General features: G+C 43.6%; 1 protein-coding gene across 3 annotated transcripts; it reads left to right on the top strand.

Moving 5' to 3' along the window:
* Positions 1-52395: 52395 nt before the first annotated feature.
* On the top strand, positions 52396-67375 carry LOC117455815 (uncharacterized). 3 transcript variants are annotated; one of them, XM_034095392.1, is made up of 3 exons: positions 52396-52456; positions 61620-61778; positions 64605-67375. In XM_034095392.1, the coding sequence occupies exons 1-3, from the start codon at positions 52419-52421 to the stop codon at positions 67291-67293; spliced, it is 2886 nt and encodes a 961-aa protein (XP_033951283.1). In that variant the 5' UTR covers positions 52396-52418; the 3' UTR covers positions 67294-67375. The 3 variants fall into 3 exon arrangements, with proteins under 3 accessions (XP_033951283.1, XP_033951284.1, XP_071061022.1); XM_034095393.1 differs by lacking the exon at positions 52396-52456 and adding an exon at positions 53829-53848; XM_071204921.1 differs by lacking the exon at positions 52396-52456 and adding an exon at positions 54551-54570.
* Positions 67376-72089: the final 4714 nt, after the last annotated feature.

Raw genomic sequence — 72089 nt, 5'->3', positions numbered from 1 at the left:
CTGACCTCGCCCCTACCTATCTCACTGACCTCCACCAGGAGTCGGCCCCCCCTCCTGCTCACCCTCAGCTGTCTGCTAACATCCCCACTTCACAGCTCGTCACCATGGGTGCCAGGTCTTTCAACTACACAGCGTACACACACACGCACACACACATGCATGCACGCACACACACACACGCACACACACACACACACCTCTGACACCATCACTACATTCAAATCCACCTAAAAACTCACCTGTTCAGGGGCCTCATTTATAAAGGGATATACGCTTAAAAAATGGCGTACGCCAGTTCCTACGCAATGTTTCCAATTTATAAAATACTAACTTGACGGGAAAACGTGCGGTCCTCCACGCAGGGCCGGCCCTGACCAATTTGCCGCCCTAGGCAAGATTTTAGCTGGCGCCCCCCCCCCCCCCCAAATGCAGACACTCACTATGATTTGCGCGTGCACGGTGTGGCATGACCACCAACACAGAAAGATATTGACACAAGATGTGTGCAACTGTATTTAGTTTCCTATCCATTTGAACATGATTTAAGTGGGGGGGGGGACCTCACCTCCTCTAGGGGGGTCCGGGAGCAAGCACCCCTGGGAAGACTTTTTTTTTTTAATATTGAAGTTACAAGCAACAATCTGGTGCACTTTGAGAGCACCCCTATGGGTTGATGCGCCCTTAGCATTCGCCTATACTGCCTATGCCGAGGGCCGGCCCTGCCTCCACGCAAACTCTAACCCATGCGTACGCACTAAGCACAACAACGGGAGAGACGAGAAACTGCGACACCGTTGGCAGAAGGAAGAATGGAGAGAAATATGTGGAAATAATACCATAAACAAAATGTTACCTCTCATTTATCATATATGAAGAATTCATTTTCACAAATTGATTAAAGCCAATCTTAAAATGATTTAACAAACGCCTGTTTGAGACTCCTCAGTGCACACAAACATAACTTGGAGAAATAAATAAATACGGATATGTTATTTAAAACCACCTCGAATATGTTGTGTTAATGTTATGGAATGTTTTCTCATAAATGATGCGGTCAGCAGGAGGACAGAATTACGTCTAAACTGACGCTGTTTTGCATTTCTATAGGTTGTAGATACGAGCATTCTTTCACACACAGTGACGTCACGAGCTACCCACAATGCAACGCTCGCCATATATATATATAAATACGCCATTTTCCTGGAGGTGCTAATATAAACAGCTAGCTAAAGTAGCCAGGCAGAGCGCACTAGGTTTTTTTTCTGAATTAACGAACGAAGAAATCGCTGCATGTCTTCGGATTACATCTCTGGACTTGAGGGGTGTGCTCTAGGTCGTTACCAGCGTAAACTAGAGCTGTGTGGGTTGTCGGATTGCCCTTACAGACTGCCTGCAGATGTATGGAAAAACGACTCTCGAAAGTGGCCTTCGTCGATTTTGGCAGCATCTATGTCTATCTTCTGGAAACACCAGGGGCCTCATTTATAAAGGGATATACGCAAAAAAAATGGCGTACGCCGTTTCTACGCAATGTTTGCGATTTCTAAAATACTAACTTGACGGGAAAACGTGCGGTCCTCCACGCAAACTCTAACCCATGCGTACGCACTAAGCACAACAACGGGAGAGACGAGAAACTGCGACACCGTTGGCAGAAGGAAGAATGGAGAGAAATATGTGGAAATAATACCATAAATAAAATGTTACCTCTCATTTATCATATATGTAGAATTCATTTTCAAACATTGATTAAAGCCAATCTTAAAATGTTTAAACAAACGCCTGTTTGAGACTCCTCAGTGCACACAAACATAACTTGGAGAAATAAATAAATACGGATATGTTATTTAAAACCACCTCGAATATGTTGTGTTAATGTTATGAAATGTTTTCTCATAAATGATGCGGTAAGCAGGAGGACAGAATTATGTCTAAACTGACGCCGTTTTGCATTTCTATAGGTTGGAGATACGAGCATTAATCGTGTTTTATGCCGTTTGCCAAGACTTGATAAGTCGCTCGTAAAACACAAGAGGTATGGAAACTAAGAACACCATATACAGTATTTGGATAATTGTACAGCTGATTTAACACAACACATTTGTTTTATTTCATTTATGTGGTAGGTAGAGTTGTTGCGGTGGCGTTGAGACACACATGGTGCAGTGGAGCCGCTGCGCACAGCTGATCGACAGCTGGAACACAAACCACCGAATACAAAAACATAATTCAGATCCAGTCGTCATGACTCCACACCGGGGGGATTCCCCATTCACTTCTTACAGTTTCTCATCAAGGGGGGTCTCCTGTTCCCGGTACAAACACACTGCCTGAGGAAGGATGTGTATTGTTTTTGTCATTAACCTTTTTCGGGCCATTTATTTATTTATGTTGGTGACGATCCGACCTCCATGCTGCTACTCTGTTCAAACTGCATCCACCAAACAATATGATTTATCTCGACCTCCCCAAAATAACCAAAATCTGACACGATGTGAGACGTCTTTTTTAGCTGTTCTGTCGTCATTTCCTGCGATCTTCTTCATAAAGTCAGTCAGAATGAATGAATGAATGGGCGTTTCTTTTACTATTTATAGGCAAATATGGGCGTTACGTGAAAGTAAGGGAAACCGGCGTAGGAAGTGCTGTACGCACTTTCCTCGCCGGTGCGCAATGTTTGGTGAATCGGGAAGTGGCGGAAAATTTCGGATTTCTACTACGTAAGCAACCTTCCCACGTGAATCCTACGCACGGCGTTATACATGAGGCCCCAGGTGAATACCCCACTTGTCACAATAATATTATCATGCCATTGCATATATGTGGTATTTTAGAGTTGACTATATTGATTAAGGCATTGACTATGATATTCTGCTTGCACCTCGCGTGAAATGGCGGATACTGTTATGCTGTGTTCGTTATTCTCGCGTCCAGGTAAGAAGCTTAAAATAGGAGACTAAATGGAGTCTCTGAGAAGGTTCAAAATTGGTACTTTAATTAATAAAAAGCGCGGTAATGTTACAAGCAGGATATTGTTCAGTCAGGAGAGAAAGTCTGCAGCTTCCTCTCCCAGGTGCTGGCCGTGCAGAAGAGAGCCTCCAAGCATTCGTCTTTCCCGCTTGCTGGTTGTTCGCTCCTCCTCTCTGGGAGCTGGAGTGACGTAGGGGACTTCCCCCCTCGTTCGTGTCCGATATCGCGTTAAACAGAGGATTTCGACATTTTATATTCATTGCTTACTTCCACATGCCTTTTCTCATCCTTATCTCTTTCATAACTTTATATGTAATACATGTTAACGGCGTCAATAGCCACTTTAATGATACTAATGGGCGGTAGTCCCGGATGTCGTCATGACGGATTTTCAGAATAAAAGCTTGGTATTGAGAACTTCCGGGTTTTTCCAGAATAAAATAGCATTTAAACTGACGGTATGTTTAAGGTACATTATGCCATAAAACATTGATTTTAATTTCTAACAGTCCCTCCTTACACACCTAAAAGGTGTGTATAATACTGAAATCAATGAGTTCTTCATCTGAACTCTGCATAGCACATAACTCATATTAAAAACATTCAATCAAAATGGAATTGTTCAATAGCCTCAACTTTACAAAAATACAAAAAATACTTTGACTGTGCTTAAACATAAAAGTGTTCCCTTGTGCATAACTTCTAGTGTTAACATTCAATATCATTCTTCAAAATGGCAGCAATGGCTCGGCATCAGAACATTTCTTCCTCCCTCCTTTCACAGAAACCTTTCCCACACCACGCTCAGTGTTAAGGCACTTGTTTTTACAAAGTGAAAAGAAACAAACCATTTTAAAATAGCAATGATTTATAAAACATGAGATCTACCATATTAGAATAGTGAAAAAATAATAAAGAATAAATAAACTATCTTGGAATAAATGGATTCACTCCATTTTAGCATTTTATTTTGCTCACTTCTTCACATGATTTCATAATTTAAAGTATCACATCAGCTGGACATTCATTGAACAATCTCATCATTTTCATCAATATCTGTATATGGGTCGTCTTGTTCTGCTAGCATTTGTAACCGTCTCCTCATGAGAAATGTACCCTCCCTCCTTTCATACCATTTAAGGTATGAAAGTAATATGTTCTCTAGAAGAGGCCGTTGTGATCAATCGGTACGTTAGGACATGGAAATGCAACATCTAGGCCTCCCCTGGGCCCCCTATGCTGTCCTTGTGCACTGTGGAGCCTAAACTCCCCCTGGGACTGGTCTCTTAGCCCTACTGGCTTTGGGGGGTTTCGCCATGTTGATTAACTGCATAAAAAACATCACTGGCTGTGCTAGTGCACAGGTCCCAGTCCAATCCTGTGGCAAGACTGAGTACAAGGTTTTAGTTCCATGATACCACCAAACACCTACTCTGGGGTACGGCATTCTAGACAGTCATTTCTGGGAGAAGATTTTGGTCAGTTACAACAGTTGTAGAGTTTCATCACTTGAAAGTTCCCACTTCAGTAGCTTTGGGTGGTCTGTTCTAATGCAGTGATAAAATCCCTGAAATGGTGTGAAAACCAGTGGAATATCACCAACGCATTATACTAATTTATCTTCAATTATGGTCTCCTTGAAGAACCATGCAAACCCCTTTAACAGTGTGTGGAACCTTGGGTGCCCGAACATGTGATAATTACTCCCTCCTTTAATAAGGACTTTAAAAACAGAAGTGGTTTCTTTAATGGTTTGTAGTTCAATTCAGGAATGTTCACTCATGGCAGATATGTTTCTCCTTTTAAATAACATCTCTAAATGTCAGGTCATCACTGATTAATGATGTCAGGTCAACACTGATTAATGGATGAGCATTAGGAGGTGGTGGCACTTGTCTTTTAAAACTCATACTCTGGTGCCGTGCGCTCCCTCTGAAGGGGCAAGTAAGATTTAAAACATCTGCAGGGTGGGTTGAGCGACCCCTTCTCCCTGAACGATATTTGTTGTTGAAAATATGCACCATTAAAATGAGTGATCCAAGGCCCCGTATGTAGTACTCCCAATTATACTAGTTTTTCAAAATTAAAATTTGCAATCGCTCTTTGCCTAGTGTCTTTTTAAAACTCTACATCTGGTTCGACAAACAAATGTTGATTCCACCTTATCAGTTCTCCTGAGGTAACATCCATGCTACAATGGAGACATCAATACTCTAGATTGGAATACTTTCTTTGGCTTGGTTCTAGCTCGACCTTTAACATTTTCCATTCAAATAAAGATTTGTCTGCTTTCTATATTGTAACAAATTAAATCTTCCCCAAATTCTCACATGAATAAGAATCTCTGTAAGAATAATTTGTTTATATGATGAAAAGATTGAATAATATGTTCTACCCTCAGTGTGTTTTTAGGATTATTTTCTAATAAGTGTGTTTATGTGTAAACTCACTCACTCCCGTGTTCCTTCTCTCCCCCTCTGGTCGTCAAGCCACGACCCCCTCAGGTTCTGCTGGCCCGTGCCAACTCCTCTGGTTCTGTCCTCTCCTCTGTCCTGCCTTCTCCTTAGTCCATCCGCTCTTGAATCCTCCCGCTGTAACTCTTTTCAGTGGCCCAACTGCTTTGCATTTCATCTCCTCCTTTTCAGTCTCTACGCTGTTTCATGGAGGGCGTATTCCGCTCTCATGTCCCACACTGATGTCCCACACTCTGCTCTTGTGCCAAATATCGTGGCTCAGTTTGGTCCTGATTGAGGGACCGATGAGAGTTTGCCTCTTTGTCAGCATGCTGGTTTGGTTCTGGATGCCTCAGGTTGTTGTTGGTTCAGCTCGGGTTCTCTGTCTGTTCGATGGAGGAGGAGTCTCCTGCGGTGAGGTCATTTGTCTGAAGATGGGGTCGTAGCAGTCTGACAGGCAGAGAGAGAGAGAGAGATCTCGGGACGCATTACCGATAGCTAATTCCAACACACTGAGGAAAAATATATCCAATCCTTTCTACTCCATTTTCATAATCTTACTATCTGTCTTAGATGTTAAATGTCATCTAAACCCAATTAATGTCTACTAATGGTTGTGCCATATCCCTAAACATTGCTTTCACCCACTGTAACATGGCTACTCCAAATAACTCTTTCAGGAAACCATTTTCTTCTATAAATTAAAAATATCTACATGTTTCAAGCACCACATATTTCACACACTATAAAAGAACGTCCCCATATGTTCTCCATTACTCTAAATCTCACTGTTATTTAGAACATAAGTAAGTTTTGTGACAGGACATATCTGCAATGTCACCACAATCTGCAGCTGGGGAGTTTGTAAGTACAAAGCTGTACTTGTGGGCTAGTAGCCTGTTTCTACTGTAATCATTTTCAATAATTTTGCTCAGGTCACCGGTCGGTTATCCATGAACTTAACAGGGAGTGTTTCTGGTACAGACTAAAACATGGATCCAGTGTATTTGGAGATTCCCCTAATCTGTAAATCCCCATCACTTACATATCCCAATCACTTAAACCCATCTCATCATTTGATACAAGAACTGCATATATGGGGGTGAATCATCTTGATTGTAACCGCCTCACCTTTGGGACCGAGTATTTCTAACTCCTCCTCTTGTGGCTCAGCTGATCTTTTGGCTCTGGGGATAAGTGAAACTCTCTGAAACACAGCTGGAGTTCTGTTAGTGATGTGAGCATTATCTATGAGTGAACTAATGGATCCATGTCTTACTTGATATTGTACTCCCCATCCAACCAAAAAGGTGCCAAGTGTAATGAGCACAATCAACAATGCTATTCTAACTCTTATCCCTAGGGGACCCCACAATTGGTTTGGCTTTGTTCTTGACATCATCTCTATTTTATCCATGGTTGTGTCAGTTACAGAATTTAAATAATGAGTACTATTTTTATTTTATTTTATTTATCCTTTATTTATCCAGGAATGTCCCATTGAGATACAAGATCTCTTCTTCCAGGGAGTCCTGATAATAATAACGTAATAACGTATACGAAAATTGGACTCTTTTTCAGATGTAAAACAAAAAAAATAGGTTTTCACTTTAGTATACAATCTATAAAAATATATAGACAATTCGTCTTTTGAGTTGTTTTTATCTTTATCTTATTTTTATTTATAGTTTTGTTCCAGCTCTGCCAAATCAGTCCTAACTCCCAATAATGTTCTGGAAGTTGCCGGTGAAGGGTGACCATGTGTGAGGTGGTGTCAATTTGCTCCTTTTTCTTTACCTTTAAACCGGAGCTCGTGTGAAGTTCATTACAACTTCTCACTGTTCCGTCCACCGGGATCAGCTCACTTTGTGAACTTTCACCCTCACCCAATCACCTGGCCGAACAGGAGTCTCGTCTGGTATCTCTGTAGATTTCCCAGCCTGTCTAGACAGAACTTGGATAATATTACTCAGAGTTCTGACATATTCATCACTTCTATTCATCCATATCTAAAACTGGACCACTCCCTCCTTGGAGGAGGCCCAAGCTTCAGCATACCTTTTGTCGTTAAGTGACCTATTATTAAATACATGTTATTATTCATTAACTACAACGTCGCTGAAATCAACATATCTGTATAATCATGACACTCCCTCCTTTGAGCACAACATGCTCAATCAATATTGCAATGATTACCCTATTCTGCACAGGACATGTAAAACCCATAACGTTGCACAAAATAAATATAACTTCTCCGTGTAGCCATAAGGCATACAAAAAATATCATATGATGTATGGTTTTCTGATGGTATACAAACATATTCACTAAAATCTGCCATTAGCACAAAAATGTGTTTACTTGTTTCAGGAATGGCTTTTGTCCTGGTATTGTGCATCTGGTTGCTGCGAAAAACAATACCCCTGGTGTCGCTAATGCGTCTCAATAACTCTAGGATTAGAGGATTGTTTGATACTGCTGAACAAACATATGATAAAATAATATTTCTCCAAACTAGAGGGAAAATACGAACTATTCTCACAGAGGGTGACATGCATGGAGGGCTGGTGACATGCATGGAGGGCTGGTGCCCCTCACTCAAAATGAGATATTGCCTTACGCACTACATTATAAATCAGTAAAGTCACTCAAGAATAAATAAATAAAAACTGATTCTTGAAACTGTTGTAAAAACCCTACAACTTCTTCATCCAAGCTCTCAATCAGTGTTATGTTATTTAGTTTGCAGCTCATTGCCTTAAAACAGATATTTCTAACCGATTATAAAATTTTGTTTATGAGAATAATGTAATCTGACTCCAAAAATCACATAATTTTTTACTAAAAAACTACACTTCCACTAACACAGCCCCGGTCTTCTGACGGGGTCCATCTATGTACTGGCTGGAGAATGTTGGGCCAGTCTCTGTCGCTCCGTCACTGTTCTCCCGCCAACAGTCACTCTCTAGTTCTGCTGGGTTCTTGTTGACTTCTTCACTGGTTTGAGACAAGCGACCCTATCGGACACCTCCCTTTGTAGCCAGACTTCGCCACAGCAGAATCGGGTTTCTGTTTTTAGGTCTCAACAGTTCCACGTCTGGTGTATCGCCACCCCTTGAACTGCAGTCGGTGTAAACAGGAGGTAAGGATCCTCTGTCTTGGGCGAGTATTAGGTTTCCGTCTTCATATTTTGGGTGGAACCCCATCGTCTTGACCTCACTAGCTGTGTGGACACAATAGTTTTCTGTGTAGGGGAACAACATCACTCGTAATCTCTTTCCTTCTCATAGTTACAAAAATAGTCTGCTAAATGTTCTACTATGTTTTATGCTTTATGTGTAAATGCAATATGCTACTCACTGTCATGTTTTACATTAAACCTCTCCCTCCTGTGGTGACAGATATGGCTCAATGTAGCTGGATTTCAAAATACCCTTGTGCTGAAGATGCATCACCTGGTGGTCTGGTCCTTTGAGCTTCCTCATTGTTGTGGTTGATGCCAGGGTGTCAGTGGCATTTGGGTCATGGTTGGCACCCCTGTTCGCCTTTGACATCTCTGGGACCCCCTGCCTCCGTCGTCATCATGGAAACCTCCCCGGGGTATCTGCATGGAGGGCCGTTGTTTAGTGCAATGTTCTGCGGACACTCTCTGGACCAATGTGTCAGCTGACCACATTTGTAGCAGCCTTCATCTGTTCTTCGTCTTGATCGTGGCTCTCCTCCTCTGCCACTTTGTCTTCCTCGGAATTTTTATTCTGCACCTGAATCTCTGGAAGTTTCCCCTCCCTTCTCCTTGTCTTGTTCCTACAAGCTACGGTGTCTTTTGTTTTTTCCACTAGGGATAGCTGTTGCAAAACTGACATCTTTTTAACAAGAAGTAGCTTATTTCCTTAAAAATGGGAAGAAAATTAGAATATGGTTAAACAACACAGCCCACAACCTCCAAAACACATTTGCAAACAAGAATATTCAAATGAAAAACGCCAATACACACTTGTAAACAAGAATATCTCAAATAAACCGAAGCAGAAATACTTCCAAAACCAGACTCCTACAAATACCAAACTTCCCACGGTAAGATAACCTGTCTATTTTATAGTTCCAACTCTGCCAAGAGATATGATTTGTCCTTCTCTATATGGAGTGCCTAGCATCATGTGAGTGTGACTGAGCATGTGTAAAAACAAACAGAGTACTTTCAATTAGCATTTCACGAAATGGCGACTTCCGTGTGTCTTATTTTCAGCATGAGGGCAAAACAAGATGGCAACTGATTTTCCAACCTTTAACCTGAAGAACAAAGGGATTTGATAACACACCTCGTGTCTCTCACAGGGGCGGTTTAAATAATGGCGGGGCAATCTTGTCAAGAAAATTCAACACAAAACAACACTGCAGTTTAAAATAACATTTCTATCTAGTTTACTATGAACAAATGGGCTTTATCTTATTGATATCATCACTTAAAGTTAGGAACCCTTTACGCTTAAGCCATAAACTTATCTGCGTAATATTTGACTTTATAGTCCACTACAGTCAACTGCTGCCATTTAGACACGCTAGGTGGATGTATTATGGAAACCAATCAGCGACTATTAAATGACCGTCGTCAATTTAACGTAATGCTGTCGTAACCCCAAAATACTGTATTCCACCCGCAATATCTTGGTTGAAAATAGAACAGTTATGACTACTGATAAAGGCTTACACCTTAAATCAAGCCTTTTCCTAAAAAAAGGACTTTTTTAAAACAGTTGGTTCTCAACTGTTTTCGACTAGCACTGTCTTCAGTTACTCAACCCGAAGTTGACTCGCTATGCCTTGTTGGTTTTCAATTACTTGGCCCGTAACCAACTCGCTATGTCTCATAGATCTTAACAATAATCGTTAAATGGACATATATATCCTTACGTCATAGGCTAACTAACTACTAACGTAACAAGAGACACCTACATGAAAACGCAACAAGACACCTATCCAAAGTACAATGACCACACACATTTATAGTTAAAATACTAACACACACAAATTAGTAATATGCAGGGTTAAATGTAAGAAAAAGAAGAAATATGAACTCACCCTGCTTGTGACAAAGCAACGCCCCAAGGTATATAATTGTTATTGTTATAAATGTGGTTGTTTTAACATTAATTTAGGCAGTCTCTCAGGAGTCCAACTTACCAGACAGACACACACTCCTATTGTTCACTATGTAATCTATTGAAGATTTTGAATAAACAGGTACTTCTTTTACCTTTCTTTATTGGGCCCGAGTGTATATCTGCTAGCATTGTTCAAACTCCTTTGAAAACTGCAACTGCTCTCCCTGGCGAAACGAGATCACGTCGGGGTAAAACCAAATGTTATGCTGTGTTCGTTATTCTCGCGTCCAGGTAAGAAGCTTAAAAAAGGAGACTAAATGGAGTCTCTGAGAAGGTTCAAAATTGACTGCGGTCAAGCCAGCCTCCACTTGGGAAAACACAGTCAAGCCAGCCCGCACGTGATATTGGGGTGTGCGAATATTAGAAGCATTACGGTAAATCCCAGCGCTTACTCGGTCAATAACAAAAGCACCTATAAAAACAAACCAAACATATTAAATTAAGAAATATGTACTATATAATGTGATCAATAATTATTTAAAACAAACTACGTATAACTACTGCGGTCAAGCCAGCCTCCACTTGGGAAAACACAGTCAAGCCAGCCCGCACGTGATATTGGGGTGCGCGAATATTAGACGCATTACGGTAAAATCCCAGCGCTTACTCGGTCAATAACAAAAGCACCTATAAAAACAAACCAAACATATTAAATTAAGAAATATGTACTATATAATGTGATCAATAATTATTTAAAACAAACTACGTATAACTACCACGAGTAAATGTAAAATGTAAGGAGTTTCAAAATAAAAGTCCTTTGAAATCTCATATTGAAATCTCATATATGAGCTATCAGCCCTGTGTTTAGATAAGAATAAAACAAAATCTCTCCCTGATGCAAGACTCATCTCACTGCAGGGTGATAGAAGGACAGCCCATCTACTCACCCAGAAAAAATCAGGACATTCTGATGTGGAGTTTCAAAATAAAAGACCTTTGAAATCCCATATATGAGCTATCAGCCCTGTGTTTAGATAAGAATAAAACGAAATCTCTCCCTGATGCAAGACTCATCTCACTGTAGGGTGATAGAAGGACAGCCCATCTACTCACCCAGAAAAAATCAGGACATTCTGATGTGGAGTTTCAAAATAAAAGACCTTCGAAATCCCATATATGAGCTATCAGCCCTGTGTTTAGATAAGAATAAAACGAAATCTCTCCCTGATGCAAGACTCATCTCACTGCAGGGTGATAGAAGGACAGCCCATCTACTCACCCAGAAAAAATCAGGACATTCTGATGTGGAGTTTCAAAATAAAAGACCTTTGAAATCCCATATATGAGCTATCAGCCCTGTGTTTAGATAAGAATAAAACGAAATCTCTCCCTGATGCAAGACTCATCTCACTGCAGGGTGATAGAAGGACAGCCCATCTACTCACCCAGAGAAAATCAGGACATTCTGATGTGGAGTTTCAAAATAAAAGACCTTTGAAATCCCATATATGAGCTATCAGCCCTGTGTTTAGATAAGAATAAAACGAAATCTCTCCCTGATGCAAGACTCATCTCACTGCAGGGTGATAGAAGGACAGCCCATCTACTCACCCAGAACAAATCAGGACAGACATTTCTGTACCTATTTTTTGGATTTCTACTACTGTTTAGAGCAGGGGTCTCCAACCTTTCTCCACCTGAGAGCTACTTTGAAAAAATGAAAGTGGCAAAGAGCTACTTGCATCGCATCGCTTACATTTATTCACATAGCACTCATCAGTTGAATTAAGCTACTTTTGTGTGAAATCAATACCTAAAGCTTATCTAAAATCTTAACTTCACATCAAGGTCCAAGAAAACGACAATTTCTCACATATTAATATGGACAACATAGTAAGTACTTATTATGGCCCACATAGTAAATACATCGCCTTAATAACCACCTTGCAAGCATCTTATGGCACGTGTGTAAAATAAGTGCATTCACTCTTTTTTACAGTTAGTGAGATGACTGGCGCTGCATGGAGTCCACCATACAGGTGTGCTGGACCCACTTAGGTTCACTCTAATGGAGTCATTTACATGTTGATCAGTCGGTCTTGTTCTGTATTTAGATGTCATTCATGTCAGAAAAAGCTGCTTCACAAAGGCAATTAGAGCCACATAAAGCAGGCTTGTTCAGTGCTGCTTGGTGATGTTCTTATAGTTGTCTGAGTCTACAAGGCTCTAGAAATGTTGTGAGTTTTGCTGAGACTTAAGCTGAACATGATTTTGGAGATTTATAACCTCCATCTCCATCTCCACAGGATTGACACTGAACAGTGCAGCCATCTTTTCTTCTTCTTCATGTTGACATGAAATTATAAACCATAATGAATCAGTTGTATAGGTCTAGCCTCCCTATATCTGTGTGTGACATTTTTCCATCCTCAAAAACAAAAAACTAATACTTCTGCAGTCTAGCTGCAGCTTCTGGCAACGGTCTTCTGTTAAAAAGGACACTGAATGTCTTGAATGAGGCATCACACACATGAAGTCTGAACACAGACAACAGGAGTATTTACAACAGCATTATAAAAAAAAAATACTGCATGTGGGTGCACACTTACATTCTCTGTCTTACTGTTACATGAATCCCATGAATGTATGAGATTAAGTTAGCTTCATCATCTCAATCAGTGATTAAGTGAATAATAAAGTTTCTATCAGGTCACTGTCAGCCTGTTACTCTTATTAGTAGTTATTTTTCAGGAGGGGGCGGGGCTTGGAGGAACAGAGAGGAGACGGTGATCGCGGAAGCTTTCCTCCTGCCTTCACAAACTTTACACGCGTATGTATCAACTGAAAATAGCAAGAGGAGATTCATACTCTGCAATCCAAGACTTGATTAAATCCACCAAAAACCTGACATGACGATAACGAGTGTTTTTCAAAAAACACTAATCCCTCCCTGTGTGTCTCTGAGCCGCAGCGACGCGGCCTGATTCAGAGCGGGTCATTCTGCTGTTGGTTCTGACTGGTGCTGCTGGAGAAAGCAGACTGCTCCATGTGTGGTGTCGCTGTGCCGCTGTCACGTCTGTTCCTTGATCTCTGCGTCACCGACCAATTTGATATTCGTGTGACAGAAACAATTCTAAAATAAAAACACTTTATTGTGTGGCCGAAAAATCAAGAAGCAGCGTTAATACGCTATAATCGATAATCGAGCGGGGAGCTACTGAAAAGCTGCCCGCGAGCTACCGGTAGCTCGCGATCGACGTGTTGGAGACCCCTGGTTTAGAGTATGAGGTGAGGTCCTGATTAATTTATTCCGGTAAATTACTCTGACCTCACTAATTGACCCGACCGAAGTTACTGAGTCTATGTAAGTTTACTGCTTGGCTCAGATCCACCAAACGTCAGCAAGATCTCACCTCTATTAACTCCCCGAAGAACCAGGTTCAATTAACTGCTGTTTCTATTCAGACAACTCTTTTTAATCTGTTTAAGCGATCCCGAAGGACTTTGATATCAGTAAATGGGGTGTGTTCCTACCTAAACATGTGTGTGGCAGAGTGCAGTCTTACCTTTGAAGCAGGAGAGGAGAGCACAGATTTTCCCTTTTATTGTCCCAATCCAAAAGGTGAGATCAGTTTATTTGAAGAAAAAGTAGGTCCAAACCAATACAGAGTCTTTACCTTTTAACACATTATCATACAAAACATATCAAAATGGGGTTATATATTTTTTATCTAAAACCTTAATTCATATTCATTCAAAAGCCCAAATCATGTATTCTGGTTCGTTCTAATAACTTCCAGCAGAAAATCATGTATTCTGGATCGTTTTAATAACTTTCCAGCATAAAACCCAAATCATGTATTCTGGATCGTTCTAGCAACTTTCCAGCATAAAATCATGTATTCTGGATCGTTCTAATAACTTTCCAGCATAAAACCCAAATCATGTATTCTGGATCGTTCTAGCCACTTTCCAGCATAAAATCATGTATTCTGGATCGTTCTAATAACTTTCCAGCATAAAACCCAAATCATGTATTCTGGATCGTTCTAGCAACTTTCTAGCATAAAATCATGTATTCTGGATCGTTCTAATAACTTTCCAGCATAAAATCATGTATTCTGGATCGTTCTAATAACTTTCCAGCATAAAACCCAAATCATGTATTCTGGATCGTTCTAGCAACTTTCCAGCATAAAATCATGTATTCTGGATCGTTCTAATAACTTTCCAGCATAAAACCCAAATCATGTATTCTGCAAACAAAGAAATTCACTCAGCATTCAAAGAAATTCACTCAGCATTTCAACCAAGACATTCACTCAGCTTTCAATGAAGAAAATCAAGAGATATTTACCAAGTTTGAGAGAACCTTACCGAGAGCTATTAACCCAGCTCTGAAGGACAGAGCTTACCGGGAGAGAGTATACCAGGGGTTTCCCCCTCTCTCCCCCACGAAAACCAAAAAAGCCAGTCTTTTTATGCTCAAAAAACCGGATAGAAAACCCACAAACACCTCCTCTATACCCAACCAACATATTCTATTGGCTCTGGCATAAGACACACCTTCCCAAGTTTGTGTAAAACAAAACTAGACTAGACTAGACATATGACTAGACATATTCTATGACTATGACATAACCACCTTTTTGAGGCCTCAATGTGTTTCTGCTAAAGTCCGGAGCCCCCCTCCCTGCTGTGAGAGGAGAGGGAAGAAACTGCCTACTCCCTTATCAGTGACACCCATAAATCATTATAAGTCTTACACTCAATTTAACAAACCACTTTGTTTTGTTTATGCTGTAAATATAGAAAACCCCCCAAATATGAAGCATTTTCATTGTGGGTTATACAAGAATATAATTGATTATATTTAATTATAACTAACTTTCATTTTAAGTATTCAACATACTATGAAGCTGTCAACACCCTCTTTTTAAAACGCAAAGTTATCAAACAGCACCAACTCAAATTGTAAGCATACATACATATTCAAAAACCATCAAGAAGCATTCTCATTATGGGTTCATACAAGAATATGATTGATCATATATGATTTATAATGAACTGTCGTTTTAAGTATTTACTTCATACTATGAAGCTCTCAACACCCTCTTTTTAAAACGCAAAGTTATCAAACAGCAACAGATAAAAATGTAAAAACACATACATATTACATACGTAAAACTTCAAGCATCAATATCATGAAAAGTTCTTCAGCATGTGTAATCAGGACGACCTTTTGATGAACCTGGTGTGGAGAACGCCGAAAACATAGTACCTCACTGGAATGTTCTCGTCATCACAGGTCAGGCACCCGAGTAAAAAGAGTCATGCTGATCATAGATTTGTACGCACCCCCACTCGGCCTGACACTTGCAGGAGCGGGGGGCCTACAGTATCTGTTGTTCCAGTGTAGACTCCTAAATCCATGTTGCTATCTGATGTAAATCCTTGACCCTGACCATGGAGGGGTTGAGGTTCCTCCCTGGATGACACCTCCAAACGAAAGCCAGATAACTCGGTCGACTGTTGTTGTGTATTTTTTAGACCTCGTCAATAATCGCTCATGACTTTGTGACAAGGTCAATGAGGCCCCACACAATGATAGCACAAACGAGGAACCAGAAGAATATGAAACAGCTTAGCTGGCACTCGCTCATGGCATCCTGTGTGTGCAGTGTGAGTGTGGTGCTGGTGGTGACTTGGCACGTCACTTGTTGTCGTCTGTTTCTACCATCTCTCCCGGCCTGTGACTACGACCTTGCAGTGGCTGACGTGGACCCACGTAGCTCTCTCTGTGACCTTGACCGCTGTCTGGGTGACGAGAAGCACCTGGTAGGGACCTTGCCAACGGTTGGATTTCCAGCTCTTTCTCCAGAAGTCCTTGACCAGCACGAAGTCGTTGGAGATGGTGAAGTGGACCAGTGGCAGGGGTAGGTAGAGCTGCTGCTACCTGGCGTCTGATATCTGACCATGCAGTTATCAGGTAGTCGTCGTCCTTTTTTGGGAAATCCACTGCGATCGGAGTGGCTCAGCGGGTAGAGATGCAGCCTGTCCCTCAGAGCTGGAAGAAACATCATCCTCCACTGGCAGGGTACAGCCGCTGGCTCCATGCTGTACAGGTTTCCTGGGTCCAGGACTTGGCTTCACTTAAGGCACTGTGACTGAAGTTGTCCCGCTAGGGAGGTTCAAATCCTCTTGGTAGATTGCTGAGGTATTAATCTCAACAATATAGCTAAGATCAAGTTTAAATCATTTCTCTGATTCATAAAAAGTTGTTTTCAGTTTAAAAACTGGGCCATAACTTACTCTTATCAGTTTAACGACCTGACAGCCCTGCACCTCCATGCTGTGTGAAAACCAGCAAAAAAAGAAGGAGGAAGATGTGCTCAAAAAAAATCTAATTTAAATGAATACTGTTGTAGGGTGTAGGCATATAACAATTAAAATAACTGAAAAGAAAACTAATAGTGTAAAATTAAAAAACAATGAGAAAAATAATACAAAGGTTATTTCCCATTTCCTCTTTGATACTGAGGTATTCTCCATTCAAGCTCCAATGATCCATATGCTAATAGACAGAGTTTCCTCTTGCCATCTTTCTTTGCATAATACTAAAGATTCTAACAGTTCTACTGCTAAATCTTTGCATTTGAGCTATTACTTGTTACTCAGACTTAAATTCCCTCTTTTGCTCTATAAAGTATCCCTTGGCACCGAGTTTACCAAGACAAATTCTAAATTCTAGCGGGAAGATCCCACAAAAAGCCATCCTCTCCTGTGGAAGAAAGCACATTAACTGCCACGGGTGTGTGCAAAACATGTCATGTGATGTGAGACTGATAGCATCAACAGTGGATTGGGTAGGCCGCAGTCATATTCCTATCTGGATTCTAAACTCAGTTGGCTCAGGTGAGTCCTCTCTTCTGGAGTGAAACTACGTTCCCAGAGACTGACTTCACTGTATCCAAACCTTCTGATTTAGTTTTAAGCTAACCCTTCTCTGGACTTCGCCCCTTTCTGGTCACCCATACACGATTTCTGAACTTAAACGGAAAAGGTGTGATAGTTAGATATGACCTGACCTTTGCCCGAGGTAGCTTTTCCATACATATAGGAATATATTCAGCCTTGTCAAATTGAACGGAATGTCCCAATTTGTTTTACAGTTTGTATACTCCACTCTGTGGCTGCTCTAACGCCTGATACTTCTATGGTAAAGACCAGATAGGTGTGAATCCCTTTATCCTGCAAGGGTGACAAAACTTTCTTATTTTTAAAGTGAGTTGCATTATCCATTCTTATTCTCTCAGTTTTTACGAAAAACATACTTATATCTTCCGCCATTTCAGCAGACACTGTGTTCCAGTTGCTCGGGTCAGAGGATAGACATGTTTATGACTCCCTCCATTATCAAAGGTCACAAGGAAATACTTGTTCCTACTGGGAGTGCGGGTCAGAAAAGGACCTGCTATCTCAGCCCTAAAACTGATTAGTGGTTCTTCCTCTATTATTTTAAGATGCTCAGGATAAATTTTCTTGAACCCATCCACCTCTACACATTGAAGACATATTGACCGTGTGTGTTGTAAGTGCAATCGCAGTTTCGGTATGAGGATTTTATTGTGGAGACAATATTTTCTCATCCGAAATAGGCCCACATGGCCTAAACTGCTGTGTAGTTCACGCACAACCTGAGGAGCTTCTTCAGGGGGTACGCGAATGCTTCCATCCCTTTTTCATATACTAGGGAATATTGCAGTCAGGTGGTTAACTCTTCTCCGGCTTTAAGCAAGGTAAAACTTCTCTATTCCCCTGATAGTCTAATTTGATCTTATCTGTATGACTTCGGACATGATTCCACTCTAGGTACATGCCTGCCTTTAACTCTGTAATAAGACCCTCACTTGAAGGGCATGTGTCAGCGCTTCACCTTTCACATTGGTAAACTGTCTTTGTTCCCAGTTATTAAGCTCTTCTTTACCTGCTTTGTAACAATAATCAGTAACAATACGGATGTGTGTTATTTTACGTTGTTTAGCAAAAAGAAGACCCTCAACAAATGGCCTTCTCCTCAGCAGTGTGTGCTGTGCCTAGTATTGCACCCTTTTGCTTGCAAAGTACTTCACCTGAATTAGTTTTCATTATAAAGGCCCAAGTGGCTGCTTGGTCACCTTTTCGCAAACTCCCCTCTGTAAACAGGGTTACCTTTGGAGCAGCGGTTTTCTTTAAGGGTTTGAATGTTTCCCTGTGTGGCTTACTTCCTGTGGTCCTAAACTCCACATCTGGATCAGACATCATCCTCTGCCATTTTCCATTCTTATTCTCTCAGTTTTTTTTTTTTTTTTTTTTATATTGATATTTTTGTTCTGGTGTTAAGATAATTTTTTGAATCTCCCTCTTTTCTTAACAACTGGAGCTATGTCTATTTTAGATCTGACTTGGTTAAGAGGTGATTTGTTCTTTGGTGAGAGGAACACTATTCCCCTTGTGCTGGGTGGGGGTGGGGGTGTGCTTTGGGAGAGTTTCTTATCTCCATCTCCCTCTCTGTGCTGAGGCCATAAAAGTTTTAATGGGTCACTCCGTGGTCTGCTCAGATTTTCTGACCCTGTCTCTGACCCTGTGTGTTGGGTTTTTCTGCAGCACCTCGGGAGCAGAGAAAGGGGGAGATTTTATTTTTCCAAAAGTGCAAGCTCCTTCATTGAGCAGAATAGTTTAGTTGATTTTGGTAAAGTATTTGAGCTTTAGCTTCGCAAAAAAACTTCCTCATATTAGTTTTGAAGATATTGTTGGGGTTTGATATCTGCTGATAGTTCCCACATAGGTTTTCTCTTCAAAGTACATGCAAAACAACCAGTATTTGTGGGTCATCTGATCACCACCTTGCCTTCTGACAGTTTAATAGTCCTTATCATATTATCACTCTGTGCTAGGACCTATTCTCTTTGCCAGAGCTGCTGCTATTCCTCCTGCACGTTTTAGCTTCCTATTAGCAGGGTTCACTAACATGGTTTGTTGACTAGTTTAAGATTTTGATTTATTATTTCCAACATTCCTTTCCCCTGAATATCATGTCTAACACTGTGTTTTGTTCTAGGATTAGTATCATACTATGAAGTTCTCATAAATGACATTTTCTAGCTTTTATCCCTGTAGGCTGGAGGTAGGGTCTCAGACATTATACCACCTGCTTGTGGCTCTCTGTCCAAACGGTAATCTGACAGGAAAGTATTTAGGTCGCGGTACGCCCGTGGGTCTGGGCTAAGCTGACCAGGGCGAGCAGAAGCTCCGGATGTTGCTTCTGTGTATCCCTCCCTGTGTGGTTGGCTCTGAGTCATTAAATTGTATTTTAACCTCATCAGCCATTCTTTTTATTTTATTTTTTATTTTATTCAAGGGTTTTCGTTCACTCTTTTATACACATGCAAGTTTCTAGGCTTTTACTCACGCCGGAGGATCAGTCCGACTATACCGTCACTTGGTTCTAGGTTCTCTTCTGGATTCAGCTAGTGCATGCGGACACCTCAGTTAAGAGTGTTATGTATCGAGCTTCGAGTTGTTTCAACAGCATAGGTACCTTCAGACCTATGTTTATCTTTATTAAATCTCCCATTAACTCTTCCCCACGTTATGTTTTAACGCAAAAGTTCAAACCGCAGCTCTTTGACAAGTCCTACCTATAAGTTTCAAAGCAATTTGGACAGATACTGAGCAGTGCTCCTACGGCTGACTTCACTAGCCACCAAACCTGTGATTTGTCAGGGTTTAGTGCTAGTATGCTGTTAGCTGTTGTGTTTTAGTGTTTTGTCTATCGGTCTGTTGATAATAATCACTATACTCTCTCTCTCCAGGTGTCGACACTTCCTGTCCGTGTGGCACCTGCTAGACTGATTGTTGTTCCCGCCCCTGATTGTGTCCACCTGTGCCCCATTACCTAATATGTATATTTAGTCCTTCTCTCCCTTTGTCTGGTGTTGGTTCGTCTTGTGTTATCGTTAGAGCCATGCCTGTTTACCAGAGATGTATATTACAGTACCTAGTAGATCCTAGTGATTCCATGGAGAGTCCTAGTAGAACCTAGAAGTCATTGATCGCTTTGGTTGTTGTCCAATAAAGACTATTACCAAGCAACAGAATCGACCATCTGAGTTCTTACGAGCCCATCGTATCATGATTAAAGGGACCACAGGGGCTTCTCAATTTGGCTAGGGGAAGAAGAACCTACTTTAGCTTCTTTAACAGACAGCAATATCCGATATAATATAACCCTCAGTCCGGTGCAATAGTATCACTTAAATTACTACACTTTAAGTTAAAATATATATTCTAGGATTCGGGTAGGTATTTTAACAAGACTTTCAGCCTGTATTTCGCTGATTTGTACTCATCGACTTTTTTCACTAGGTCGTTTTGGTTCTTGTATTTTGACTCTTACTTACTTTTCACAGAGCCCCACGTTGGGCGCCATGTTTAGAGTATGAGGTGAGGTCCTGATTAATTTATTCCGGTAAATTACTCTGACCTCACTAATTGACCCGACCGAAGTTACTGAGTCTATGTAAGTTTACTGCTTGGCTCAGATCCACCAAACGTCAGCAAGATCTCACCTCTATTAACTCCCCGAAGAACCAGGTTCAATTAACTGCTGTTTCTATTCAGACAACTCTTTTTAAATCTGTTTAAGCGATCCCGAAGGACTTTGATATCAGTAAATGGGGTGTGTTCCTACCTAAACATGTGTGTGTGGCAGGGTGCAGTCTTACCTTTGAAGCAAGAGAGGAGAGCACAGATTTTCCCTTTTATTGTCCCAATCCAAAAGGTGAGATCAGTTTATTTGAAGAAAAAGTAGGTCCAAACCAATACAGAGTCTTTACCTTTTAACACATTATAATCATACAAAACATATCAAAATGGGGTTATATATTTTTTATCTAAAACCTTAATTCATATTCATTCAAAAGCCCAAATCATGTATTCTGGTTCGTTCTAATAACTTCCAGCAGAAAATCATGTATTCTGGATCGTTCTAATAACTTTCCAGCATAAAACCCAAATCATGTATTCTGGATCATTCTAGCCACTTTCCAGCATAAAATCATGTATTCTGGATCGTTCTAATAACTTTCCAGCATAAAACCCAAATCATGTATTCTGGATCGTTCTAGCAACTTTCCAGCATAAAATCATGTATTCTGGATCGTTCTAATAACTTTCCAGCATAAAACCCAAATCATGTATTCTGCAAACAAAGAAATTCACTCAGCATTCAAATAAATTCACTCAGCATTTCAACCAAGACATTCACTCAGCTTTCAATGAAGAAAATCAAGAGATATTTACCAAGTTTGAGAGAACCTTACCGAGAGCTATTAACCCAGCTCTGAAGGACAGAGCTTACCGGGAGAGAGTATACCAGGGGTTTCCCCCTCTCTCCCCCACGAAAACCAAAAAAGCCAGTCTTTTTATGCTCAAAAAACCGGATAGAAAACCCACAAACACCTCCTCTATACCCAACCAACATATTATATTGGCTCTGGCACAAGACACACCTTCCCAAGTTTGTGTAAAACAAAACATGACTAGACATATTCTATGACTATGACATAACCACCTTTTTGAGGCCTCAATGTGTTTCTCCTTAAGTCCGGAGCCCCCCTCCCTGCTGTGAGAGGAGAGGAAAGAAACTGCCTACTCCCTTATCAGTGACACCCATAAATCATTATAAGTCTTACACTCAATTTAACAAACCACTTTGTTTTGTTTATGCTGTAAATATAGAAAAAACCCCAAATATGAAGCATTTTCATTGTGGGTTATACAAGAATATAATTGATTATATTTAATTATAACTAACTTTCGTTTTAAGTATTCAACATACTATGAAGCTGTCAACACCCTCTTTTTAAAACGCAAAGTTATCAAACAGCACCAACTCAAATTGTAAGCATACATACATATTCAAAAACCATCAAGAAGCATTCTCATTATGGGTTCATGCAAGAATATGATTGATCATATATGATTTATAATTAACTGTCGTTTTAAGTATTTACTTCATACTATGAAGTTCTCAACACTACGTAAGCAACCTTCCCACGTGAATCCTACGCACGGCGTTATAAATGAGGCCCCAGATCAGCCTGCTCACTGCAGCATTAATCATCTGGTTTACTTTTTTAAATGCCCTGTGAAGTCCAGACAGAATACCTGCTTTTTAAATGCTGTCTATTTGTTCCTGTTTTACCTGCCAAGAGGAGGGTTAGGGTGAGGTTCTGTCTTTCTGTCTGTTTGTCCGTCCGTCTGTTTGTAGTTTTTTTCATCGTAATATTGATGTATAGTCAGGATCAAAGAAAGGTTTAGTTCAAAGGTCCAAGCACTTTACGCCCCTGTTCGGTTCTGGGGCCTCATTTATAATGCCGTGCGTAGGATTCACGTGGGAAGGTTGCTTACGTAGTAGAAATCCAAAAAATAGGTACAGAAATTTCCCGACATTTTCCGATTCACCAAACATTGCGTACCGGCGAGGAAAGTGCGTACAGCACTTCCTACGCCGGTTTCCCTTTATAAATCACAACCGACTCGAAATGCGGTGCAGCTTCACGTAACGCCCATATTTGCCTATAAAATAGTCAAAGAAACGCCCATTCATTCATTCTGACTGACTGCAGGAAGAAGATCGCAGGAAATGACGACAGAGCAGCTAAAAAAGACATCTCACACCGTGTCAGATTTTGGTTATTTTGGGGAGGTCGAGATAAATCATATTGTTTGGTGGATGCCGTTTGAACCAGAGCAGCAGCATGGAGGTCGGATCGTCACCAAAATAAATAAATAAGTGGTCCGAAAAAGGTTAATGACAAAAAGAATACACAGCCTTCCTCAGGCAGTGTGTTTGCACCGGGGACAGGAGACCCCCCTTGATGAGATACTGTAAGAAATGATCAGTGAAACCCTCCGGAGTGGAGTCATGATGACTGGATCTCAATTATTTAGTATTTTGTTTCATGGTTGGTGTTCCAGCTGTCGATCAGCTGTGCGCAGGGTCTCCACTGCAGCCTGTGCATCTTTTTATTTATCGTACGATAACTCAATTAATTGCTTATCGCGACAGGCACACAGTGGAAACATGTGTTTGACTTTCATTAGTGAATGAAACTGTGTGCCCTTTATAGTCTGTGTATTTGTATTGTATATATCATATATAGGACCACAGATGGAAATTAGCTATTAGCTATAATCTGGCATATTGCATCTCTTCTCTTTGCTGAGATTAATGTTTTTGTATGCATGGTCCTTCTATAAATAAATTAAAAAAATATATATATCGTGCTACTGACACGATGGCAATCATTTAGTGAGCATATCTGTTACGGTTTGTGTTGGAAGTAGGACCCAAATGCTGATATAACTGAAAACTCCTTTATTTCAAGGCTATGATACCTATATCGACAAAGACAAACAGAACACTCACCGACAAACTTTTTATTTAAAAAAAATAAAAATTATTAGAAAATTCACAATTCAGCATTTACAATTTGTACCTGTGGTTTCAATGTGGCCCTGCATTTAAAACATTCAAACATAATAATAATCATGCATAACATGACAAAATAAAAGAAGCTTAATGCAATTAGCCAAAAGAAGATTGCCAAAAAACAATTGGATCTTACTTGAATGTCCAATCATAGTAAATGATAATACAAAATCAGAATACGAGAAACAAAACACTGCAAACAGGCAATCATTTATATGACACACATACTCTACGCTTTTCACGTTTCACACGACACATGTTAGCCAACACTGTCATACTTAAACACCAGTTTGTCATTGTCACCAACCACCACCAGAGTGCACCCTTCCACAAAGCTCTCCAGAAACGCGTCCTTTTCTAGGTACACATATGCCATCTGAACGTCCTTGCTTAAAATCCTCTTAAATACGTCCCATGCGTCTACCTTTCTGTTCCCATAATGGGCCACGTCTCTCCTAAGTGTTACAGCATACCGGGCATGGCTCAGCACATAGTTACAGAGATTCACATTGGGACCTTTCACTCCCCCCCTCACCCCAAACAGCCACAACTCCTTCCATACCAGCGTTTTTAATATTCTATCCCCCCAACACTTATCAATTAGCCCTTTCACCCGTTCAAAATACACCTTCAGCTCTCCACATTCAAAAAATTCATGCATACATGTTTCCACCATTACCTTACACACATCACACTCTTTCTTCAACGTGACATCAAACCTGCTTATGATCAAATTGTTGAACCCCCTGTTGTGACGAAAAATCAAATCAAAATGCTCACATTCAATGCTATTCCATTTCACCCTTACATTACCCCATATCTTCCGCCCATCAAACTTTTCACAAACATTTCCCCACACACGCTCAGAAGCAGGTCTTCTTATCTTCCCTCCCCTCAGCATTTTGTAAATCACCCTCGTGTTTACTTTCTCCATTTTCACACGAGTATCCCCCTCCCCCACATACATTTCTGCCACGCTCTCTCCACTTCTTGTAGCCTCACATTCAACCATTCTCACCCACCCCACAGGCATACCCTTTTTCACCCTCTCCATGATATCTTCTGCCTTTCTCAATAGCATTCCCCCCCCCACCCCTCACCTCATCCACTATGACCCGTGCTCCCATGAACCCCGGCACAAACTCATACACCAAATCCCTTATGTTTCTAAAACCCGCCCTCCACATTTGGAGATCAAACATAGGACACTTCTGCACCGTGATCATATGGTTCATGAAAATGGGCTGATTCCACACTTGCTCAACATTCACACACTCGTGCTTTACCCCTTTCAGAAACTCACCCCATGCTAATAGCGCCTCCCTGTGGTACTCCGAAACACTGCTTAGCATTCCTTTTTTGAAAACCATGAACAAAGCGCTGTCTCCACAGCCTCCACACTTATTGATAGCTTCTTTTAAAAATACCTTCCACGCATAATCTTTTTTTCCCTCCTTGTCACCAACATATTTAAACATCATTTTAACCCTTAGCGCCTTCTTTTTCCTTTCCACGTTGATCAGCTTCATCCCTCCATCCCTATACTCGTTCTCCATGACCTCCCTAGCAACTCTATCTCCCTTCCCTTCCCTTCCCACAAAAACTCATTTATTGCCCTGTCTATTTCTTTATGAACCCTTTCAGGCATTTCCATGACAGTCATGATATAGACCAATCTGCTCACTATGAGCCCATTTATCACCACTACCTTCCCTCCTAACTTTAAATGCCTCATCTTTCAAAACTTTAACGTTTTCTTCATTCCGTTGATGATTCCCTCATATTGCTCATCCCTCCCTTCCATTTCTTTTATACCCAAATTAACCCCCAGCACCTTAAAATAATCTTGCCTTTCCTTGAGCATTGTGGCTAAAGGTTCAGCTGACAAGGCATACAACATGGAGGAGAGAGGACATCCCTGCCTGACCGACCTCCCTAACCTAAACACGTTTGTAACGATCCCATTTATTTTAACGCAACTCACCGCCCGACTATATAATCTCTTGATCCAGCCCACCAACTTCACCCCAAACCCTGCTTTCCCTAACACTCTATATAAATACTCATGATTGACACGATCAAACGCTTTATTTAAATCAAGACTCATAACTATGCCCCCCTTCCCCTCCTTCATGTGTTTAATAGTATCTCTGATACTGCTTGTCGTGTCACTTATATCCCTCCCCGGTACACTATATGCCTGAGTCCCACCCACCACCGTTTTAATTACCCTCTTTATTCTATTCCCTAACACACTCGCCAATATTTTGTAGTCATTGCATGCTTAACGGCCTATAGTTTTCTAATCTGTCCCTATCCCCCTTTTTGTATATGATGCTTATAACCCCCGTTGCCATGCTGGCCGGCAGGTCATCCTCCTCCTCAATGTGTTTGAACACCCTGTGCAGCACCGGTACCAACAGTTCCTTAAAGGTGATGTAGAATTCTGCTGTTAACCCGTCTAACCCCGGACTCTTATTTCTACCCAACCCTCCTAATGCTAGATCTATCTCCCCTGTACCGATCTCTCCCTCACACATCTCTCTATCATTCTCATCTAAAACTTTATCCATACTGTCTATATCTCTGCACTCTCTCTATCTGCCTCTTCTGTCTTAAATAATTCCCTGTAGAACTCCTCCACTCTTTCTGCTATCCCTACTAAATCTGTTATCTTCCTACCATCCTTTCCCTCAACCTGTTTTAAATATTTGTTTTCCTGCTTAATTTTTTCCAAACTCAGAAAGCAGCCAGTACACCTTTCCCCCTCCATTGCATTCTTTGCCCTGCTTCTAACAATCGCCCCCCTGCATTTGTCCCTCTCTATACCCTCTAGCTCATCTTTGATCCTCGTGTATCTCCCTAAATCTCTCCCTGTCTCCCCGTCTATCTTTGCTGCCTCTTTAGCCAACTCTCCCCTCTCCCTTTCCTCCCTTCTTCTATCAAGCACATTTTACCCCTTACCTTACTATGCTTATTCTCTTGATCTCCTCTTTTAACTCCCCCCACCACACTAATATATTATTGTCCCTTGTATCACCCCCCTTCCTTATACATTCTCTCACCCTTTTTTTATACACCTCATCATTCAGTAGTTTCGCATTCAAGCACCACATCCCCCCGCCTCTCCCATTCACCTTCAGCCCCACCCTGAGACTGAGAACCATATGATCACTCAACGCTGTGGTCCTATATTCAATCTTTCCAATCGTTCCATTCACGGCTTCCGAGCACAGAGCTAAATCAATCCTGCTCTGCCTAAGTTTATCTTTCACCACTCGTCTCCAAGACGATTCTCTAACATCCGGATTTCTTTCTCTCCACACATCTATCAACCCATTCTCATTCATTATCTTTTTGAGTGCCACCCTCGAGGAGTTAATAAAACGAGCACCCGCAGGCGCATCCAACCTTCCACACCGCACATTGAAGTCTCCCACAATCAAACAGTTCCCCCCACATTTTCCCTCGAACCCCTCAAGAGAAATCCTTCTCTCCCTCTTTATATTAGGTGCATACACATTTATCAACTTATACGTGTCCCCCATGTATTCATACTGCACCCCAATCATCCTCCCTTCCCCATCATCCTCAACCTTCCTTGCATTCTTCACATCCCCCGACTTGATAAGTATCGCCACCCCTCTAGCACGCTCACCCCCATTATTTGCAAACACTTCGCCCATCCACTCCTTTTTAACCTCATCCACACTCACCCCATCCCAATGTGTTTCCTGCAGACCTGTGAAGCCGGCCTCATAGACTTAGCGCCCGGCTTCTTCTGATCTTACTTTTGAGACCATTACCGTTTAGGGATGAGATAGCTGCCATCAAAAGGGATGTTATTATAATGAACGTCCATTGCATCATTACCTTTCACTGGTTGCTTTCCCGAGCTCCCCTTCTGTTGAACCCGCTCTCCTTTTCTCCACCTCCCTCTCCTTGTCCGATTTGCATCTAGCAATCAGCCCGGCGTTCTCCGCTGAGGTCGTCTTCTTCTTCTCCTCCCCGCGCCTGTTTCTCCTCGTGCCTCGGCCCCTCTGCTCATCATTAGGGCTCCCGAAGACCATGGCGCCCCTAGGGTCCTCCGACAGCTCTCCCTCCTCCATTCCGGAAGTTTCCGAGATGTCTTCCACCTCTTCAGGACTCCGACACTTCTTTCCCCCGCCGCTGCTCCCATCGCCGCCTCTGCTGCTCCCGTCGCCGCCTCTGCTGCTCCCGTCGCCGCCTCTGCTGCTCCCGTCGCCGCCTCTGCTGCTCCCGTCGGCGCCTCTGCTGCTCCCTTCGGCTCCTCTGCTGCTCCCTTGGCTCCTCTGCTGCTCCCGTCGCCGCCTCTGCTGCTCCCGTCGGCGCCTCTGCTGCTCCCTTCGGCTCCTCTGCTGCTCCCTTCGGCTCCTCTGCTGCTCCCGTCGGCGCCTCTGCTGCTCCCTTCGGCACCTCTGCTGCTCCCTTCGGCTCCTCTGCTGCTCCCGTCGCCGCCTCTGCTGCTCCCGTCGGCGCCTCTGCTGCTCCCTTCGGCTCCTCTGCTGCTCCCTTGGCTCCTCTGCTGCTCCCGTCGCCGCCTCTGCTGCTCCCGTCGGCGCCTCTGCTGCTCCCTTCGGCTCCTCTGCTGCTCCCTTCGGCTCCTCTGCTGCTCCCGTCGGCGCCTCTGCTGCTCCCTTCGGCACCTCTGCTGCTCCCTTCGGCACCTCTGCTGCTCCCTTCGGCTCCTCTGCTGCTCCCGTCGCCGCCTCTGCTGCTCCCGTCGGCGCCTCTGCTGCTCCCTTCGGCTCCTCTGCTGCTCCCTTCGGCTCCTCTGCTGCTCCCGTCGGCGCCTCTGCTGCTCCCTTCGGCTCCTCTGCTGCTCCCTTCGGCTCCTCTGCTGCTCCCGTCGGCGCCTCTGCTGCTCCCTTCGGCTCCTCTGCTGCTCCCGTCGGCGCCTCTGCTGCTCCCTTCGGCTCCTCTGCTGCTCCCGTCGGCGCCTCTGCTGCTCCCTTCGGCTCCTCTGCTGCTCCCTTCGGCGCCTCTGCTGCTTCCATCGGCGCCTCTGCTTCTTCCATCGGCGCCTCCGCCACCCTGCCTGGCACTTTTATTGCTCTTCCCCACGTTTGGTGCTTTCTCTTCCATCACCGAAGCCCCCGAGATGTCCTCCACCACTGGACCTTCATCTTCGCTGCTGATCTCATCATGGGGTCTTTTCTTTGCCCCCTCCGCCTCGTCGCCTTCCCCCCCTCTTCTTCCTCCTTCTCATCGTCTTCCTCCTCGTCTTCCTCCTTGTGGTCTTCCTCCTCTCTCTCTTTCTCTCTCCTCTCTCTCTCAGCTCTCTCAGCTCCATACTTGCACTCCTTGGCATAGTGCCCTTGCTCATAACACCTGTGGCACTTAAAGTCTGGGCATTCTCTAAAGATGTGACCCGGCTTTATACATAACCTGCACACTGGAACCTGGCTATTGTGCAGGACCCGGAAGTACTCTGCCCCCTTCACCGTGTCGAACTTCGTGGAATACGGTAGGGAGCGGACCTTATTGTTGAATCTCACTCTCAGGAACCTGGTGCCGTCTGCAATGTCCGAGTCTTGCCACACTCATCCACACTCTCCCCATCCCAATGTGTTTCCTGCAGACATATGAAGCCGGCCTCACATAGACTTAGCGCCCGGCTTCTTCTGATCTTACTTTTGAGACCATTACCGTTTAGGGATGAGATAGTTGCCATCAAAAGGGATGTTATTATAATGAACGTCCTTTGCATCATTACCTTAATCCGGTTGCTTTCCCGAGCTCCCCCTCTGTTGAACCCGCTCTCCTTTTCTCCACCTCCCTCTCCTTGTCCGATTTGCATCTAGCAATCAGCCCAGCGTTCTCCGCTGAGGTCGTCTTCTTCTTCTCCTCCTCCTCGCGCCTGTTTCTCCTCGTGCCTCGGCCCCTCTGCTCATCATTAGGGCTCCCGAAGACCATGGCGCCCCCAGGGTCCTCCGACAGCTCTCCCTCCTCCATTCCGGAAGCCTCCGAGATGTCTTCCACCCCCTCAGGACTCCGACACTTCTTTCCCCCGCCGCTGCTCCCATCGCCGCCTGTGCTCCCGTCGCCGCGTCTGCTCCCGTCGCCGCCTCTGCTGCTCCCATCGGCGCCTCCGCCGCCCTGCCTGACACTTTTCTTGCTCTTCCCCACGTTTGGTGCTTTCTCTTCCATCACCTAAGCCCCCGAGATGTCCTCCACCACTGGACCTTCATCTTCGCTGCTGATCTCATCATGGGGTATTCTCTTTGATTATTATATAATCATATGCGCTGGCCGCTAGTGGCTGTTGATCTCCAGATTAACAGCAGCATGAGAATAACCTGCCGAAAGTGCCGATGCTCCATGGCGGAGGCTCCGGTAGAAATTGCCGGGATTTGCGTTTTTACCCCCTTAATGTCTGACTAATGGTTGAACAGCATTTCCGTGCACATGACTTGTGTTTAAAGTTTATAAACGGAAGTTTATAGTCCGTTTGAGTTTTGCCCGTGTGAACGCAAACCGAACCTTCTGAAAAATGAAACAATGTAACAAACTGTCGTCTGGTGCGCACCAGAAAACGCACTATTAGGTATTAGGCCCGGAAAGTAAAAGAATGGGAGATAAATATCCCAAAGTCTCCACATTTTATTATATTTGTAATGTGTTTCTGGTCCTCTTTCAGTTGAGACAGTGTAGATGAAGGATGTGTCAGGATTAGGGATGGGTATGGAGAACCGGTACTAAGTTACCTGATTGGACGGTATCGGTATACCGTTAAGCCGCTGGACAAAAGGTGCTGCTATCGGTATATGTGTTACATCTACTTTCTTAGTTTAACTTTAAACCATTCTGGTTGGTTGGGAACCCTCATCCCGTGTGATGTATCCGGTTTGAGACCCCTCTGATTGGCCACTGTAAATGCCACTCGTCATCTCTCTCAACAGCGCTCTTATTATTGTTGTGAGACTCCTGGAGGCACGGCGGACAGAGCGAAGCGATCGAAGGTCTGGGTGCACTTTAAAAAATGTAGTGGCGATAGTGCAAGGTGCAATCTATGTACTCAATGAGTTGCTTGTAAAGGGGGTAACACAAGCAACTTAATGAAGCGTTTGCAAACAAGACACTCATTGAATCTAAAACGGTGCAGTGTATTTGACAGCCTAAACAATGTGGCTGCTAGTGCTAGTGCACGGGATGACGTATTTCCATTTCCGGTTCATTGAGTGTGCACTTGTAAACTTCCGGTCTACGGTAGAGCGGATAGATAGCGAGATAGATAGATAGATAGATAGATAGAGATATAGATAGAGAGATAGCAAGATAGATAGATATATAGCAGATAGCATACAGATAGCGGTAGAGCAAAGTGAGAAGGCTAACGTTAACGTGATGGCACTATTTTACACTCGATGTCTCCAAGACCTACCGAAGGTTAACATCAGTGATGTACAAGCGGCAAGCTCAGCCCAGAGGAGCAAAAGAGAAAAGGGGTTCAAGATGTACATATCCAGTTACATCGACAATTAGTAAGTGACAAACAAAGCTGTAGTTACTGTGACTTTAATATTCATGTTGACGATGATAAAAATAGCCTTACTGTTGCATTTAACTCTATATTAGATTATGTTGGTTTCTGTCAGAGTGTAAATAAACCAACCCACTGCTATAATCACACTCTCGACCTTGTTCTGACTTATGGTATTGAAATGGAGCAACTATTAGTCGAACCACATAATCCTGCTTTATCCGACCATTTCTTAGTAACTTTTGAAGTACTGTTACGAGACTACAAAGCATTAGTCAAAATCTGTTAGTGCTATAGCCACATTTAAGGAAGAGATTCCACCAATACTTAACTCGATAGCATGTCTGCATGTTGGGGAGGAAACTTATACAAAATGTACACCACCCCAAATTGATCATGTTGTTGATAGTGCTACAGATGCGCTGCGAATAAAATTAGACTCTGTTGCTCCTTTGAAAAAGAAAATAAAACAACATAGATTAGCTCCATGGCATAATGCCGAAACCCGCAAAATAAAGCAAAAGTCGAGACAACTTGAAAGGATATGGCGTTCCACTAAACTTGAAGAATCTCGTTTAATTTGGCATATTACTCTCAATGAATATACAAAAGCACTGCGTAAAGCGAGAGCAGCCTACTACTCTTCATTAATAGATGAGAATAAGAATAATGCAAGATTTCTTTTCAGCACTGTAGCCAGGCTGACAGAGAGCCACAGCTCCATTGAGCCTTCTATTCCCATAGCACTCGGTAGTAATGATTTTATGTGCTTTTTTAACGATAAAATTGTTACTCTTAGAAACAAAATGAATGACCTCTTGCCTTCGACCAGTATAGTGTTATCAACAGCTCCCGGAAACGTAAGTTCTAATATTACACTAGATAGTAAACTAGAATGCTTTTCAGCCATAAACCTTGAACAATTAAATTCAATGATTCTCTCTTTTAAACCATCAACGTGCATGTTAGACCCAATTCCAACTAAGCTGTTGAAGGAAGTTTTTCCATTAATTAGCACTTCTTTATTAAATATTATGAATATGTCTTTATTATCAGGCTATGTTCCACAATCATTCAAAGTAGCAGTGATAAAACCGCTTCATAAAAAGCACAACCTCTTGACTTGCTAGATCTCAGTGTTGCATTTGATACTATCGACCATGATATCCTATTGCAAAGACTAGAGCACTTAGTTGGCATACAGGGAACTGCTTTAGGCTGGTTTAGGTCCTATCTATCTGAACGCTCTCAGTTTGTACGTGTCAACGATGAATCTTCCACGTAAACCAAAGTTAGCCATGGAGTGCCACAGGGCTCAGTGCTCGGACCTATTTTGTTCACATTATATATGCTTCCGTTAGGCAATATTATAAGGAATCATTCTGTGAACTTTCATTGTTATGCGGATGATACTCAACTATATTTATCAATCAAGCCTGATGAAATTAATCATCTAAATAAAATTCAAGACTGCCTCAAGGACTTAAAAACGTGGATGACCTTAAACTTTTTGATGTTAAACACGACCAAAACTGAAGTTATTGTACTAGGCCCAAATAATCTACGAAACAAATTATCTAAAGATATACTAACTATGGATGGCATTAATTTGGCCTCCAGTGAGACTGTAAGGAATCTTGGTGTTATATTTGATCAGGATTTATCCTTTAACGCCCACATAAAATCAATCTCAAGGACCGCCTACTTCCATCTACGTAACATTGCAAAATTCAGGCATATCTTGCCTCAAAGTGATGCAGAGAAACTAGTCCATGCATTTGTTACTTCAAGGCTGGATTATTGTAACTCCTTATTATCAGGGTGTACCAAGAAGTCAGTCAAGTCGCTTCAGCTGATTCAAAATGCTGCAGCTCGTGTACTAACCAGAGTTAGGAAAAGGGACCACATTACTCCTGTTCTGGCTGCCTTACACTGGCTCCATATAGAACACAGGATATCATTTAAAATTCTTCTTCTCGCCTACAAAGCCCTTAATGGGCAGGCGCCATCTTACCTTAAATAACTCATTATACCCTACTGTCCTACTAGCAGTGATGTACCTGAACGCGTTCATAGTTTGGGCGAACGTGAACTGAACGTACTGTATTTCCGCTAGATCAGGGGTTCTCAAAGTTTTGATGAGTGAGGGCCAATTTAGGTACCCAATATTGGATTGAGGGCCGCCCAAGAAAAAACGGAACACAAAATAATTCCAAAACAAATCGTTTCTTTATTGTACTAACCAATTACCGCAACTCGCGAGATGCCTAGTTGCCATGCAACCAGTAGTAGGGATCGACCGATATGGCTTTTTCAAGGCCGATACCGATACCGATTATTAGTAATCAAGGAGACCGATAACCGATATTTGGAACCGATATACATTTGCAGTAAAATCAGAAAATCTTGGTGTCAAAATGTAGAATAACACAAACTCCAACACAACTCAACTTCTTTGAAATGCATTCAAGCATAGCCTATATCAGGGGTCTTCAACTAAAATTCAACGAGGTCCAGTTAGAGAAAATGTCCCCATGCAAAGGTCCGTAACATCAAAATGTCTAATTTGCTTCATGAATTAGTGTGATATATATTGAAGTGACCTGTAGCTTTATCAATGTCTGCATAATCAACAACTGACTGCCAATCGAATAAAGAAAGTACAATTCAAAAACAACAATATTTATTGTCAATTAACATTAAATACTGTGGCTATGTGTAATGTTCCTCTCGGGCTGCATTTACAAATAAAATAGAGAAAATAAATAAAATAGCTTTTGAAAATATGTGTATCTTAAAAGTGCTTAATTTTAGATAAATAAAATAAAGTGTAGCAGCAGCTTGTGTGTCCCTTTTTCTTTATTAACCGTTTCACATCATGACTTAACAGTTTCAGACGACTATAGAACAATATCAGTCTTTACACATCATAACAATTGAACAGTTTCAAAGTTTCTCTTTCTTTCTCTCTTATATTGCAGTCCCCCACTCACTTTTTTTAAATTCAGTGTGAGAATTGCGCTTGAGCTTGTCCTGCCAGGAGTTTGTAAATCTGGGCTGATCATGGAGACAAGTTGTACTTTTTACAGTATTACGGCTTCTACAGATGACATTTTTTTAGGGATTTTTTGTCAAAGCACTTAAGCTATTCATTGCTATTGGGATGTTAAGAGCATTCAATGGAAGATAACAAAAAGTGTATCTCGAGCCGGTTTCTGAAACTTACCTACCCCACCTTTAAGTTAAAAATCAAGGGTTTTTATTATTATTTACAGCAGGGGTGGGGAACCTTTTTCCTTTCAATTTTTACAACATCCTCCGAGGGTCGTACAAATTATTGAACTCAACCTTTGCTTAAAATATTGAAGTTAAAAGCATCAATCTGGTACACTTTGAGAGCAACATTAAGAGATCTATGGATACATCTCTCAACATCCATATGAAACAGAACTGTAAGCATATTTTTCTTTTTGGATATTTTACAAATCACTCCCCTTTTAAACTCTATTCTTGTTATTTTTAACAACTTTTTTGATACTGTCATATAGTATTTTATACCAGTTTTTCATTTAGTCTCATTAATAACTATAATGATCATATCAAGGTGTGCCTTAACCTCACTGAGCTGAGGTTATTTGAGCCTCTCAGGAGATAGCTCTCTTCCACCTGGTTGTAGAAAAGCTCTTTAAATTCGTTAGCATAGCTAGCTAACCAGATGCTAATAACAACAGATCGCCACTGTGTTTACAACTAAAGACACAGCCACGCAAACACTGCGGCATGTGTACGGCTCCTTATGGATTATTATCCTTATATGCAATATGTTAAGGGCTGGAGCGGCGTTTCGGTGCTCAGCACTCCTTTCAGACGAGGCATATACCACGTGAATACACGGAAGACACGTTACGCTCGTGTTGTGTTCAAGGAACCTGTCCTTGGCCAGGAAAAACAGGTACTCGCTTGTTTAATTATTTTTGCGGTCTAGATTTCTTCTTCTTTTGTGAAGTGAGAAGTTGTCCGTCAGTCGGACTGACGGACGGACTGACGGACGGAAAAATCCCCTATTAATGTATTGATTATAGCTCCGGGTCCGTATAGGTCGGCGTCTGGGTCCGGATCCGGACCGCGGTCCGCCTGTTGCCGACCCCTGGCCTATATTATGTTTAATGAACCTTTAAACATCTTACAACTGGTTTCCTCTCTGTGCCCTTTTCTTTAGTGCAGCCATCTGCTATGAGTTGGAGAGAGACAAGAAGTGGGGCTGCAGGCTGACATGCTTAACTAACAATAATGCTTAATTTATTATATCAAACCAATGCCTGTCTATCTAGCATGAAATCCCAATAAATTGCTAGCAACTGCAAAACACTAGTGCTAGCTAATGTTTTGCAAACTATTAAAAGTGAGGCTATTACAGTAGACCTAACGTTAGTCTAGTAGCCTCACTTCTAATATTTTGCTAAACATTTTCTAAATACATGTTGGCTAGCTAGCTTCACATATCAACCTTAAAAACTGCGAGGCTCCACTCAGGCCCCCCTCCGCACCACAGTTACTCCGCTGCGAGACCCTGCACGGCACGCACCCCCAACTCTGACTGACTTCCCGCGTCCCTGTGCAACTGGGAAGCTGATAGAATTGGATCAATAGATCGTGGTGTTTTTGAAACTTCAGTTTAGGGGATTGGGATGTTTATTGAACTTCGGCTTTCAACTGATTTACCTTCGAAACACATGTATGGCTTTGCCGCTCAGCGCTGCTGCATACCTCTGTCTGTCTGCGTTCTTCGCACCTGCCTGTAATCTGAGAAGGTCCCGCCTCTATGGCTGGCTCCCGCCCGGAAAATCTTCAGTGTTGATTGACACTTCAGTAATAGCCTATCAGATAGCGCTGTGGGCGGGACATTGCTCGTGTACAGAGAGTGGTGACTGCAGCCAGAGAAACGGCCGCATCAGAGCCAAAGTGTTATCGGCAATTTTATAAAAAAAAGGCCGATACCGATAATCGGTCAAATGCGGAATATCGGCCCCGATAATCGGCCAGGCCGATAATCGGTCGACCCCTAACCAGTAGTCTAGCAAACTTTCCACAAGCTGTCATTCATAATTTAGGAATTACAACCCAGGGGGCGCAGTTTTAACATTCTTAACCCTCTGGAGTCTAAGGGTATTTTCTCGATTTTTAGATGTTTTCTTAAATCACCTTTTTAAATGTATTTCTTCTAACATGGCACCCCATGTGTTAAATATCAAAATGTTCAGGACAATCTCTGGTATTGCTATATATGCATATTGTTCACCTTAGAGCACTGTTTGATGAGATAAGTAGCTCAAAAGCTTAAAATGTGACATCTGATTTTTGGAAAATCTTCAAAACTCTTGTGAAAATACAAATGTACTCATGATCGAATTGTTTTGGTGTTTTAGATTTGGTTACCAAAGTCCTAGGATCACAAAAGCAGTGAAATATTTGAATTACACTGTATATAAATGTGTTATTCATGTCTAAAATTAAATTCAAATTTTGAGTAAAATAGGTGTTTATCACTTTCACCACAGCAGGGACTGAGATACATCAGGACTGAATAATGACTTCATATTACATACCAAGGTTCATGTGATGTGTACAAATACTAATTGAGCATTCAACCTTTTTTTTTCAACCAACAATTTATTATAAATATGTTTTTTTCAATATAATTTTCAATATAAATATAAGAAACTGGAAAATCTCACTATTTATAATATTGAACATCAGAACTTTCAACCAACTATTCATTATAAAATGTCAAGACAGTGTCAAGTTCTTTGTCTGTCTTCCAAGACAGTGGGTCTGGCTGCTGTGTAGGTGGGGGTGATGGTGCATGGGCTCCTGTAGGTGGGGTGTACAAGTGCTATACGAGACCTCCACGAGACCTCCTTGCTGGCTGGGTTGATGGTGATGGCTGTGGTGGAGCCTTTGTGCTGAGGTGTATCTTGACCTGGTGGCAGCCGCAGATGGAGGTGGAGGCAGCTGTAGTGATGCTGGTCTGCTGGTCCTTGGTGGTGATGGCTCTGGTGAAGGCCCTTGAGCCACAGTAGATCTTGACCTGGGGGCCGGCACAGATGGATGTTGTGGCTGCTGGATAAACGCCGCCTGTGTAGGACAATAATTACAACTAATTTCATTGAAATAAAGTTCAGGTAAAATGTTGCTCAAGCACAAATAACAATGCACACATAAAAATAAAGTTTGGGAGGTTGCAGAAGGAGTCTATCTCGATCTCTCTCTCTCACACACACACACACACACACACACACACACACACACACACACACACACACACACACACACACACACACACACACACACACACACACACACACACACACACACAAACACACACACACACACACACACACACACACACACACACACACACACACACACACGCACACACACACACACACACACACACACACACAGGTATTTCCAGTTACTTTACATTCAGTATAAAATCACATATACATAGGCTACATCTGATTACAAAATAATAACAGGCACACATATAGATACATCTATGACAAAGTCTCATCTGTACAGAACAGTATGATAAAATAATCGATGGCAAAAACATGTCACTGTAAATGTCTCCGTTGTGGGACGAATAAACGATCAATTCAATCATCTACACATGTAATCTCACTTTTACACACCAAAATAACGTTAACACAGAGTAAACGTTTGCTAATGGAGAGTCTATTTTGTCCCAAGAAAAAGTTCATGACTATCGATAAAAAATATATATCAATAAACCTATTGTTCATTTTCGCGGTATTCCCCACACATTGCCAGTCACGATTCTCAGGTTATGTCACGTTTGTAGTTTTGTCTGGGTTGGTGTTTTTCTTGTCTTTGGGTTTCCTGTCTTATTGTGTAAAGTGTTCACCCCCGTTTCCTGCCTGTCTGCTTTCTGTCTGTTTCCCTCCCTGATTACCCGATTGTGTTCACCTGTTGTCCTTGTGTTTCTCCTCCCCTGTCCAGCTGTGTCTTGTTCTGTGATTACCCTTCTGTGTATTTAGTCTAGTCTTCCCCTGTGTTCCATGTCGGTTCATTGTTTCCCCTCCATGTTATTCCACGGTCGGTGTTCCTTGTGCTGCTTGTTGGTTTGGATATTTTGGATTCTGCCTTGTTTTTGCCACAGCTTTATTATTTAATAAAGCTCGCTTTTCGTTATTCTGCATTTGAGTCCTACCTGCTTCACCCATTCGTAACATTGCCAGTACACTATTACTGTAATATTTACACTTACCCATGAGTTGGAGCTATATATCTCTTTATATTATTTAATAGTTTAACATTTATTTTCTTGCTGTTTATAGTGTTTATTATTATCATTTATATGTATTCTTAATTAGCGTCATAAGTTAAAGTAGTTTCTATGCTTTTATTTTGAAGGCATGTTTTGGGCACTGGGTGATTAGAGCACCTGGTGTAATTGTATATATTGGAGACAGGTGGGTTGTGGGAGCCAGAGCACTAGTAGAGAGCACCAGGGTTTTTCCAACCACAAGAAAGGAAAGCCATAGGAGAGGCTTAAAGGAACCAACCATAGGAAACCTGTTAATTGTCAATGATATTGGATCATAATAAATGCACAACGGAGAATCTTGTCTGGACCAGGATCATTGCCCTGCGTAAGATCCGCTAGCTAGTGCCTCAGCGGCTGTTAAGTTATCTGTTTTAGTTCTATATGATTTTGGCCGCTACAGAGTAGGTGTAACTGTATTAAGGGTTAAACTCAGAACTTTATAACTTAGGGTTTAATGTAATTGACTTCAAAGACAATAACAAGTCAGGAGGAAGCCAGTCTCATTTTCCTTTTGAGGGCCACCAGCTGCAGAGAGTTAACTAATTAAAGGGACGTGGCCCCACAGCTGTGAGAACTCAGCAATCAGGTGTCCATTTTAGGTAGCACTTTCCTGGAGTGTCAGCTTCAGCGTCAGACATTAGAGTCCTGCGGGAGTAAGACTGGCAAAGACATTAGAGTCCTGCGGGAGTCACGAGGGAGGCAAATCCTACTTTGATTGAGCTAAGTGTCGCTGGTGTTTTATTTTATTTGGTTTTCTTGCCCCTCAGGCGATAATCATGTGTGTTTTCTCCATTCCTGTCTATGTGTCTTCTCGCAATTATCACTGGCCCCGTGTATCTCCTAATCGCTATAACCGGCCCGCTCTCGTCTATCCCACGTGCTCCACTGAGATCCAGCATCTAGTTTCAGGCGGCCTGTGGAACTGCCAGTCAGCTGTTCCTAAGGCTGACTTCATCTCTGGCTATGCCTCCCTGCAGTCTCTGGATTTCCTTGCTCTCACTGAGACCTGGATTACTCCATCCAACACATCCACCCCAGCAGCTCTCTCCACAGCATATTCCTTCTCCCATACACCCAGACCCACTGGCAGAGGAGGGGGCACTGGTCTCCTGCTCTCTCCCAAATGGAGCTTTTCCCTCTTTAAGCTACCTAACTTCACTCCTTCCACCTTTGGAACACCTTACGTGCCGTCACAGTAACCCATCCTATACAATTATCCATTGTTGTTCTCTACCGTCCACCAGGAGCCTTGGGGGACTTCTTGGAGGAATTAGATCATCTCCTCTCACACATCCCTGAAACTGGTCCTCCCGCTGTACTTCTCGGAGACTTCAACCTCCAGACGGGGAAGATAGACGAACTAACATCTCTTTTAACCGCCTTTGCTTTCTCACTGTCTCCGTCCCCACCAACTCATAAAGCTGGCAATGTCCTTGATCTCATATTCTCAAGGAACTGCACTACTTCTAACCTCTCTGTAAACCCGCTCCACACCTCCGATCACTTCTTCATTTCATTCTCTTTACCCCTTTCCAAACATAACAAACTAATCTCTTCTCATCCTGCACCTGTCCGCCGTAACCTCCGTTCCCTCTCCCCCTCTACCTTTGCCTCATCGGTGCTCTCAGCCCTCCCTTCCTCTGACTCGTTCCAATTGCTGCCTCCAAACTCTGCTGCAGAAACTCTCCTCTCTCCTCTCTCATCCTCTCTGGACTCTCTCTGTCCTCTCACATCTCGGCAGGCTCGTCAGTCCCCTCCTGCTCCCTGGCTAAATTATGCACTGCGTGCTAATAGAACCGTCCTTCAGGCGGAAATGGTGGAAATCCAAACACCGTGACGACCTCCTAACCTATCAGGCTCTCCTCTCTTCTTTCTCTGCTTCGATCTCTCAGGCAAAAAGCACTTTCTTTCAAGATAAGATCCAATATTCCTATTCCAATCCCAAACAACTATTTTCCATCTTCTCCTCCCTCCTGGACCCTCCCAAAGCCCCTTCCCCCTCCTCCCTTCTGTCAAGCGACTTTGTTAACCACTTTGAAAAAAAGGTTGATGATATTCGCTCTTCTTTTTCTCACTCACCTTTACTCACCGCTGGGTCACCAGACCCTCCTTTCACCCAGACACTGACCTCCTTTTCCCCTCTCTCGCCAAGTGAGGTTCTTACCCTCATTACCTCTGCCCGCCCTACCACCTGTCCTCTGGACCCTATCCCTTCAAACCTCCTTCAGACTATCGCTCCTGATATTCTACCGTTTCTCTCCCATTTCATCAACACTTCTCTAACTTCTGGTCACTTTCCAAACAGTCTCAAGGAGGCAAGAGTAAACCCTCTCCTAAAGAAACCCACTCTCAACCCGTCTGATGTTATAATCTACAGGCCTGTCTCTCTCCTCCCGTTCCTGTCTAAAACACATCCGCACCAGTCTGGTTTCAAGGCAGGTCACTCCACAGAAACTGCCCTCCTTGCTGTCTCTGAGGAACTGCACACTGCTAAAACAGCCTCCCTCTCCTCTGTCATCATCCTGTTGGACCTGTCTGTCTGTCTGCTGCATTTGACACTGTGAACCATCAGATCCTCCTTCGTACTCTCCAAGAACTTGGAGTTTCAGGCTCTGCACTTTCCCTCCTCACCTCATACCTCAAAGACCGCACATACAGAGTTACTTGGAGAGGGTCAGAGTCCGACCCTTGTCAATTAACTACAGGGGTCCCTCAGGGCTCTGTTCTTGGTCCCCTCCTCTTCTCCTTGTACACAAACTCGCTCGGATGAGTCATTAGCCCGCATGGTTTTGCATACCACTGCTACGCTGACGACACCCAATTATTTCTCCTGAAGCCCGCAACCTGGGTGTCATCCTTGACTCCACCCCTTCCTTCCATTCCCACGTAAAATCTGTGACCAAATCGGCCTTTTACCACCTGAGGAACATTGCCAGACTCCGACCGTCACTCTCGGAGTCGGTTGCCGAAACCCTCGTGCATGCATTTGTCACCACCCGCTTGGACTACTGCAATGGTGTCCTGTTCGGGGTTCCCAACAAAACCCCGGACAGGCTCCAGTATGTCCAAAACTGTGCTGCTAGGGTCCTCACACACACAAAGCCGTGGCAGCACATCACTCCCAGCCTCATCCACCACCACTGGTTGCCAGTCAAGTCCCCCATCACCTACAAAGTCCTCCTCCTTACCTACAAGTCCCTCCATGCCCTTGCCCCCCAGTACCTATCGGACATCCTTCACCCATATGCCCCACCCCGGAACCTGCGGTCCTCAGACTCTGGCCTGCTTACCACCCCCCGCACCAAACTGCAAACCTTCGGGGACAGAGCCTTCAGCGTGGCAGCCCCCACCCTCTGGAACCCTCTCCCTGCGGAGATTCGCAACATCCCCACACTTGACGCCTTCAAAAGGGCCCTCAAGTCCCATCTGTTTGCCAAGGCTTTCGGCCCCTAAATCGATCTGTTGTTTTGTCTGTCTGACTTTTGTTTTGTTATGTTTGTTTTTGCTCTATTACTTGTAAAGCGACCTTGGGTCCCTTGAAAGGCGCTATATAAATCAAAGCTATTATTATTATTATTAATTCTGTCCTTCCCCGCTCAGAGACCCAGGTCGTCGCACGCATCTCTGCTTGTCTAGCTGACATCTCTCAGTGGATATCTGATCATCACCTCAAGCTCAACCTTGACAAGACTGAACTGCTTTTCCTTCCGGGAAAAGATTGTCCCTCTCTTGACCTGACTATCAACATCGGCACCTCTGTTGTTTCCCCGACTCAGACTGCAAGGAATCTGGGTGTGATCCTAGATAACAACCTGTCCTTCACTGCAAACATCGCTGCTACAACCCGCTGCTGCAGATACACGCTTTACAACATCAGGAGGATGCGTCCCCAGCTGACACAGAAAGTGACGCAGGTTCTGGTCCAGGCTCTCGTCATCTCACGCCTAGACTACTGCAACTCCCTCCTGGCTGGTCTACCTGCATGTGCCATCCGACCTCTGCAGCTCATCCAGAATGCAGCGGCTCGTCTGGTCTTCAACCTTCCTAAATTCTCACACACTACGCCGCTCCTCCGCTCCCTTCACTGGCTTCCGATAACTGCTAGAATCCACTTCAAGACAATGGTACTTGCGTACCATGCTGCGAATGGATCTGGCCCTTCCTACATCCAGGACATGGTTAAACCGTACACCCCAGCACGTGCACTCCGCTCTGCATCAACCAAATGTCTCGCTGCACCATCGCTGCGAAGGGGACCCAAGTTCCCATCAGCAAAAACACGTGGGTTTGCTATTCTGTCTCCAAAATGGTGGAATGAGCTCCCCATTGACATCAGGACAGCAGAAAGCTTACACACCTTCCGGCGCAGACTGAAAACTCATCTCTTTCGACTCCACTTCGAGCGATAGAACTATTAACAAAGCACGTATATACTAATAAAGGGCTGGCTTATCTAAAGCCAGTTGAGTAGCACTTGAAATGTTTTTGCTCTATGAAGTCTGATGTACTTATATGATTCTGTTTTCTTCAAGTTTGTATTTTGTTGGTCGAACGTACTTATTGTAAGTCGCTTTGGATAAAAGCGTCAGCTAAATGCAATGTAATGCAATGTAATGATTTTGTTTTATTTATTTTATGGTTTCTTATTTTAGTTTTCATTATTTTGTCTATTAGAGATGGAATGACATGGTGATACACACTCATATACAGTAGGTGGCGGTATGCAACTAAAAGCTGTTTGCGATCCGCCATTAAAAAAGAGAATAAGGGCCCAGAAACTGCGGGTCAGAAACTGTGGGTCAGAAACTGTGGGCCAGAAACTGCAGTCTGCGACGCAGCAGCTTCATACTATTGGTCTGCGAGGCTGTAGCTTCATGCTACTGTGTGGGCTACTCAATCATTGCTAGAGATGCCCGCGCCTCACCAGGTCAGAGCGATTATTGGGCCGCAAGGCCGAATAAGTAGCTTGGTCCACGGGCCTTGCCCCAGGCCCGGTTCCCCCGGTGCCTTCACATGATATAGGGTCGACCCTACTTCATCACAGGCCGCCGCTGCCCGCCGTGTGATGTCCCTGGGATATCACGTCGCATGGCATTTTTCCAAAGAGGATCGTGTTGATCTCCTGGGAGCCTCGTGTTTACGGAGGGGATCTTTGGATCAATCTCCTTGCTCACGGGATGAGGAGTAATCGCAGCGTGGCTGCTTCTTGCCCTTCTTGACACCGCCCTCTCCTTCTTCCACTCATACATCTCGGACCGGACACAGTTTGTCACACACGCTGGCTGCAGTTCCCCCTGTGCCTCTGTCAACCATGGAGTCCCCCAAGGCTCGGTGCTCGGTCCCCTTCTATTCACAATATACATCCTTCCGATTGGTGATATCATCCACAGCCATGGTCTCTGTTTCCACTCCTATGCCGACGACACCCAACTGTACATCAGCACAAAACCCATCTCCCCCTCAGTCACTAATCAACTGCCTACACAAAATTAAAACCTGGATGACCACCAACCTACTCAAAGTAAACAGTGATAAAACTGAGCTCATGGTTGTGGCCCCCAAGGCACTGCTCGGGAAGGTTGGAGATCTGCTGCTCAACATCGACGGTTCCATCATCTCCCCATCCCCTCAGGTCCGCAACCTTGGTGTTGTCTTCGATTCAACCCTCTCATTTCAAAACCACATCAAATCCGTTTCAAAATCAGCCTTCTTCCACCTCAGAAATATTTCAAGACTCCGGCCATTACTGTCTGACTCTGTTGCTGAGAAGCTGATACATTGTTTCATTACCTCAGGCCTGGACTATTGTAACGGACTCCTGTCCGGGGTTCCCAGCAAAACCCTGAACAGGCTCCAGTACATATAGAACTCAGCTGCCAGGGTTCTCACACGCACCAAGCCCTGGGAGCACATCACCCCCACTCTATTCAACCTCCACTGGCTCCCGGTCAAGTCCTGCATCACCTACAAACTCCTCCTCCTCACCTACAAATCCCTCCATGCCCTCTCCCCTCAGTACCTCACAGATCTCCTCCACCCATACATCCCGTCCCGCACCCGTCGATCCTCAGACTCCGGCCTGCTCTCCATTCCCCATTCACGCCTCCGCACCTTCGGGGACCGTGGCTTCAGTGTCGCTGCCCCCACTCTCCGGAACTCCCTCCCTGCAGAAATCCGCAACGCCCCTTCTCTCAACATTTTCAAATCAACCCTTAAAACTCATCTGTTCAACATCACCTTCCAACAATAACTCACTCACCCCCCCCCCCCCCAGTTACACTTCAATTTCTGCCCCCTGTTTTATGTTTATGCTTTTTATGTCTTGTCCTTGTATGTTTCTTTGTAAAGTGACCTTGAGGTTATGAAAGGCGCTATATCAAAATTCAAGTTATTATCCCCAGAGGAAGAAACACTGTCCTACACTCCCCGCCCCTGCTGTAAACCCGTGTGCACGTGAGTGGAATAAACCGAGTGCTGTCAAAGCACTGTGCGGGTTCAAGAGAAGCTATTGCGTGCTCACTCAATAGCACGCAGCGGTGCGTTCAGGGTCCTCAGTAAATAATCGGCCTTTTCTGTGTCAACCCTCCATGGGCAAATCTTCCCTTTGCAGGGAGTTTTGTATGGGCTCAGAAAAGTCTCATAATACACACATGCACACAGAAGGATTCACACTTGTATTTCATGATCCGCAAAAGGATTCACACTTGTGTTTTTCAATGCACACACAAATGTGTTCCGTTTCATATACATGTAAATAAAATCCAAATCCAAAAAAAAGTTTTACATATGTATTTTTGATCCTCACATATTTGTTTTCCGTTTAAATCCCCTGAACCTGCAAACACAACCAGCTTTCTGTGCACGGATCGCTGTGCATTCGTGTGTGGGTTTTTTGAGACTCTCCTGACGGTCAGCCGATTCGTACTTGTAATTTTTTCTATCTATAGCCAAGATGTCTCCTCAATTCTACCCACAAGGGTAGATTTCTTGCGTTCATGACGTAGCGCTTCATGTACGCATTTTGCGCAGTCCGGAGCTGACAGGTCCATGGAGCCTGCTTGCAGGCGCTAATCTCAGGACACCTCCACTCTCAGTACATTGCCACTTTCCGAACAGGAAATGCACGCAAATACAAGCCTTTATATTATTAAGGTACGCGCCACTTTCCGATCCATTGATGAATGCTTTTGTGCACAAAAACGGCTGGCAAAACCGTTTTAAATGTGTGTTTCCTGTGTGGCGAATACAGCTGCTTTATTTATGTCTGTATGAAGTTGTTGTGAGTGTGGAGGGAGCAGCTACAGGTTAGCTTAGCCTAATCTATCAGTGCACTACGAAGCCAGTGCTAGACAGTGACCTGTTAACGGGGGGAGCCCCGCCGGTCATTATCGGCTGATATTCACTCCTAATAGTTTGATCGGTGCTCTCTATAAAGGCCGAGCTGGATCTGATCGATATGGACATAAACGCGAGTGAAGTGTAATGGCCCGTCCACGCTACAGTTTCAACAGCTTCAAAAACGGTTTCCAACGCGTCTGCCCATTCACTTTGAATGGGGTGATGTCACTTTTCGCCAAACTGCATTGTGGGAAGCAGAGCGGAGCTTTCCTGGCGTTTCAGGCTGCAAAAGTTGAGCAATGTTCAACTTTTGAAGCTTCTGAAGCTTTCGGTGGAAGCGTCAGCCAATCAAATAATATGCCGGGATATTCATGTGATTGGTTGTTGGTCGAGATTCCCACACGCCCAGCTCCAAGCTTTCTTTTAAGCTGTAGTGTGGACGGGCTGTAACCGGACGCGAGAGAGCGATCAGATCAGCTGCTGAGTCTGATGGAGACACGCAGCTCTGCATAATCACCTGATGCTCCGCTCTCTGTTTAGCGAGCTGACCGGACAGCGCAAAATGTGTATATGAAGCGCTACGTCATGAACGCAAGAAATCTACCCTCGTGAGGGCGCGCTCATGTGATTGGCTTAGAATGAAGGAGACATCTGATTGGCTATAGATAGAAACATTTCTAAGTACGAATCGGGTGAGCGTCAGGGGAGTCTCAAAAAACCCACACACGAATGCACAGCGATCCGTGCACAGAAAGCTGTTTGCAGGTTCAGGGGATTTAAATGGAAAACAAATATGTGAGGTTAAAAAATACATATGTAAAACTTTTTTCTGTAATTGGATTTTATTTACATGTATATGAAACGGAACACATTTGTGTGTGCATTGAAAAACACAAGTGTGAATCCTTCTGTGTGCATGTGTGTATTATGAGACTGTTCTGAGCCCATAGTTTTGCGGCGGAACGGGTCACCAGAAAGTCACAGCTTCATAGCTGCGGCCCCACAGCTGAGGGCTTTCTATTAACACAATGTTCTGGGGAATGGAAACTCAGCTGTGTGCTAACAAGGTGGAGGGACAGGATGCTGAAACAGGGCTGTTCAATCCAGTTTTGCAGCATCCCACTGTACCACATGTCTATACACTGTACCACTGTACAATGAATTCAGACCTCTAGATCTCCGCGGCCTGAATCGCCACATTTCCTGCAGGAAATTTCGCATATTAACTGGTTCACCACCATCGACCTGAAAAACGCGTACTTTCATGTAGAAATTGTTCCAGAGCACGGCATGAGAGTTTTCTTTTACATAGACGACCTCATAGTCATGGCCGGGTCCAGGGAACAGGCAATGCTTTGCACAGCACAATTGATCACACACCTAACCAAGTTGGGCTTTGCAATCAATTGACAAAAGAGCACCCCCATACCTCACCAACGGGTGTTGTATTTGGGTGTGGTGCTCGATGCAGGCACGTTGCGCGCCACCCTGTCAAAAAGCAGAAGTGCGTCCCTTCTCACGGCGGTGCACAGGCTGCGACAGGGGGCAACAGTGACGGCTTTTATTGTCATGCAGACTTTGAGTCTCATGGCGGCTGCATACGTTGTGGTCCCGTTAGGGTTACTGCATATGCGCCGTCTGCAGAGGTGGTTCTCCAGCCTGCGCTTGGATCCCAAGAGGCACAAACGGCAGCTGGTGACCATCCCCCCCCCTCAGTGGAGGGCAACCTCCGGTTTTGGGGGTCTCCACTGGGACGGATGACCTCCTACATCACAGTGTTCACGGACGCATCCAGAACAGGATGGGGAGGGACCTGCCTGAAGAGGGCTATAGGTGGGCGCTGGGCTCTAACAGAGTCTCAACACAGCAACCTCCTAGAGCTACGGGCGGTAGTGTTAGTCCTCCAGCATCTCATGCCCCTAATTCAGGGGGAACATGTAATGGTCAGGAGCGACAACAGCACCACAGTGGCTTATATCAACAAGCAGGGCGGAGTTTGATCCGCCGCCTTGTTGGCCACAGCGGAGAGGCTGTGGTTATGGGCTTCAGAGGTGGTGTTATCTCTGAGAGCCCTCCATATCCCGGGACTGGAGAATGGGGGGGCCGACCTCATGTCGAGGAGCGGCCCCATGCCAGGCGAATGGACGCTTCACTCGGAGGTGGTGAAGCAGATCTGGGTCCAGTTCGGGAGAGCGGAAGTGGATCTGTTCGTCAGCCGGCGCAACAACCACTGTGCCTTGTGGTTCTCCATGGCCCTGAGCGACGACCCACCCTTGGGGGTGGACACGTTTGCACACGAGCCATGGCCAAGGAAGCTGCTCTACGCCTTTCCACCGCTGCGTCTCATTCTCCCCCTCCTGAGGAGAGTGAGGCGAGAACGTCTGTCAGTCATCCTAGTGGCTCCGGATCGCGTTGGGGCGCCGTGGTACTCAGAGATGACACAGATGAAGGTGGGCCAGCCCTGGGCGGTTCCCCAGTTCTGGGGGGGCGATGTCTCAAGAGGCAGGTGCAATCGGGGCGTTACCCACTCTCGGCCGTCCTCTCCAGGCTTGGCTCCTGAGAGGGACAGGTTGAGACAGGGTGGATTGTCTGACAGCGTTATTCAGTCCATCCAGGCAGCTAGAGCGGGATCCACCACAGCCTGTTACAGGCCGAAGTGGCTAGGATTCCAGCGATGGTGTGAGGAGCGGAGAATAGAGCCCCTATGGGCTCTATTTTTCCTTCTTACAGTTACTGGTGGACAGAGGGCTTGCTCATTCAACAGTGAAGGTGTATGCAGCAGCCATCTCGTCCTGACATGAGGGATTTGGCGGAAGGTCAGCCTTTAGTCAACCACTGATGTCATGGTTTTTACAGGGGGTCAGGAGGCTGCGCCCAGTAGTGCGCGCCTCCGCCCCACAGTGGGACCTGCCCCTAGTGCTCGAAGCTCTGGTCTCAGAACCATTTGAGCTTCTGGAGCTCTCCTTCCTAAAAGCATTGTCGTGGAAAACAGCTTTGCTTCTTGCCTTAACGTCAGCCAAAAGAGTGTCCGAGTTAACCACTCTGTCGGTGTCCGACTTGTTTACTGATTCGGGGTGACCGGAGCGGCGCGACACTCAGATCGAACCCCTCCTTTGTGCCCAAGAGCCTAAGGAGTGCGTTCAGGTCGAGGGCTATTCAGTTAGGGGGTTTTAAGGAAGCTAAACTGCACCTCCCCTGCCCGGTGCGTGCGCTAGCATGTTATATGGAGCGCACGGCTGCCCTTAGATGCGCCGAACAGCTGTTTGTGTGCTTCGGGGTGGGGTGATCTGGAAAGTTCTGTCCAAGAAACGCCTGGCAGGCTGGCTCTGTGAGTGCATTGCACATGCCTACGGACAGGCAGGGAGAGCCTGCCCCACGGGGGTTCGTGCACACTCCACACGGGCTGTGGCTGCGTCGACAGCCTTTTTCAACGGTGTGAGTGTGGAGGATATATGCACAGCGGCGTCTTGGTCGACGTCAGGCCCCTTCATAAGGTTTTATCTCTCGGACATGTCTGGCTCTTTCTCCTCGTCTGTGCTTGCTGGGGCAACACAGGCTTTTTAGGGGGGGGGGGTTGTGGGTCAGTTGGCATCTGACCCCCTCCCCGGACGTAATGCGCCTTCGCCTTTCCCGGGCCCTCTGAGGGTCCTGGGATGGGCGAGGGGCGCGCTGGGCCCTTACAGGGCTGGAGGGCTGCTCTCCTCCTGCTGAGAGGCAGGAGGGGGGTAGCCCTCCACACTTTAGTCCACACACACTCTTCACGGGGTCGGTGTCTGAGTGTGGGGCATGGGCACTGGCGCTCTCCCTGCGATCCTTAGGGATTCAGGGAGGCAGGCGTGTAGTAAGCCCATTTGGGGCCGTGGGGGCTCTCCCCATCCGTCTATGGGCGGGGGGTGGGTCCCCGGCACTGTTTTTTGAGCACACTTTCTGCGAGGTAAGCGCAGCAGGGTGTGCTCTGTCAGCCACAGCCCAGATTTCTCCTCGGTCACAACCGGGTTAAGGGAGAATGTGGGGCAGCAGCTGCTGACCAGAAAAGCCGGTCAGGGGCAGTAGGGTGGAATGGTGTTGTTGGACGACAGTGCGCGTATACAGGGGTTCCACCCACTGTACCCATAGAGTCCAGTAGAGGGCGGAGCCTGTGAGAGATATATAACGTTGGGTTACGTATTGTAACCCATGGTATATTAGCACAGGCGGAGCCAGGGGCCAGGCTGTTGGCATGTGATGTCATCTCCTCCTGTTCATACAGGATCTCCGACCCAGCTGTTGGCCATAACAGAGTGACCAGATTGATAGACCCCTCCCACGTGAGGGAATGTAACCTGAGTGTGTAAATCCGGAGCGCATGGTGTCCTCACAGTCACACCAGGTACTGAGAGAGACAAACATCTCTGGGATGTGACAACACAGAGACAGGCATGTCTCAGCAGACTGTCCCAGTCGAGCTCTGTTGATGAGACCATGATCCTGGCCCCCACGAACATGTTAAAGTCCACCCACATTTTTTTTTTTCACTAAACAGAGATTCAGTACATAAATAATATACATAAATCCTCCACTAAATACAATATCACAGTACTTATTGCAATATAACTTGTGTTTAAGCTGATGTTTAAATTAAGAGATATTAGAGGGTAAACATGTTATACTTTTGTTAACCACAGATTAGTTCTAAGCTGGTGTCTGATATGAACAGTGTGCATGTAGCAGCTCACACATGTGGGGACAAACTGTACGACTCTATTTTTACAAGACAAGTGGCTACTGAAATCAATCTTACTAACTGCTGTCTGTGCAATTTACTCCGCTCGAGTTGGCGGACTTTATTTTGCTTACTTTAACATAATTTTTCATGGTGGGGCTAAGCCATTTCTGTATGGCTGTAGCCTACCCCAGCCATACCCCTGGATCCGAAATGCTTCTCGTTTTGCGCTGTCCCCCGTTCAAATGAAATCGCCGCCAATCATATTTCCATGCTCGTTCCAGGGCCGGGGGAGGGGTTAAAGGCTCACGTCTTGTGCTGCATTCACTTGTGCTCGGACATTAGAGATTTTCTCTCATAAATGTCCGATGAGCCACAACTTTTTTTTCAAAACAAAGCTGCCAACTGGGATGGCAGCTGGGGTGGGAAGGCGTTTATCTGAGGGGGCAGCTGCCACCCCGTGCCACCCTGTAGAACCGCTACTGCAGCTCACACATGTGGGGACAAACTGTACGGCTCTATTTTTAGCAGCAGCACCACCCTTTGCCCTCTCATATCTCAAATGTCTGTGCTGTAAATGTGCCACGGCGCACACATATTGTATACCATATACGGAGGGGATACCATGTACAGTAAGTATGAGAGTACGGCTCATATATCGGTACATACTGTTCAGCTTCTTTTTTAGGTTAATGCTTCTGCCCTCACGCCCTCCAGTTATTCATGAAAAGTTTCAAAAGAGGCGGCGAAACATGCTGATATTTGTTGAAGCAATCCCATCAGAATGTCCAACTGTACATATAAATGTTGTTTAAGTTGAATTTGTCTGGAGAAAGGGAAAGGGTTGCTTGGTTGCTGTTTTAATTGAATACTCGTGATGAATATTTATAGAAGCCTCCTGGTGTGTAGGTATTTATTTTTGACTTTATCCTTAAGATTGTTAATTAATTTATTATTATTATAAAATTATAATAATATTTATTATATTCTATTTCCTGATTCTTGAAAGTGGTCAGAGACAGGTGTGTGAAAGAGATATCACATGTTCAAACTGAAAATACATCACAGGGGAATCTGTAGACCAAAAACTAAATAAGAGAAAACAATGTCAGGCTGCAGGAGATAAACAGAAACTGATAACATTCTAACGTGCAAAGCATACACAATGTTATTTAGTGCATGTGACACCATGCTGTAGGTTAACATGGAGCCTGTTGCATCTAACATCAATGCCACGACAACATTATAGTGAAGACCGCAGCACCAGTGGTAGAATGGGAAATCACCAGCCACCTTATTTTGAGTCATGGCAGCACTGGCCCACTTATGGACGCTCCAGATATGGACCCTAATGCCCTGATAAGCGTTGGGGTGGCGTCTGAACAGATGCATTCATCAACAGATCAGGCAGACCTTCTCCACATTATTCGTGAGATGACTGATTATTTTAGGATGGAAGAATGCAGCGTCACCGTCCTATAAACACTGCATGGAAGAGGTGAGATCACACAACAAACAGGTTAAACACACCGTCCAGGGACTTTAGAATGGTGTAGGTCGGACAACCATTTCTCTTTATACCCAATCATAAAACGCCTTCCATATCTTTCCTATTTTATTCTGATATATTTATGATGGATTTTATTAATTATATTTGTATTATTATTATTATTTTACAGTTCTTTCCACCAATAATTCCAATGAGTTATCCAAAATGTTTTCACTTCAGGTTTACGAAAATAACTGTAATCAGATTACTCGTTTTTCAAATGTAACGCGAGCTGAATACAGTTACTTGATTTTTGTATTCTGATTACGTAACGCTGTTACATGTATTCTGTTACAACCCAACCCTGACTATGCACCACCTCTCCCGAGTCCCTAAGGAGCACGGGGAGAGCGCAAGTGCCCCATGTCCCACACTCAGACACGCTCACCACGTGAAGAGCGTGTATGGACTATGACGTGGAGGACTCATGGGCCCAGTGCGCGTCATGTCCCCCGGGGCCGGGGGCCTGGGGAAAACGTAAGCGCATTACGCCCGGGGTGGGGGTCACTGACCCACAGCCCCCCTCCCTCCGCACCAGTCCTGCGTTGCCCCAGCAAGCACAGACGCTGAGAAAGAGCCAGACATGTCCAAGAGATAAAACCTTATGAAGGGGCCTGGCGTAGACCAAGACGCCACCGTGCATATATCCTCCACACTCACGCCGTTAAATAAGGCTGTTGACACAGCCATAGCTCGTGTAGAGTGTGCACGGACCCCGCGGGGCAGGCTCTCCCCACCTGTCCGTAGGCATGTGCAATGCACTCGCAGAGCCAGCCAGCCAGGCGTTTCTTGGACAGAGCTTTCCCGGTCACCCCGCCCCCGAAGCACACAAACAGCTGTTCAGTGCGTCTAAGGGCAGCCGTGCGCTCCACATAACATGCTAGCACACGCACCGGGCAGAGGAGGTGCAGTTTAGCTTCCACTATGGGGTGGAAGACTGAATCCCCCCCAACTGAATAGCCCTCGACCTGAACGCACTCCTTAGGCTCTTGGGCACACAGGAGGGGTTCGGTCTGAGTGTCGCCCCTCTCTGGTCACCCCGGATCACTAAGCAACTCGGGTGCACCGACAGAGCGGTTAACTCGGACACTCTCTTGGCTGACATTAAGGCAAGAAGCAATGCTGTCTTCCACGACAGTGCTTTCAGGGAGGAGAGCTCCAGAGGCTCAAATGGTTCTGTGACCAGAGCCTCGAGCACCAACGGCAGGTCCCACTGTGGGGTGGAGGCGTGCACTACTGGGCGCAGCTTCCTGACCCCCGTAAAAACCGCAACATCAGTGGTTGAGAAAAGGCTGACCTGCCGTCAAAATCCCTGAGCAAACCCTCTGTCGACCAGTAACCGTAAGTAGGACAAAATAGATCCCAACTCACAAGATAGGGGCTCTATTTCTCGCTCCTCACACCATCGCTGGAATCCCAGCCAGGCTGTGGTGGATCCCGCTCTAGCTGCCTGGATAGACTGAATAACTCAGACAATCCACCCTGTCTCAGCCTGTCCCTCTCAGGAGCCAAGCCTGGAGAGGACGGCCCAGAGTGGGTAACGCCCCGATTGCACCTGCCTCTTGAGACATCAGTGGCGTTTTCTCCTGGAGGCCAATGGAAGCCTGGCTTCCCCTGTTTTTTCGGATTGTAGTTATATTTTTAATGAATAAATGAAAACACTTCGTTTATTTTCGGAAATTCTTTGTTGTGTGTTGCTGCCGGCCCGTCTCTCCCCCATTCTCATTGAGTATTTTATAAAGAGTGAAACAGCGCCCCTCTAGATGTTATGGTGAAACAGTAGATTGCACTCTCTGTTGCGAGAGGAGGCCAGCCGAAATTGGCTTCCCTTGGGGAAAAAAAATGGAGGGATTGACCAATCAGACAAGGCTCACGTCATGCCCCTGCCAACCTGTGATTAGTCAGGGCCATGCCAAGGGAAGCCAGAGGCGGCTGGCTTCCCTTGCCTCACAATCCAATCAATCAATTTAGTGGTGCAGTGACGCGTCCTAAAACCTCGGTTTCCCTCGACAGAAAAGCAATGGGATTTCTCCATAGGATTTCGGAAAATAGCTCGAAATAAGGTCAGTGGAAAATGAACCTGTTTGATAAATGCATGTTGTGTTCAGTCGGATAATATCCACATGTCTATTTAAATCTAATCGATAGAAGATAGATAGCGCCACTGCACCACTCTCACCGCCGTTAGAAAGTAGCAAGCAACTAAAGCAAGTGCAATTATGGAGGGTGGAGATTTGGAGTATTTAATCAAACAAATTATTGTACTAAACTTCCACTACAGCAGCAACAACAAATAAAATCTGATGACAGGCCGATGCCCAAACTGGAGCTGTGTACAGCGAGGAAAAAAGGAGCGAATTGGACGTAAAACGTTAAAGGTCTCCTGATTTAGTTTGTGAATGAATGCTTATTAGTTTCAGAACCTTAGAAAATCTTGAAATCTTGATATGTGAGGAATATGCAAAATAGCCATTATACAGTCTTTAATTAACTATTAGTAGAGAATAACGAGTAATGAATATACTTTATTACTCGTTTTCATTCATGTCGATTGCAGATAAATGTTTAGTCTTCTCAAGCACCATATCTCTCCTAATTGTTGGCACTTGACAATCACCTTCCCTGAATTGTACTCAGGTGTAACTAAAGTCTGCTTTAAGGGTTGTTTATATTTCACATCATTAATCAGAATCTGCAAAGTAACTCAAATAAGTGTAGTGGAGTAAAAATACCAGGTTAACCTCTGAATTGTAGTGGAGTAGAATTACAATGAGCTGTCATGTGGGTATATATTAATGCTGCTTATTTTATTAATAATATGTTTTACATTTGATAACACCAATGTGTTTAATACTGGCAACTTCTAATTGTGGGAAAAACGAAAACGTTCAGTAGAGACATCCCATAGAACATTTTGCGAAACACAATTGGCAGCATGTGTAATTCTGGGGGGGGGGCGTTCGATTCCAGTTTTGGATTGTCTGCCGTGGTTTCGTTCCATTTCAAACAGCTGTTTGATGCTCTGCGTAACCTTGGCGCACTGCCACTCCAACATCCAATCCCAGAGCTTGAAGATTAATCACGGGGACTGTAGTCCTAAACGATAGCTGGGGATTATGGGTAGTGTAGTGTCTTCGGCCTTTCTAAACTCAGAAATGTTTTTCGGATTTTATATGGCATTAACACCATATCCTGCTACATGCATTGCGGCTAAAACATCCAATCACCAAGCTTAAACCATAGCTGAGGATCTTGTTGTAATCATTTCAGTGGCTGTGTATCGCAATGATGCTCGAAATGTCCCTTTTAGGCCTACAGTACGGCTGTTTCCGGTTATTTTTATTTTGAAATTCAGTTCCTGACGGACGCCAAACAAGCCCGAGATTATGGAATTAAACAAATAAATCAAAACAAGGATAATTGTGTGTTATTGGTGAGTAAATAACAGTGTGTTATTTAGAAAATAATAACAAATTAGAAGGAAAAAAAGATTTAAAAAAAAACAGATTTCAGTATTCTGAGTCTTTGAGCCATTTATTTTCCTCACAGACGACAAAAAAAGTCCAACATTATACGATTTAAAATAAAAACTATAATTGTGGCTTGATATTGAGTAAGAACATGTTTTTATGAACCCCAGCTTCCGGTCTTCCAAGACCCGAACGGACAAAAAGTGTAATGTGTATTTGTAAAGCACTTTGGGAGTCATTGATAAAGCGCTATAATAAATATAAGGATTATTATTATCATTATTATAAAAAGACGTGCTGCAGGCACGAAACATACTACCAATAGAAATACATTGCTTTTAAAATCGTTCTGTGTGACACGAAACAAAGGGGGAAATCCTGTTGGTGAACACAAATCAATAGATTAAATGTCGTGACTATAACACGAAATGCCGTGAGACTGGGTTGACCAACACTATATACAGTCCTAAAGCTCCTTCATGGTTGTCTGTCAATTTTAGGAGAATATACTTTAGGCTCCAATTATTAGTGTTTAAATCCCTCCATGGAGTTGCATATGAATACTTGTCAGCAGAGATGGGGTCGTTACTAAAAAAAAGTAATATATTACATATTACATATTACTTTTAAAAAAAGTAATATATTACACTACTTCGTTACTCTCTACATAAAGTAATTCGTTACTTTACTCGTTACTTTACTCGCAGGGCCGGCCCGCCCCTCCCTGCAGGCAGATCACGCAGACTGCTAAAGTTTCAAATGTTCTCTTTAGTTCAGTTTCCATTGTCGCATAAGACTGATCCAGATAGCTCCCGAATGTTTTCCTATTTGACCATGGCTGTCCTCTGTCTCCTGCTATCTGACCGTGGCTGTCCTCTGTCTCCTGCTATCTGACCGTGGCTGTCCTCTGTCTCCTGCTATCTGTATATTTTGCGCAGTCTATCTCTGCTCACACTGTTGCGTCAGCGTGTTCTCCTGCGTGTTGGCCATGTGTTGCACTGGAGCCAGACTGGAGCACACCGCAAAGACTTCAGCCGAGCACGTACGAACTGCGCATGCGTGAGTGGCAATAACTCTCCTTACCAGCAGGCGGCGGTAGTGTGTATTTGTCATTCAAAACAGGCAACAACCGGAAAACAGAGAAGAAGAACAGACTACGTGTGTGATATAAATAAACAACAGCTATGTGCGTTAGCTTCACCTAGCATGTGTTCTTTGCAGGTGTTTGTTGAGGTTTGATTATGACTGATTTGAGAAAGTAACGAAGTAACGCGTGTCGGGGCAATGTTAGTAACTTTAGTGTGATTACTGAATTATAAAAGTAACGCGTTACACTACTCCGTTACCGACAAAGTAATATTATTACAGTAACAAGCAGTGACAAGCAGAGTTGGGTGTAACGCGTTACAAAGTAACGCGTTACACCCAACTATGCTTGTCAGACATGCTCTCCATGTAAACCGCCCCTTTAACCTAAGCACTGAGCCTGTTTTTCAGGTCTCATGCTCGAAATTGACATTTCCAGAACAAATGACCATAACTACACTTCCAAAAAAGGAAAATTAATAATCTTTGTTCTCAAAGTAATGATAAACCTGTGAGTTGGATGTATAATTGTCAGAATCAATATAGATGTTTTTTATTTTAAAGAAAATTCAGATTGAATATAGTAAAAAACTGTAAATTATAGTGTCCGTCCAAAAAATGTTTTTTACTTACAGTGAAAACTACCCTTGGTAGACTAAAAGCTTTAGGAATCCAAAGTACAACATGTAATAAGTACCCTGTATCAAGATTGATGCAAAACATGTGACGTTTGACCTTTTTAGAGAGGTTTAGCAAAATAAACTCCACCTCTGAGGTGATCTCTTTTTGACCGTTAGAGCCAATAGAATCAAAGGAAAATGTCCACATACACACACACCTTACTATTGAGAAATGAGAACTATGCACACACAGTTTTGCATGAGAGCGAACCTATCTCTCGCTCTGACATCTGGAAACGGAAAAGCAGGTTTATTGCTTATGGATGATCAGAAATAATTTCAAAGGGACACAGACACATTGGATTAACCTATGGATTAACTTCAGCAGCGTTTTTATCGTTTTAATCGTTTTAATGCCATTGAAGACCACTTTTGACCAGACTACGACACAGGTGAGCCATGTTAGCGTTTTTAGCTACCTAACGCCACATGTTTTTATGTCTGTTCTTGTTAATATCTTCGTGAGTTCTTATCATGGAGTGATGATGTAGGTACTGATCGATTCTGTGTTACCTCACGATGCAAAACGATGGGTTGGATGTGCAGCTACGATAAGTAATAAGGGTGTTATGTGCAGTGTTGGGCAAGTTACTTCCAAAATGGAATATATTACATATTACTTATTACTGTCTTTTGAAAGTAATAAGTTACATTACAATATTACTGTCTCTGAAATGTAATGAGTTACACTACTTTTTAGTTACTTTTTATATGTAGTTTAGTGCAGCTCATTATACCTCCAGTGAAGGGCAATGTGGTATAGCATAACAACTGTGTAGGCTCTTAAGGCTACTAACAACTCGTATTACACGGCTTAGTTGAATATTCGATTCTGATTGTAAATTCTTAACATGTGACTCGTTGTTAATACAGCAGTACAGATCGGTGTCAAGGACTATAATGAAGGTTGCTAAGGAGGATCAAGAAAGAGAAAGGAAAAGAGGTTAAAAGACGGAGCGCTGGACGTCAGATAAATCACCAGAAGAAGGCAGACAGGAAGTAAACAATAACAGGACACGGAATGGGGTCTGTAGTGTGTTTAGTATGTGGCCGTGTGCAGGCCCGGCTCCAGAACAACATGACTCAGGGTGCCTCTGAGGTTACAGGGGGCGCAGCAGTAGCAGGTTTACATGAGCAATAGTGGTCGGCAACAGCAATGAAAAATAGCATCGATGGTCCCCAATGAACAGATTATGGCCTTTGTTATGTTTCAAACCAAGGAAGTGAGAACATTTCAAGTTAAAAGTGCAATCCTGAAATATCTCATATACTCTAAAGTGGACTGTGCACAAAAGCTTCAAAGCTACTGATAAAAGAAATGAGAACATATTGTAAATCAAGGCACATGTTATTTGAACCAGCTCATGGTTTGAAATGGCAAACATTGAAAAGCAAAAGTATTATTAAAACCATGTACTAAACATCACCTTGGTCCCATCATGTACTCTGGGAAGAGAATATTTACTGTGCTTGAAAACTGGATCACATCATCATCATGTGAGGTTGACTTTGTGACCTGGAGAACATTTAAGCTGCAACATCAGCTCGTTGATAAGCTTGGGATATGAGATCTTTTTGTAGCCATTCGTGGTGAAGGCATCTGTGCTATTGTGTGCATTATGTTTGACCAACATTTATACAGGCATGGCAGAGTATGGCACTATTTTCACATGAATATTCCATTGTCTATTTGTATACCACGATGAGCTGCAAAATGACCGCCTAACCCCACTGTACAGGCGGGAACTTGTTTAGATATACCTGGGCAGGCTCTGTTTTGCTTTGGTATCCTGGCACCTGCGCAGAGGGGCGGCGTAGTTTCGGATGACGAGGGCGGCGAGTCAGGCGGGAGTAAGCTAGTGTCCACAACGGAGGGTAACATGATGTCCCCATCCTACCTATTGCTACTGTCTGCAGTAGATGCAGTGTTGCTGGCGTTTAGTGATGGTTGCTTTAACCATTTTCGTATAAAGGTTTTTCCACAGATGTGTGTCACTGCTGTGGAAGCACTTTGGAAATTATGCACGCGCAGCGGAGCAGGTCACGCGCACCTGACACCATTTGTTGTTTGCAGAGATGGGGTCGTTACTAAAAAAAAGTAATATATTACATATTACATATTACTTTAAAAAAAAGTAATATATTACACTACTTCGTTACTATCTACATAAAGTAATTTGTTACTTTACTCGTTACTTTACTCGTTACTTTACTCGTTACTTTACTCGTTACTTTACTCGTTACTTTACTCGTTACTTTACTCGCAGGGCCGGCCCGCCCCTCCCTACAGGCAGATCACGCAGACTGCTAAAGTTTCAAATGTTCTCTTTAGTTCAGTTTCCATTGTCGCATAAGACTGATCCAGATCCTGAATGTTTTCCTATCTGACCATGGCTGTCCTCTGTCTCCTGCTATCTGACCGTGGCTGTCCTCTGTCTCCTGCTATCTGACCGTGGCTGTCCTCTGTCTCCTGCTATCTGTATATTTTGCGCAGTCTATCTCTGCTCACGCTGTTGCGTCAGCGTGTTCTCCTGCGTGTTGGCCATGTGTTGCACTGGAGCCAGACTTCAGCCGAGCACGTACGAACTGCGCATGCGTGAGTGGCAATAACTCTCCTTACCAGCAGGCAGCGGTAGTGTGTATTCGTCATTCAAAACAAGCAACAACCGGAAAACAGAGAAGAAGAACTACGTGTGTGTGTGTGATATAAATAAACAACAGCTATGTGCGTTAGCTTCACCTAGCATGTGTTCTTTGCAGGTGTTTGTTGAGGTTTGATTATGACTGATTTTAGAAAGTAACGAAGTAACGCGTGTCGGGGCAATGTTAGTAACTGTAGTGTGATTACTGGATTGTAAAAGTAGCGCGTTACACTACTCCGTTACCGACAAAGTAATATTATTACAGTAACGCGTTACAAAGTAACGCATTACACCCAACTCTGGTTGTTTGTATTTTTCGCTCCGTTCTCTTTTTTGAATAGAGGGTGCATAACATTCAACTGCCCCGAAGATCCCGACGCGAAGCCTGAAGGGTAAACACCAGGTTTACTAATCTACCCGCACAATTTGTCTGGTGTCGGAATGTCTCGCTATGTTACATTCTTAAAAAACAAAACACCATTTCATTTCGGGTTAAAATGTGTTGTAACTGCGTTACTGAGCATTGTGGGTAATATATTGCTGCATTTACTGTTTTAACTTCCCGCCTCTAGAATAGCCTCCCAAAAGAGCTGAGGTTTCACATTTTCTAAATATCTTGAAATCTTAAGCCACATCGTTTTACTTTAGCAATTTCTATATCTTAATCCCTTAAAATATACTTTAATATTTGTACCAACAGTCTTAAACTGTGCTATATTCTTTGTATGGTTGTCCCTTGTGTTCTTGTATTTTTAAGTTGATTGTTAAGTATCTTGTACTGCTATTTTTCAAAATATAAATATTCAAAGTTTAAGTTCAAGGTCATTTTGAGGTTATAGGTACCAACTCTGCATCACCAATGCTGTGGGTGTGTGTGTTTTTGTGTGTGTGTGTGTGTGTGTGTGTGTGTGTGAGAGAGTGTGTGTGTGCGTGTGTGTGTGTGTGTGTGTGTGTGTGTGTGTGTGTGTGTGTGTGTGTGTGTGTGTGTGTGTGTTGAAGGGTGTTATATTTTTAGTTAGGACAGCCCCTCAAACATCCAACAGTAAGTTAATGGTTCTTGCAGAGACAATATATAGGAGCAGAGCTGCCTGCCACAGCCACAGATCACAGCGCAGCAGCAATATACGGTACAACACCTCCCACTCCCAGGGTTCAGGATATGACAAATGTTATCAGCATCTGAAAAAGAGGCAACCTCCTAAGGTTTTATTTATCTTTTTCTCTGTGTGTGCAGAACGTTTGAAGGAAGTTTGAAGATGTCGAATGAGAAGAATCCCGAGGTTGCGGGCTGTGACGCCTCCATCATGATGAACGTCTGGGAGATCAGAGAGAGAGAGTATGATCAGAAGCTCCAGATTGAGCAGGTCCGGAAAGAGAAGAGTGCTCTGTCTACGTAAGGACTACAACTTTATCTGTCTCTCTGTGCACTGTCTGCAAGTCCTTAAAGGGTTCTTAACTGCCTGGTCCACATGCCATTTTAACTCACATTCAATTCTACTGTTCATTGATATATTGTGATAAAGAGATTCTACAATTTAAACATGGCACTGACCATTATACTAACAATTTGAATCAGAACATTTATATTCACTCCCCTTAATTCCTAGAAAAACCAAACCTACATGGTGGTCATATTAAATAATGTCATGCCTTTCCTAATTCCCTCATTAAAGATAAAACCCAGCACCACTTATACTTCAAGCCACCTGAAGACTAACACCTGCAAGATCTTGCTAAACATGTAAATGTATTTGATCTCGATAGGGTAAAAAAACTGCTAACAGCTATTAAACTATTCAACTCTCTGATAGACTGTTCTGTTTGACTGTTTTCATCTGACTAATATACTGGTCCACCTCAAATATAGACTCAGTTCATCCGGTGCATCGAGATCAAACTAAAGCAGTTTACACAAGTTCTGCAGTAACCCCTCCCTTGTGTTCATGTTTCAACTGCTTAAGAGAGGCGTCGGTTCCACTGAGGTCACTTTTGGAGAATGTAGTTTGTGATGCTGGTAAATTGCAAAAGCTGTTTCTATTGTTTTGTTCTACCATTCTAAAACTAAAATATAAGGAGAGTATGTATGCGCGTATGAAAGTGTCCGAATAACTCTATTTGTATAAACACTTGGGAGTTGGTAAAAAAAAATTGGGACATTGTGATTTACTGCTGGATAGGGAGGACAGGTTCTGAAATGACGGTTAATATCAGTTAATGAGGTTAATGACCGATGTTTCTGTGTCCTCGTGCCCAACATGTGATTTAATTCTCTTAAATGCATGGTAGTAGTTCTAAGATAGCCTTATTTGGCTTAAATAAATAAATACAATCTGTACATTTAAAGAGGTAAAAAGCAGAGGTATCTTCACGGGGAAATTTGATCCGCATTCTGAAAGGTTAGAAGGTTAACTTGGACACCACCTAGACGGGAGCTACATGTACTCAACGGATTAAATGCCATGAACTGGACATTTTCAGCAGCTGAACATATACTTGGAGGTGTAATGAATATCTTGACAAAGTAAAAAAAACTAGTGTATTTATAGTTGAAAGTAATGATATACTAATATATTTAAATTAGTGCTGTCAAAATTATCGTGTTAACGGCGGTAATTAATTTTTTGAATTAATTGCGTTAAAATATTTAACGCATTTAACGCATGTGCAGAATGGCCCGCCCCATACGTGCCACCAGTGGCAGCGCCAGGGTATGAATGGGGTAGGCTACACCCATACCAAGAAATGGCTTAGCTCCACCATGAGACATGATGTTAAAGTAAGCTAAATAAAGTCTGCCAACTCGCGCGGAGTAAATTGCACAGACAGCAGTTAGTAAGATTGATTTCAGTAGCCACGGTTTTGAAAACTTTTGTCACGTAGTGATCGTCTTCCAAATAGAACATCTTTGATAACGGCGTGGTGTTGTTGCAGGAAGTCCCGACGCAGAATACTCTTGCTGTAGTACAGGGCAGACAGAGCCATATAATAGTAATAATATGGCTCTGGTACAGGGGTGCACATAACTGGCACACAGGTTATGTGCGTAATCTGAAAGGCGTACCGTCACTTGTGTCACAAAGCGCATTTGCATACCGACGTACTTGTGAAGCTTTTCCAGAAGGCGGTTAGATCACCGGACGACAGAGTCGGTCTCCGTGTGCACAGACAGTCTGCTGTTAACGTCGGTCTGTACAACGGAACTGTGCCAAAACTACGCCAACCGGCAGCGGAGGGAGACTCCCCCCTTCACTGGAGAACTGCGCTAAAACAGCTGATCACAACGTTCACACTGTGGTCACGAAGTACTCCACCAGCCCCCCCCCCCCCCCCCCCCCCCCCCTCTGTCGACTTTCCTGAAGTACTCCCCGTTGATAGAAATCAACACGTAATGAATTCAGACCCCACGGTTTGATGATTGATAGGTGTGTGGGTTGTCTTTCATTTTGACATGCAGAAAAATGTTATAATAAACATAGATACTGTGTTAAATGGATATATCCGCCTTCTTTCATTTATCTTTCCATTCCCACAACAATATACATAAATAAATGGCATATTTTGGACATAGTTCGAATGGTGATTAATCATGATTAATTAATTTTTAAGCTGTGATTAATCTGATTAAAATTTTTAATCGTTTGACAGCCCTAATTTAAATATATAAAATATTATGGCTTCATTAAAATGTTCTATAAAAGACTAACCAAATGACCTCACCAGACCTAAATATAACCAGTGCTATCATTAATACGGAATGCTCTCATCTTTGCACTTCCTCTCTGCTTATATATAGATCACTGTACAGCATCATCACAATATATGACTGAAGTTCACTGAACATAATATATTTTTTCCTGTGAGTGTCCTGGCTTAAAGATAGTGAGGTCCATCATGTTATCAGAGTCATCAGAGCACTTATATACTAATATAGGACTGGCTTAGCCAGTTGAGCAGCACTTGAAACGATTGGCTCTTTGAAACCTGATGTTCTTATATGATTCTGTTTTCCTCAAGGTTGTGTCTTCCTGGTCGAATGTACTTATTGTAAGTCGCTTTGGATAAAAGCGTCAGCTAAATGCAATGTAATGTAATGTAATGTTATGCCTCAACAAATCCGTATTTAATATTGATGTTATACTTCAAAACAGAAGCATTGTGAATGCAAGAATGAGCTCACCATAACGTTTTTTGAGCTGTTTTCTTTCTTTATTTTCCACAGTATTAACCAGGACTGGGCCAATCGTTTGGCTGCAAAAATGGGAACCCATAAAAGAGTGGAAAAGAAACCTAAACCTGATGGGGATCTTCCCGGGCAGAAGACTGTCTGGAAGAGGAAGCAGCCCCAGCCTCCTCCTGCTCCTCCTCCTCGTGGCGTAGGTTCAGGACCAGCAGGCCAAAGCAGAGGCTTCTCCAGCCCCGCCTTCCACTCCAAGGACAAAAAGGGGCAAGACAAACATTTCAAAAGGCTACAATTACTCATGTCAATCACCCAGAATCAACCTTCTGCTATGATTTGGGGGAAGTCATGGAAATACAACAAATCATTGCCCGCACTAGAAGAATGTGCTATTTCAAACTGGGGCGAGTGCTGGATGTTTGCCACCCAGCAGCCTTACTCTGAAGCAGGCAAGCCTTGGCTAAATGGACCCAACTTGATGGATCCTCATAGCCTTCATCTCTGGATGAAACCTGACTACAGGATGGTGGAATCGCAAGAGTTAGACTTGAGTCTTCCAACTGAGGAGTGGCAGATGTCCTGGAGAAAAGCTGACAAAAATAAAAAGGATGGAAACGAAGAAAATGTTGGCAAATCTGGATTCTTCACCCATCTGTTGCAGACTCAGCACAACAATGAAGCCTTATGCTCCTCCGAGTGGAGTGACTCATGGTTATCCACCAAGCCAGCAAGTCAGCAGGATGATTCGACTGTTCTAAATGATGGTCAAATGAATGAGTCTGTTGAAAAGCAGGGTAAGGATACAGGGATGAGCTCCAAGTGGGAAGAATGTTGGAGGCTTGCTAATCACTATGGTTGCAAATCTAAGTTGCCTCAAGCTGAAAAATCTCACAATCCAGAGTGGGCCAACTCATGGAGAGCAGCCATGGTGAACAACTTCCATACAAATGCTGATCCCTCTGTGTCTGAGCACAGCCAGCAGAGAGAGTCACATCTCTTCAAGGCCATGCTTGTGTCTCCTGAGCAGAAGAACAGAGATTTGTACTTGAATGAATTTGAGGCTCTCTCTGAATGGAACACTTCTTGGCAGGTGACCAAAAACAACTCAAAACCCAGTGAAGAAATAGAGAAAGTCCTTAACATCGCGCATTCAAGGATGGAGACTTCCAAAGCTCAAAAGGTGGAGAACAACCGGAAGGGGCAGGATTTCCTGTCAGAGAACCCACGCTATGAAAACCTGAAGAATGATGTGATCTATTGCCCAAAGAGAGAATGTTCTCAAACTAAGCTGCGTCATCTGAAACACATGGAAAACATCTTGTCTGCCTCAGAATGGAGGGAATCGTGGAAGACACTAAAACACAGAATGAGAATGGAGAGAAGAAGAATGAGGCCTGACCCTTCAAGGCCTTTCAGGGCAGCTGAGAAAGGAGGAGAGAGGATGCCATCGACCTCAGAGTGGAAATACTCATGGAAATTAACCAGTCAACCCATGCGTCAGGAGCCTGAAGCTTGGCAGCAGGGTTGGTCCATAACACCCCAATTCCGAGTAGATCGTACTCTGGAGCAGAATCACTTTGCGCCTGTGGAACTCCCTAAGAACGGGCCAACAAGTGAGCGCAGTTGGGAGGAATCCTGGAGGTTCTTGAGGCGCCAGCGTCAATCAGAACCTGGGCAGGGTAGGGCTCAAACATGCCAAGCAGGGTCAAGTGTGGCTACTAACCAGCCTGGCTATTCGCCTGCACAGAGGAGGGTTTCTATATCATCTTCTGATTGGCAGGCAGCCTGGATGGTCTCAGAAACTCAGTTCCACCATGATAGACCCTCCTTAACCCAGTGGAGGGAAGCATGGAGGTGTTCTGACTCCCATACAGATCACTCTCCTTCAGAAGTGTTGAGAGAGGATCAGGTGAATGTGGCAATGGAGATCCAAACCCTGAGAGAAAACATTTCCTTGCAGAGAGCCAATGCTAAATTTAGCCAGTCTTTTGACAAGCAGATGTTTAGAGAAAGATATCCTGAGAAACAGTGGGATGCTTCATGGAAGGCTGGGTCACTACTGAACCATCAACCAAGTCATCGTGGATCTTCAGGGACACCTGAGAAAAGCACGAGCTGCACTACTCCGCAGCACGACAACACTGAGAATGGACATGGAACTAAGTGGGGAAGGTCGTTCAGGATCGCTAACCCAATGCCCCCCATGGAGAAACCCTGGGTAGAGTCCTATGCCAACCCATGTCAATATACCGTAATGTGGTCAAGAGGAAAACACTTAAAAAACAACGTCAGCACCATCTTAAGCAGCAACCCTGCAACCTTCAAGCTTTGGGGAAACTCCCATCAGTTCCTGCCAGGGGCTCATCCAAAAGCCAAAAACACAACTATGTCTAAAGCATCTGTGGACCCCAGGGTGATCATAACAATCCAAACCAAAAACAGGAAGCATTTATACTCTACAATTGAGAAGGAGGAACTGTCAGCTAAGAAGTTGGCAGGATGCCACCTGTTGGGTAAAACACAACCACGTCCCAAGAAAGGCCCTGTGAAGAGCGCTAAGAAGGATGACAAAACACCTGATACCTTCTTTGAGGAGTGGGAAGAGTCTTGGAGGTTTTCGGTCCAACCTAGTGGTCTGAGAAAGCCTGTCAAGTCACTCTCGGGTTGGAATGAGTCATGGAAATTCCTCATTCCACCACACCAGCCGATGAATGGCCCCAAGGCCAAATAAAAGGCAACTTCAGTAACTTTGAGCTTAGTCAGAATTGCCATTTTTAAACTCTGTCAAGACATTAAAAAAACGTTATGCTTTACCCCTTGCTGTCGTTGTTTCTTTTCACTGGTTGAGAATGTATTCTGGATGGTCAGGTATTCATAGTTCTAAAAACAGAATTGGAACATAGGCCATTATCTGATTGGGATAACCTTTCAAAAAAATAAAAGATAAAAGTTAAGATAGTACACAAATCTATTATTCAATGTCAATAATCTAAATAGTGTGTTTCATTTATCATATAAGACGAGAATTAAAACTTTGTTCACTTTTTTGTTAACTATCATAATTATTTGAAAAAATTAAAACGTGTACACCTATGTATTAGCATTTTATACAAAGACAGTTGTGCCTGTCCGCACAAAGATCTACTTGAATCAATCAGCAATTTTCAGAAAGCATTTGATAACCTGCTGATGACATCATTTCCTGATTCAAAGTAAGCATATTGTCTTTTTTCAATTACAATTTAAAAATACAACCCCTATAGAATTCCTTAAAGTTGAGAATAGGCCCAGGAGACTTAAGATGGATTTGAAAAAAGTTCATTTAATAAACAGAAACATTTACAAGCTAAACAAACACCCAACACTTACCAAGTTTCCTAAAACGTATCTTACCATAACTATTAAATGCTTACCAAAACAATAATTATATCAGTCTTAAAATTGGTCTACAAAAGCTAGGACAAATATAGATTTAACAAGGAAAAATAATGATGTAAATGAAATGCTTTTCAGAAACTATACAGCCAGTGTAGTCAAACTTTGACATATATCTTTTATATCAAATATATAAAACAAATTATTGTGATTACAAATGTAAAGACATTCTTATAGTGTTATCAATCTCTGCAAACCACACTGAAGCTGGTACAGTTACGTTTACACCCTTTATAAGATACTTAAAGTGGACCTATCATGCAAAATGCACTTTTGTACGTCTTTTATGAATATGTGTCCCCGGTGTTCCAGGGAACTCACCAAGTGTCAGAAAATACAACCCTCTCTCTTTTCCTCCGTACCCAAATCTTTTAAAAACGGGGCTACAACGAGCGGATACAGATTCCATCCGAGCTGACGTCAGCCCGGAATAGTGAGCGGTGACGCTCCGCCTACATGGGCAACACTCCACCTATCATGGGAATGAGAGATTGGGCCACGTCATCTTATTTGCCAGCATGTCTAAGGCAGTGAAAAGTTGTGCTGTTGTTGGCTGAAAAAATCGGGACAAGGGACAGCATGCAATGCCATGCCTGGAAAAACAGAAGAATCTGTGGCTGTCCAGCCACAGATTCTAATGTTTTTTTTTCAATTTCAAGGGGAATGTGCAAGAACACCTCGGGAAATGTCTGCTTGTGTGTTCTAAACATTTTACCACATCCAAACAGTTATCTAAATGCAAGAAATTACTCAACTGTTGAAAAACCACTTTTTCAATGATCTTACCTAGAAATGGGAGGTTTGATATGGGCCTGTAATTGTTCATTACTGAAGCATCTAGATTATTCTTTTTTAAGAGCGGTTTAATGACTGCAGTTTTCAGGGCCTGTGGAAAAATACCTGAGTGAAGAGATTTGTTTACTATATGAAGTAGATCTGAGGCCATGCAAGGCAAAACATCTTTGAAAAATCCTGTTGGAATAATATCAAGGTAGCAGGAGGAGGATTTCAGAAGTTCAATCAGGAGAGACGTAATGTATGGAATACATGTTTATTATCGGTCATAAATGAAACATAATGATGACAGTTTATAACAAGAGAGTGAAATGGTGTTTGGCGATTAGGTCCAGGTTTTGTAGGATATCATTCGGGAAGGGAAAGAACCGTTTCCCATGAACCCCCCCCGGGTCTAGACACTGGTGATGGTGATAAGTGGTTAGGTCCGGTTGGAAGGGAGGAGGTTAAGCTTGGCCCTGAGTTGGAAGCAGGAGGCGAAGGGGTGGAGGAGGGTTGTGCATTGACACCTGAAAGACAGCTGATAGAAAAGGGGAGAGCATATATAGAGGGATTAACAGGTGCGATAATTAGGCTTGTGAATGGAGGGAAGTGATAGGTTGGCTAAGGAGTGGCGCTCCCTGTCATCTAGTGAAGGGAGCGAGTATTGCCATGACGTGCAATACGGAGTGATAGGTCTTCCTGTCTGAACTTGCGCTAAGCTTAATTTCAATCAGGAGAGACGTGATGTATGGAATACATGTTTATTATCGGTCACATTATATAAATGAAACATAATGATGACAGTTTATAACAAGAGAGCGAAATGGTGTTTTGTAGGATATCATGCGGGAAGGGAAAGAACCGTTTCCGATGAACCCCCAAAAGAAGTGAAGTATGAAGTACTGAACATGAATAAATCTTACCTTGTGGGATGCGGTGGAAATCTATGGATGAAATGAGAGGTTAATACATGTGGGGATTTAGACGTACTGATGCCTCCCAGGCATGCTTCCTGGACGTACAGGGCATCCTGAATCTACGGGGCGTCCCGGACATACAGGGTTTCCCCTGTAGCAACAACTGACTGCCAATCAAATAAAGAAAGTACAATTCAAAAACAACAATATTTATTGTCAATTAACATTGAACTATACAGATAGTAAAATAATGTGTAATGTTCCTCTCGGGCTGCATTTACAAATAAAATATAGAAAATAAATAAAATAACTTTTGAAAATATGTGCATCTTAAAAGTGCTTAATTTTAGATAAATAAAATAAAGTGTTGCAGCAGCTTGAGAGTCCCTTTTTCTTTGTTAACCGTTTCACATCATGACTTAACAGTTTCAGACGATTATAGAACAATATCAGTCTTTACACATCATAACAATTGAACAGTTTTAAAGTTTCTCTTTCTTTCCCTCTTATATTGCAGTCCCTCACTCACTTTTTTGATTCAGTGTGAGAATTGAGCTGGAGCTTGTCCTGCCAGGAGTTTGTAAATCTGGGCTGACATGGAGTCAGGGCCATTCTCATACACATGCAGGTGCTCATTGGTTACAGTGATGCAAACACAGGTATGGGGAAAAAAGAGAGAACTATTCGAAGCAGAAAAAAACAGCGTAATATACCATCTTCATCTGCTATAATGCTTCAATTAACTGGCTATTCTTTATAATATACTCAGATCAACAGGAGACAGAGATGTTAAGTTAAAAATCAAGGGGTTTTATTATTATTTACAGCAGGGGGGGGGGGGGGGAACCTTTTTCCTTTACATTTTTACAACATCCTCCGAGGGTCGTACAAATTATTGAACGCAACCTCTGCTTAAAAAAACTAAAATCACAGCCCATTCATTTGGCCTTTCTTTCATGCTGTGCAAAGAAAAAGCAACCTCTTAATCCAGATATCTCACCATGACTCACGCATGCATGCATGTGCACGGTGTGGCATGACCACCAACACAGAAAGATATGGACACAAGATGTGTGCAAATGTATTTAGTTTCCTATCCATGTGAACATGATTTAAGTGGGGGGGACCTAACCTCCTCTAGGGGGGTCCGGGGGCATGTTCCCCCGGGAAGATTTTTAATATTGAAGTTAAAAGCATCAATCTGGTGCACTTTGAGAGCAACATGAAGAGATCTATGGATACATCTCTCAACACCCATATGAAACAGAACTGTAAGCATATTTTTCTTTTTGGATATTTTACAAATAACTCCTGAGCTACTGAGGGGGGGCGACTTCCTTGTCCTCTTACCCCCGCGGCCCCGGCCGCGCCGCGGTCTGTCGGAGGGGCCGGCTGGAGCTGCTGGCGTGAGCTTGGGGACGGCGCCTGCTACTTGGTCTGAGAGCTCGCGAAGCTGGGAGAGAGTAAGACCTGGGGCTGGGGAAATGCCCTTCTGCTGCAGTTGAAGAGTGAGGAGATCTGCCTCTGCTGACTGAGAGCTGCTGCGGGAACCCGCACGGGTGCTCGGGCGCCGGTAGCTTGAGGAGGGGGAAGCTGCCTCGGGCGGCGCGTCAGGGCTGGGATTGAGATCCTCCTGGAAGAGTTCGTCCTCGGAATCGTCCGAATTGGACATCTTTGAGGTTAGTTTTATCTTACGGGGAGGTTTGTTTGCACTACCGTTGCGCGTCATCTAGAGAAGGGAGCGAGTATTGCCATGACGTGTGTTAGAAATTAAAATCAATGTTTTGAGAGCATAGTGCACCTTAAACACTTTGTAAAAACAGGGAGGAGCCAGCAGAGGATATATATAAACAGCACGACCTGAGGGGACGGCCTCTTTCTTCACTACCAGAGCCAGAGATCACAGCTGTATTTCTGTTCGGACAATATCCTGTTTGTGACATTACCACGCTTTTCATTAATTAAAGTACCAATTTGAACCTTCTCAGAGACTCCATTTAGTCTCCTTTTTAAACTTCTGTCCTGGACGCTAGAATAATCACACACAGATAACAATTGGGACCAAGCTGACGTGATTCTAGTGGACCGGGAGAGACTATACAGCCGGCTGTGGCCCGGACCCGCTGGCAATCGTCCAACACATAAGAGATCTCAAACAATCGGTAAGAAGAAACCCGTTCAATCAAATTCTTCAATAGTTTATGCAGGAAAATCTTAGGACTGTGTGTTGGACTGCTGCTTCCGGTTCCTGAAAATAGCTGGGAAATTAATGTTAAAACAACCAAATGTAATGACAACAATCATATAACACGAGGCGTTACTTTGTCACAAGCAGGGTGAGTTCAATTTACTTATTTTTCTTATATCTAACCCTGCATGCTATTCGTTTGTCTGTTAT

This window comes from Pseudochaenichthys georgianus, chromosome 12 (genome assembly GCF_902827115.2).
Source record: "Pseudochaenichthys georgianus chromosome 12, fPseGeo1.2, whole genome shotgun sequence".
NCBI classification, from domain to species: domain Eukaryota; kingdom Metazoa; phylum Chordata; class Actinopteri; order Perciformes; family Channichthyidae; genus Pseudochaenichthys; species Pseudochaenichthys georgianus.
This window is presented reverse-complemented; position numbering and strand designations above follow the sequence as displayed.

What these genes read in the sequence shown, in the direction of transcription:
- LOC117455815 (XM_034095392.1), top strand. Translation starts at nt 52,419, where the DNA reads ATGCAGCGTCACCGTCCTATAAACACTGCATGGAAGAG. An exon ending in ATAAACACTGCATGGAAGAG is followed by an intron (nt 52,457 to 61,619) that starts GTGAGATCACAC and finishes CTGTGTGTGCAG; the next exon opens with AACGTTTGAAGGAAGTTTGA. An exon ending in GAGAAGAGTGCTCTGTCTAC is followed by an intron (nt 61,779 to 64,604) that starts GTAAGGACTACA and finishes TATTTTCCACAG; the next exon opens with TATTAACCAGGACTGGGCCA.